Source organism: Anas platyrhynchos, chromosome 1 (genome assembly GCF_047663525.1).
Source record: "Anas platyrhynchos isolate ZD024472 breed Pekin duck chromosome 1, IASCAAS_PekinDuck_T2T, whole genome shotgun sequence".
In the NCBI taxonomy this organism is placed as follows: domain Eukaryota; kingdom Metazoa; phylum Chordata; class Aves; order Anseriformes; family Anatidae; genus Anas; species Anas platyrhynchos.
In genome coordinates this window covers 204,440,768-204,501,715 of record NC_092587.1, presented here as the reverse complement: position 1 = coordinate 204,501,715, position 60,948 = coordinate 204,440,768, and the positions used below count along the sequence as shown (strand labels likewise).

The 60,948-nt window shown below is 42.4% G+C and overlaps 1 protein-coding gene and 1 long non-coding RNA gene across 4 annotated transcripts; one reads left to right on the top strand and one right to left on the bottom strand.

Annotated features, from left to right (window-relative positions):
* Positions 1–875: 875 nt before the first annotated feature.
* On the bottom strand, positions 876–49,136 carry GUCY2F (guanylate cyclase 2F, retinal). 2 transcript variants are annotated; one of them, XM_072032910.1, is made up of 19 exons: positions 48,997–49,136; positions 47,269–48,071; positions 45,757–46,058; positions 43,723–44,077; positions 40,037–40,121; positions 36,766–36,862; positions 36,049–36,183; positions 35,248–35,328; positions 34,087–34,263; positions 32,986–33,142; positions 31,426–31,575; positions 28,982–29,130; positions 27,023–27,186; positions 26,557–26,749; positions 26,261–26,435; positions 20,768–20,866; positions 18,531–18,625; positions 16,078–16,163; positions 876–4,192 (listed from the first exon to the last, which is right to left on the bottom strand). In XM_072032910.1, the coding sequence occupies exons 2-19, from the start codon at positions 48,005–48,007 to the stop codon at positions 4,054–4,056; spliced, it is 3,378 nt and encodes a 1,125-aa protein (XP_071889011.1). In that variant the 5' UTR covers positions 48,008–48,071; positions 48,997–49,136; the 3' UTR covers positions 876–4,053. The 2 variants fall into 2 exon arrangements, with proteins under 2 accessions (XP_071889011.1, XP_071889012.1); XM_072032911.1 differs by lacking the exon at positions 48,997–49,136 and adding an exon at positions 7,997–8,088 and having other exon boundaries at positions 4,054–4,192; positions 47,269–47,602.
* On the top strand, positions 39,033–45,153 carry LOC140001385 (uncharacterized). 2 transcript variants are annotated; one of them, XR_011806586.1, is made up of 5 exons: positions 39,033–39,186; positions 39,804–39,995; positions 40,563–40,614; positions 42,194–42,254; positions 43,729–45,153. It is a non-coding gene; the product is annotated as an uncharacterized lncRNA (long non-coding RNA). The 2 variants fall into 2 exon arrangements; XR_011806585.1 differs by having other exon boundaries at positions 39,042–39,186; positions 39,727–39,995.
* Positions 49,137–60,948: the final 11,812 nt, after the last annotated feature.

Here is a 60,948-nt window from a genome sequence, read left to right as displayed (position 1 = left end):
TGGTAGATGTTTCTTGCACTGCCCAGAACATGGAGCTGGCCATTGCAAAAAGACCAGGGGTGGGACAAGCACTGAAATGCTTCACCATGTTTATTCAAAATGATTATTTTTATCACAGATGAAGTCATTCTGGGACTTTGTGGCATGACCAAAGGGGAACCCAAGGATGTGTGACTACAGGGGTAAGAAATCCTTAGCCCACCTTCATTGGTGATCCCTGTGGACTTGCATCCAGCTGCTGCCTCCAGGACAGTCACACAGACAGAAGGGGGCAGGATGCCCTGGTGTCTCTCATTCGTTTGACAAAGTGGCAAATCCATTGCTGATGTGAGGACAGGAGGTTATAGAGAAGGGAGGGCACCTGCTGCAGTGTCCATGGAGCTGCCCTGACCTCACCACTGGAGGAAAAATCTCTGTAATGCCAGTGAAAATAACCAGAGCTTCAGGGAAGGTGTTGTTGTATGAGGATGCCAGGACAGAGACAAAATAATTTTGTGAGTTTAAAAAGAGGGGTAATGCTGCAGAATTACCCACAGCCTTACTTCTGCTGCCACCTTGCAACAGTCCCAAACCCCAGGGTGGGATCTTGATATTTTCCAATGACCAATATACTGTGCAGAGTGATATTACTCATTCCCAATTGCAGTATCCCCTAGTATGGGAAACTCCCAGATATAGATTCTTGCAGCTGTTTTGACACCCATCCATGCCACGACTGCTCCACACCGTCCTTAGGTTCTTCTGCATCTACTCATACTTCCACTGCCTGCATGTTTTGAGATCTTGTTGGGGTCTGCCTCTAAATTTATTAATAATGGAGTGAATATATGGGATTCTTTATAGGTACCTTATCTGCAGAGAGAACTGAAAAGTAATCTAAGATAAAGGTAAAGATATATAAAAGAACAAGATTTTCATGTGGAGGGATAGGTATCCAAGGATCTTTATTGGCATTTGGTTTTAATTCACTATGAAAAATACTGTGGATCCTGTATGAAATATAAACTATATTCAGATGGTTTATATTGTGCATAAGTACATCTTTTACAGCTGTCAGCAGATTTGCATGATTACATTAAATTTTACCCTATAACATTAGCAGTAAACCCTCCTGCAATGGTGTTTTCTAGAGTGGGTGCTTCACTATCCAAGAAATCAACCAAGTAACCGGCCCACAATCACCTGAAAAGTTGGCTGCAGAGCTACAAGATTTACATTTGCTGCTTCCAGGCCCCATCTTAACATCATAACATCCAAACACTATTTTTAGGAGCAGAATAACAAGAGAGGAGTGTGATACAGCAATTATGTTTAGTGTGGGAAGAAATCTCACGAGTAAACCTAAACCTGTCTAAACAGAACAATACCAGGAAAATATAAATATATTTTATGGCTTTTTAACAGCAGAGGTTATCACACTTGGGGATGAGTCCTTGGCTTCTTCCTGTTGAAATTAATAGGGGAAAAAAAACTACACTGGCTTCAAAGAGAATTAAGAATTATCCTGGGATTACTGAAGCCGTCAGTGATCAGAACTTTGCCTTTCTGCTCTCCTTTCCCACAGACCTACTATTTTATGTGTTTTTTAATAAATTCAAAGAATGCTGTTTATTTTTGAAGACAGCATGCTGAAGAAGGAATTCAAAAACTGTGTGCAGAAGGGCAGATTGAAATCTTCTTGTTTAAATGCTCTTCAGCTGAAGAATTCAGTTTGCAGCTACCCAGCATTTTCTTAAAATTGTCTCAGACTAACAAAATCACTGGGTATCCCAAAATTCAAATACATATGTATCTGTGTATACGTGTAGATATTGAGAGAATACATACATAGCAGTAGTTTGAAGAAGTGTGTTGGGTTTTGCTGTTGTTTGTTGTGTGTTTTTCTTTCTCATACATTTACAAATGTGTAATTTGACATATATCAGAAGTAGAAAGTCTTTCTCTCTCCTGCTTGCTGTCACATTACCAGATAAAGGGATCAATCAGAAGTTTTTCAGGATTTTATGTTTTCTGTTCACATGCTTTTTCCTTTACATCCGCTTTGCCTGTGTGCTGGGAATAAGAAGTGTCTCAGAGAGGATTAGCACATACTTGCCATCTAGACAAGCACAATGGTGGAGTTTTCCAGGGAAAATGTCAGGGAGTCCAGCACTTCCTCCGAACTGGTGATGAACTATGTGGGAATGAGGTTGATCCAGCTCGACTTTAGTCATCCATGATGCAGGTTTCTCCACTGGTGCAGATTCTGTTACAGTAGATGGCAAGCACTTTTAGGGCACGATTCATCCATTTGAATGAGGATATCTGGGATGGGCTTCACTTTGGGGTTACGACACCTAACTCTAAAGGTGTATTTCATTAAACATATCTGCCTAGCATTATTTCAGATCTTAAGGTTTGGTGTCTGGCAATCCAGCTGCCAGTGCAAAACTGCTCCTGCATCTTACTTATCAGCTCAGTCTGGGTATTGTAGATACTAGACCCATTTTCACTCTTCAGATAGATACAGCATGAACAGCTTTTACATGTACTTTGACAGTGCACGTCTTATACTTGCAATGGTGAATTCGCTGTTCACTTAGTATCCTTCTGAGATTTGTGGAGTTTGGCTTGCCTTCTTTAATAAAGTCATCTGCAATAACTTAAGAGAGTTGTTCACTGTTATTTGTCATCTAACTGGTAAAAACCTGTTCTGGGTGCAGTGTTGATGAGTTCAAATTGGGCTTGAGAAAGGTCTTGGTGTTTTCAACAAGCACTTTCTGGTGGTAATATTGATTAAATTACCATATCTGCAGTTCTCTTTAGCCTGGCTGAAGAGACAACAACAATTTCCAGGAGTCTGTTAGAATCCAGACAGTGAACAGAAGTAAAAAATCTGGAAGAAGAAGTGGCCAACAATAAAAATTTTTGACTCTGATGAAGTGTTCTCTGTGGGAAGTGCCTACAGGCCAAATGCTGGCCCTTTGTAGGAAGCTATTTTTACCCACTGTGAGGCTTACTTTGGATATTAGTGGCTTTGACACTACTTAGAGACCGGGGAGGAAAAATACTGTGATGCTTTAGGCTTTTCTTCTACTGATTAAATAATGAACTTTTCCTTCCCTTTGCCTCACTTCTGCAGGTAAGAAAACTCATTAGTCTTATTAGTATCACTCAGCTAAAGGGACTGTAGAACATCATTCTCTACATCTCAGTTTTCCAGTATCTTGACATTCTCTTTTCATCCTGCTCTGGGATGAAAAGCATAAAATGTTTTAGATATGCTATATGTATGTGTTTATAAAGAAAAAAACGTTCTTCCAGTTGATATCTGGGATTGTGAAGATGACATGTTTTGGCATTTTGATCAGATCACATTTTGGCATTTGGAAACAAATATTGATTCATACCAAACTGCTTCATTTCAAAACAGTCATTTTAGTTTGAAAATAGCATTAAAATGGCATTTGCAACTGAAATGTCAATTCAAAAGAAAATGTTTCAGCTTAAATTGGCATACAGCAACAAAGCCTTTTGATTCAAAATTTCCCTTTGTGGGGGAGTAAAAATCTTTTTTCTTGTAGTCAAAAACATTTTATTCTGAATTGTGTTGATCTTATTTTTTAACCAGCATTTCTTATAACAACAAACCTATTTATTGCAAAATGGTTAATGAGGTAACACTTGGCATTATTGTTCTAATACAGACCCAAGTGCAGCTGGATATGTTTGTGCTGCCACGCTGACCTACCTAAAATATGCCTCGGGCCCATCCTTGTGACTGAGGTGCTGATGAAGGAAAGCACCGTTGCTTTCCTTCCAATGGACATCAGTCAAAAAATCCCACATATGGAACCATGGTGAATAAAGCTCTGATCCAGTGCCCAGTTTCAATGAGAAATGGTGATTGGGGTTCATCTGCCTTCTCAGGCTCTTCCCCTGCAAGAGCTAAGAGGCTTCAGCAATTATACTGCTTTTGGATGGAAGGAAATTAAAAGGAGGGTTTGGACTTCCCTACTGGGGTTGACTTCATGCTGTTCATCCTGTTCTTACTAGTTCTTTGCTGTATTCTTCTTAGATTTCTTCCTCTTCAAGACTCATTTCAGTCTCCTTCAGGCTCCCCAGTTCTTTAAAGGTTGCTTTTGTCAGTGTCCTCTTTGTGTTCCTCAGGACAAATTTGAGTTTCCTGGTCAGCATGCCTGACCAGTTGTGGCTGTAAAACAGAAGATAGGAGGAATTAGCAGCCCTGCTCACTAAGGAATAGCTTTTTATTTTACATCATTTTGCATCAGAAAGAGCAAAAACATTAGACTTTCTTCAAGCCATCAAGAAGCATCAAGCAGGGAGGGTCATTGATACAGAACAGCAGGGATGTGGTGGTCCCAGTAGACCATACAAGTGCTGGAGAAGTTGCATGGGTTAAAGGGATGGACAGAGCTTTCACCCAAGGATATCCACTTCATAAAGGTAAACATTTCTGCTCATGAAGAACACTTCTAACTGTGCATCGCAAGCCTGATAAAGCCTCTGTCTGCTAATAGCAGAGATTCCCTGTTAATCAGGTGGGTTTCTCTGGGTCTGAGGTCATTCACTACCACTTCTGGGAAATCTGAAGGCTCAGCTGCTCAGACAGCCCCATGATCCTACCATTACCAACACAGGAGGGACAGAGAAACAGAAAATGCTGACATCCACCTCAGATCCAGGTGCAGTTTTGCTGCCTCAGCCTGGCACTGCTCCTAACACAACAGGCTCTGCTGAGCAAGATTTAAGATTTAAGAGCTTGTCTAATTCAGAGATTAAATCTAGATCCAAGCTGGTAAACTGATGTGATGGAGCTGAAGAGGTTCATTTGAAATGAAGTTCTAAGTGTCCATGGTGCTCAGGTTCTACCATCTGTTGGTAGGCACAGATTTATTATAATATAACGGGGGGTTCAGATACAAATGAAACATCAAGAACTTGTAGAAGGCCAGCAGATGAGTGAATAGCAGGGGTTTAGGTAGGTCTCAACTTTCTAGATGTCCTGTAAAAGCATCCCATGAAATCAAATTAACTGTGTATAAAAGAAGAAAATATAATCCCAACTGTTATAAACTGAAAAGAACCAAATTCTAACACATATCAATAACACTGTTATGATTACATAAATATGGAAAAGAAATAGGTGAGAAACTGTTTTGCACACACACAGATACGTAAGGTTTTAAACTGTAAACATCACTGTTGTACAATGAACAAGCAATTGCTTTAGAATAAAAATATATGTAAAAGTGACTATATGAAGCGGGGATCCCAAAGGTATAAGATACCTGCCGCTGAGGACAGGCTATTAAATCTGGATGTAACAAGAGAAGGTCTGGGGCCTCCAACCTCAGCACACACTCTGCCCCCTTCACTCTCACACTTGGTGGGAGACCATGGACAGCCAAAGACAGCCAAGGGCAAAAAACAGGAAAGAAAACTAAAGGCAAATTCCTGAGTCTTAAGAAATTACTAATATATCATCTCAACGTGATTTAGGCTTCAGTGGAGGATTGACCCTGACATTTCATTCATTGAACATTATGAGAAAGAACTGATGCCCCTGTCAAAATGATCAGAACTGTTGTGCAACCACAAACGAAACAAGGAAAATAAATATCCTTAAGTGTCTTTTTTAAGCCTTTCTAGTGTTGAACAAGGAAGATTTTACTTCCACTGTGTTTCTGGGAGATGTCTTTGCATACCAAGGCAGAAGAAGTAGCTGATGCAGAGCAGAAGAAAGGTGGAAGAGAAGAAAAATGTGATGGACAAAATAATAATCAATAGAAATGGGTATTTGGTTTCTGAAGTTCTGGTTTTAGTCTTTGGAGAGATCATGCAGGCAAAATCACCTAAGACTATCCCTGCAGTGAGCTGGAAGAAGAAATAGTAAGCTGTAATTGTATTGTGCTTCTGTGTAAGGGTGAGTTTCACCTTTAAAGACAGAGCGAAGATTTATCACACACCCTGTGCTGAATGAGCTTTCAGACTTCTCCTTCAGATCTTAACTGCTGGTCCACCACACCTTGCTAGTCTGTGGTTTGGCCAGCAAGATGCAGTGATTTGGGTGTTTGCTGTATCTTCCAAACAGGAATCTTGAGAGGTCTACTGTTACTGAGATGAGTTCATGGGACAAGTCATTAAAACAGAGGGAGAGGCAAAAAAAGAGGAGAGAGAAAGAGAGAGTAGCTCAAGAAACTGAGCCTTGGTGCTTTCAGCTGCTGTTTTATCTGCCAGACTTGTACAACAGCCTTGGACATCCATGGTGCTCCAGGTTGTACCCCACTTGCTTTTGTGGGTCATTGCACCCATGTTATGACCCACTTTATGATTTCCCAGTAGAATCCCTACAGATTCTGCTGGAGGAGAAAGTACAAGGATCACTAGTGGTATAGCCAAAAGAATTATCTCCGGATGCCTTGAGGTGTACTTTGATGGTGCTTGTGCTTTGCTGCACATTTTTATCAAGATCTGGCCAGAACCATCACTTGTTTTAGAAAGGAGGATCCAGCAAGGACAACAGAGTCCACAGCCTTTCACAGCTAAAGGGTTCATCTTCTGAGCATGAGGATCAGTCTTGGCATGCCTCTAGACACCAGGGCATATGAATGTTCCAAAAGCAGAGATTGGGAACCTTATCTTATCACAGCAAGACTGTTAAAGGATGTCAAACAAATTGGACTGTAAACTGAGAGAAAGAACTATAGATCACTGCATTTGAAATACTTGTCTAGAGTCCCTTTGTTCTTATCAGGGAAAAACAAGCTTATTGATGGCATGATTCCTTTCATCTTATGAAGTACACCTAAGATCAGATGGGAACACCACTACAACATGAAGCAGAGACATGGGGACAAGTGGCTGTTGAGAACGCAGTTGCTCCATTGAAAGCTTCAGACACACAAGAAGGATTGAACTAGGATCATTGAAAAGCTCCAGGTATGAATATCTTACTGATTTTTCTGCTGTTTCCTATGAATCAAGCCAAATGAGCTAACGAGGACCTTCTGTTCTCTAATAATGTATTGCTAATCAGCCTTAACCAAAGAATATATCTGTGGGTGATATATGTGCTAAAGGTTTTTATATTACTATATGTACAGTTTCTGCCAGGCAGCGCTAACCCAAGTGAGAGGTCCTTTTGTTTCTGGCCTTGGAGGAGTAGCTCGTGATCATAGGTGTAGATCATCACGCTGGTCCTCTGGGCTTTGGAGCTTATATTTAGCTGTGGGTGTTCACCTATGGTACCACTTATGCAGGTCTCTCCACAGTATGTCCCAAATTTTGTTCTCAGAAAAATAAACGAATAAATGGATCTCTTAAGGGAGTTGAAACAGCTTAACACCCCCCAGATCTTTAAAAGTCATGTCTGGGAAAGAGAAACACACCCAGAAGTGCTCTGTTGGGTTTTAGCCTTGTGAGAAAATTGGATGGAACATTTTTATCAGTTTGATAAAGCTTAGAAGTTTGTAACCTTAGAAGTTTGTAAGCAGCCTGTATAGAGGCACTGGGGGCTTTCATCCACATCTGTCTTTTTCTAAGGAAGTCTAAATTAAGACAAATTCAGTGGCACAGAGTAGCAGCATTATTGCTGCTCTCAGAGATCCTAAAAAAACATAACCATGCAATATTCTCAAGGGGCATCAGACCCTGTGTGTGCGTGCAAGCTTATGTGTCAGCTTTATTCTAGTAGCACCCATTTGATCAGGTACCTCAGTTCATGCTATTATACACATATAACTTCTGATTTCCAAACAAATCATGCAAGAGCAGGTTGTAATTTTGCTAGGAAATCACCCAACAAAGTTACTACAGTTTCTAGACAGCTCTGTCACAGTTCCCAGCACCTTTTTGAATAAGACACTTTTAAAAGAGTAATACATATTTTTGACAAGAAAAAGCGTGGCACTAAACCCAGCGAAGTGCAGACAAATAACACACAAGCAGACACTAAAATAGCAGAGCTACTTGGGGACTGTCCTACAGCTACTACCTCAGATCTAGGCCTTTTTCTCAAGCAGTTTTGCAGCTTTCCTCCTTTTGAACTCGGCAATTTCTTCCGAGGGTAACCCATGAGCTTTACACCTGCAGTGAACATGTAGGCCATTAGAGAGAGAACCAATTCAGTTTCATGTGCAATAACGAACAGACCATAGCGGAGACTATGTGCAATGTGTCTTCTGATGTGAAACAGGGAAACAAATGTTGGCCCTTGCTCAGATTTCATTTATTCTCCTCCTGTATCACTTCAGCTCAATTTATTGCAAAGGGTGAGGTTAGCTAATTCCATTTTAAATGTCCTGAAGTTGCCCTGAGATGTTTTTGTAATGCCTAGACATGTTTTGTGATCTGTATAGCCAGACACTTCCAGAGGGCACTTGACATGTCCTACACACCTCTCCCAGGATGAGATGAATGATTTTGTTGATGGAAGAGCTCAAACTAGGTTTCTCTTAGCTGGCTGTGTTCTGAGTGTATTCGACAAGATGAACTCTCAGTGACTCATTCCATTATTCCTCTGATCCCCCTTTAATTCATTAAAGAGAAGAGCAAAACCAAATTTCTATGAAGACCTTGCCTTTGGTTAGTCCAGCTCCATTCAGTGCAATTTGCCTTTCCATGGGGTGATGCTTTCAGAGATTCTCAGCTCTCAAAACTATGGGCAAGTGGAAATCCTATTTAAATGTCCCTCAGGACAGCCAGTTTCCCCTGAAAACTTAGCACAAACTTAACCACCTTTCTGGTGAGAGACAGGAAACAGGTTTCAGCCTTTTTTTGCCTATTTTTCACAAATGGTAACATCCAACCACATTGTCCTCTATGCCTTACCTAAATCCTCGGCTCTGGGAACATCTTTCCTTCTTACAGAAACAATGATTTCTATTTATAAATCTTCCCGTGAGTGCTGGAGCCTACAGGGCTGGATTGCAAGGACAGGGAAGCCTGAAGGACATAATCCTGATGGGCTGGATGAGGATTGGCTTCTTCTGGGAATCTGCAACTCAGGTGGGATTCCTCCCACTGAGTTTTAACTACCTGCAACAGAGATGTCTCCATGGGAGGCATAAATCTTGGGCTCTCTTCTGAGCCAGTGGAGGGAAATAGAAGCTGATGGATCACAGTGTGGGTTTATCACAAAGCAGATGTCCTCTGCAGGGCAGAAGAGTGGCACCTAGAAGTGCCCATTTCTCTACATTGACTCAAAAAGATAAGAGAGCTCAGATGGATGTATCTAATGCCAGAGATGAATAACTTTACATAAGAAAAAATCCTACCAACTGGGCTGGGAGGAGGAACACTTCTATTTCAGGCCCTTTATGCAAGCATTGGTAAAATTCAGTCACAAAAGAGTAAGCACGAGGGGACTTGCTCTTTGATTCCACTCTCCAGGACTTTATCCACAGGGGAATGAAGCGGTTGCTGCTTGTTTCTGCACGATGGTGCAGGAGGTTGTGACCCACTGGAAGGCCACGACCTCACCAAGGTCTTTGTGAGTCAAGCGCAATATCAGATTATCTGAGCTCTAGCTCCAAAAACTGCTCACACAAATATCAAATGACCATTTGATAATGACTTGGCACAATCCACAGCACAATAATAAGAAGGGAGATCCAGTACAAACAGCACTGACACATCTCCCAAACTTGCCAGTGTCTGAATAACTGAGATTGCTGATTCTGCATCCTCCGTCCTAACCTCTTGCAAAACCCCTCTGCCTGTCAGCTGTTATTTTCCAAGATCCTCTTTCCACCTTGTTTCTGAAGCCAGCTGGAGAAAATTTCATGTGAAGTCCTGCACTCCAATTCCCTGGACACGATCTGCCTGCCTGTCCTACAGCAGCTGCCCAGAGAAGTTAAGGAATTTGCCTTCTCTTTCCTGAATGTGGTGTATTACAATAACAGAACCACATTTATTTTTTTCCTGAGCATTGAAAAAACAATCTCCTGGCTTGAACCAGAGGCAGCCAGTACAAATTCTAGTTCCCAGTTACATGGGGAAAGTTCAGGTCCACAGAGAGCATTGTTATGACTTGGCCACCCTCTACCCTTTGGCAAAAACTGCAGAAGACATTGTCTTCTCATTCCTTCTTTCTCTTTTTCTTATCCCCAGCTCACACAACCCCTTGTGTTGGAGCAAACCATACTTTATTGCCAGGTGCAGGGATCTTGGGCAGCCCATTACATCTCAGCTCAGGCTTCCCCAGTTTCACTTTTCATAGACAACAAAGACAGACAGATACTGAGCACAATTTCAGGACTGCCTATGAATACCTGCAGATGAAAGGGTGACACATTGAATCACATCTTCCAGTTAGGCAGTGCTCCTACCTGACTTTGCTTCCTTTCTGAACACTTCATTTGGGGTTTCTTGCTATAGGCAGAAATTCTCTAATCTAATATTCCAGCCAATTCTTCCAGAAGCCTCAGCTTGCTCATAAAGAGCCTGTTTAAATAAATCAGCTGAAGCAACTGCATTCCAAGTCAGAGAGTCTTGTTCAAAGGAAGATGATTCACTAACTTTCTTTCCCTTCCCCCCTTTAAAATGATCAAACTTCAGAGAAAAAAAAATCTTCTTTCTCACCTGCTTTATGCCATAAACATGAGCAGAACATTCTTTTTTCTTCATCTTGCTGTTGTATTAGGGGTTCAGAAATCATTTGAGAAGCAAACATTGTGAAACAAAAAGTATCTGTCCTGTCTTTGGGTGATCAAGTCTATGAGCCAGAATATGCTTTTATTTCTCCAAAAAAAACTCTTCTTATATGTTATACAAAGTTTTTTTTATGAAATCTTGTGATGCTATTATATAAGCCCAGCCATCTAAGGACAGAAAAAAAAAGTCACTACTGTTTGCTCTACAAGCTCTTTATTTCAGGTTAAAATGTGCACTGAGTAAAAAACTTCAAATGGGATCCTGAAGAGAAATCCTTTCACTTGCTGCTCAGAGAGAAGCATCAGCAGCAACAGTAAAGATTCTCCACTGATCCTCTCCCATCCTGCCTGAGTGCCTCCTACAGACACTGAATCAGAGAACTTCCCATAGGATAGAACAAGAAGCCCTGTTGTCCCAGTGGGTGTCTTCTTCCTGACATTTATCATTTGCTATTTGGAGATAGATTCTTTGAGCATCCTTCACTGCTTCTAACCCATTTCATTCTAAATTAAGTTCTTGGTGCTTTTCCTAAGGGTGGCCCTCATGTATAGGAGGATGTGAAAGCCCCCAGACTTTCTCCTGTACCTGGTTGCACCATCAGTTTTCAGTGATTTCTCACTTCATGTTGTGTTCTTCTGGACTTTAGACCATCTGATTGTGAAATCAAAAATAATCTAGTCTGCAGGTAGGCAGCTGCTCAATTGTTCATCATCTTGGTATGCCTTCTTTATGCCTACCCCAATTGGCTGTTATTTCCTCCAATAAAGTATAAGGCTTTTGTGGAAATCCCTTTTCTTTGCCTTATGTGACTATTGCACCATGAAGCCCCAACCCAATCCTGATATGCAGCAACACAAATCCTAACAAGCTGCAAGAAAGGAGGAGAAATAATACCCATTACAAGGTAGACATCTATCGGGGAAGGTATAGGAATTTGCCTTGGAGCAAGGAAAGGACTAAGGAGCCTGTTTAACAGCCTGTCCTGTTTTCTGTGATGCAAAGAAAACCTAAAGGTCTCACTTAAAGCGGATAAAACTGCAATTTGACCAGACCCAGAAAGAAGGAGGTTAACCTTCAAAAAAGAAAACTCTCCGGAGCAGGAGGCAACACTGCAGTCTGGGCATTAAACTTCCACTTTCCTTGTGCCCTGGGTCAACTAGTGAACATCCACCCTATCTCTTACAAATAGCATGTGAAACAGTTTCTTACCTGATTTCCAGTAAGCTTTTACTTCCAAAAACTGATACACAGACCCTGAGCAGCTTGGCATAAGGCCAATTTTAAGAATAGTGTTTTTGTTCATTTGATTTTATGCATGGTTGGAAGAAAGTTGGGGTGGTAAGAAGCGTGTTAGGTAATTTAATGGTATTTACTTTCTTCTTAATTAAAATACATTGTATCCTATGTGAACAACATTACCCACAGCACCTGGCTTTTAAGAGTAATGTGTGTTTACCCAAACCTCCTTATACAACTGCAAATGTATGAAAGCCTAGTGCAAGCAATGAAAATCAATGAGAATGTTCCAATTAATGCCTCCAATAAGTCTGTAATTAGGATTAAACACAGAGGTTGGTGAATATCAATTAAATTCAAATTATGTAGGTGCAATAATTGTTCCTTTGTTAGTCATTTGGTTATGGCTTGAGGTTTATTACTAGATAATCAGCTGTATTCTCTCAGTAATTTCAGCAATGCCAGAAGGGGTTGTTTTCCCAGTGTTTTATGGGCTATTGGTATTAACCAAGTCATATAACTGAATATCCTCACACATTTTTACATTTGCTGAAGTTTGGCTTCTAGAATATTTATATGTGCAAAGTCTATCATCTATGTAAAGTCCGGGTTTGTTCTGCAGATCTGAGGGTGCCAAGACTACTACAAGCACAGCGATAGCCTGAAGTAAGATAATGTAGTTTGATTGATCCATAAATATATATGAACTGCTGTATGAGCTACCTGATCTGCCCATGACTGCCCACCAGAGCCAGAAAATTGATTTCATGTGTCAAGAAATCCTCCTTCTACTGACCGTGCTTTCAGCTTTGTTTGGCTGATGGGTTCTACAATGAGGGGTTGTTAATAGCAGATAAATTTAACACTTTTTTTTGATGTTACCTGCCATTGTTTTCACAAACCTCTGAGGTGAAGACCTTAAATACTCCATATTTCATGGAGTATTGTCATGGACAGTACTCATGGTCTTATTGTGACAGCAAGGAGCATTAACAGACTGTCAGCGAGAGTAAGCTCATCAAGTAGTCCAAGTTCCTATGAGTTCTAGGAGATAACTCATGGGGTCAGACACAGATCCAGAAATTTTATGAAGATGAAATCAATCTTCTTAGAATTACTTTGAGACCTTTCTTCACACAGCACTTCCATCCCCAGGATCAAACCTTAAATCCATGGCCCATAGGTTTGTCTTTTGATAATATGGGGATGAAACCAAACACAATTTATTAAGCTTCTCTTAACAAGCACCAGCTTTCAGCAAGACCATCACAACTGTCCATCTGTAGATGTTTAGGTCGCCCAAGGTGCAAAATAAAGCATGAGACAACCAAATGCCATTTTTATCTCTCAACTGGAATGACTGGGGAAAGCACACATTGGCAGTAAAGGTAATCCAGCTGACAGATGGGAAACTGTGTAGCCATATAGTTAAACTTAATTGTGTTTTTGTGAAATTCCTCAGAGTATACAGTGTGAGAAATACCCTCATCCAGACTTGTTGGCAACCATTCATTCCTGAGCAATGGGCACCTGCAGCTCTTGCAAGAACATGAGGAATTAAGGACATGCTCAAGCAAAATATCCCTCATGATTACATTAAAATAGACAATACAAGATCATTTAGGTAAGAGGAATTTCCCAGTCTGAGAGTTGAAGCTTTCTTCATTGAAGCAACTCCCCTTTCCTTGTTGTTCAATACTTAATGAGTGTGATCCCTTTGATCGTCCAAGTCAAGAGTTCAAACAGCAAGCCAAACTATGAGTTGAAAGTACCTCTCAGCATACCTCTCAGAGGAGGGTTGCTAGTTCTAGTGATCCATGATGAATGAAGTGATGAGGAATGCATTCTTCACTCTCATGAATAGAAGGAGAAAATCTACTTCTGCTCACTGATCCCACCAGTTGTGAGTGACCAGATCGTGCAAGATCTCATAGAAAGGAAAGACCTAAGTGGAAGATGAGTTGCTTCAGGATGAGGTGAAAAGAGGAGTAGAAGAGAAATGTATTCACTCCTTTATCCAGGAGGAATTAATTCTTTGTTAGCTCAAAAGCCTACAGATGAGGAAATTTAGGTGAACGTCAAGCAGTGGCTTGAATCACCATATTGACCAAGACAGAGCCATAACAGAGGAACAAATGTCAATACCTCATAATCTGGCATAAAAATTGAACCTCAAGATAAGTCTGGAAAAGCAGGGAGCCATTTCTGATCCTTGCCTGATAATAGCTTTGCTTGTGCATGAGGCAGTTCTCCAATTATTTGCTTTGCTTGGATATCCAGTTGTTCTACAGGCTTTAGTTTTCATTTTGAACCCTTCCCTAGGACAGATTCAGTTTCATATAACTCTGCTTTTTTTTGTCTGATTACTCTCAGATTCATTCAAGTGCTGTATTTGGATCTTTGGGGACACAAATACTTCTACAGAACAGTGAAGATCAAGGCTGTGGGGCAAGAGCAGAAGATCGCCTCCCTCTCAGCAGTGTTACTGGTGAATTCTTCTGAGGTTATAAAAGGTTGCTCAAGGTCCCTTGATCCTGGTTGTGTGGGAGATTTTTTTTTCCTGTTTTTATTGCCCCACTCTTCAGCCCCCAGACCTGACGTATTTTCTATCATTTACAATCCTTGTTTAGAATCAGCTCTGGCCTGCATAAATCTGATGAAATGCAGGCACAGGTTGCCAGAAGACTGTCTCTTTAGGGGCTTTAGAAGGAACCTCAACAGTCAACAGAGGCCTGACAAGTGACTTTTAGATGGTGAAACACAGATGAGAAAGACCTAATCTTAGTGCTTCCTTGATTTCATGGAAAGACAATTCACCTTGGTAATTATAGAATCATAGGATCATGGAATGGTTTGGGTTGGAAGAGACCTTAAAGGTCATCTAGTTCCAAACTTCGTGCCATAGGCAGAGACACCTTCCAATAATCTGACAAATGTGCTCCAGGTTTCATATTTGCCAAGCAAATGTATGACTGGTACCAAATGCCTCCAAGTTTAAGAAACACTGTGCTTCTCTCACAATTATTTTCCAGTCACCTTCTGTCTTCCACCCTGTCTGACACCTAAATACCTTAAGAGACATGTCCCAAAATGCTCTTAATTCAATGCTACGCCAGGAAAACTCCGGGAGTGCTCTGAACACATGGGCTGCCCTGAATGCAACTGTCCAGGAGTTAAAAATTATCTGCAAAAGGAGATAAATGCCCTTTTCAGTTTACTAAGAGGAAATGAGGCAAAACTGAGAACAAGATTACTCAGGGGAAGTCAAAGTCAAAGCAAAAACAGACCCTGTTTGCTGTCAGACATCCATCTCAGAGCTAGTCACTGCAGGACCTCTTTACGGTCAACAAGAACAGGCATCTTTCAAGGGCAATTCATCTTACTCTAAGCAGGCCAGTCAACTCACACCCTCCAAGCATTTATTTCTCTTTGTTGACTATAAAGGCAGTCAAGGTTGAGTAACTTTAATGTGGGTGACTACACTGTTCTTGTCAAACCAATCCCACTCCTGGATTTCATGTCCTGACCACAACATCCTTCCTAGGCATTCAGCATGTGACAGCCGAGCAGGGATTGCTCAGTTTGCAAAGTCAGGCATTGCAAAGGTGCAAAATGGCTGGATGGATTTCAAGTAGGAAACCTTTGCTCATCACCTCTCATAAGGAAGCAACACCATTAAGTCTTTAATTATATAATGCCAACATATTTTTAAATCAAAACAATTTCCTTATTGTTTGGTTGAAATGAACAGTGATACAGGGAAGAAATGTGTTTGTAATGAGGATGGTGTCTTCTGAAGGAGTTTGATGGAATGAGAGAAAAATCTGAGTGTCACCATGTGGTGATGAAACAAGAGGCCAGAAAGTGTCTCTACCAGTACATCTCCTGTATGCACACAGAGGAGGAAGGACATTCAGGAAGGAACTCCCTGGTGCTCCATTTCTACTGTATCATGGGGGAAAACCAAGTTTCCTTGCTGCTTCTTGGGAATTGTGATTAAGGAGAAGTGTTCAAGCGAGTACACCACTTCTGAGTCCCAGTATTATGCCTGAAAAAATGTAGGTAGCCTAAGAAAAACGATGTAGACTTTGTAAATATACACCATGGAAAGACTTCAAATTAGTCTGTGAACTCCAACAGTGACCTTTTAATGAATGTATTGAACAGTGATGAAGTCACACTTACCCTGGCTTTATTTCAGGAGGTTTAGGTAAGGGCTTCAGAAATCCTTTTTTCCCAACTAGCCAATATGTGTCTTCTACTCCTTTACCCTAAAATAAAACAAAAGTCTGGATAAAGAGCAGTTTTTGGACCACCTTCTGCTCAATATATGATTTTGTTACTGGGTTTCTGAGGGCTTCATATATATCCAGAGAGAGAGCATGGCTGGAAATCTTGGGCTCTCCTTTGCAATGGTTCAAGGATAATTTTAATTTCACAGAATCACAGAATCACAGAATTGTCTAGGTTGGAAGAGACCTCAAGATCATCAAGTCCAACCTCTGACCTAACACTAAATGTCTTTAAGGACATTCCACTGTCCTTAGAGAGAAGGCCTTGTTCAAACTGCACAAATGAGTCTCACTAACTTGGGTCGTTGAAACTATATAACTTAATAGAAACGAGAAGCTACAAGATTTCTAATAATCTTATTTTGCAGTATTAACGTCAATAATTGAAAGATTTCACAGCTGCTGCTGGGATGACTATCAGAATAATCACTTCCTCTCCCTGCATCAATAATTTAACTTTTAAAGTGAGATACATCTGATGCAAGGTAGACAACTATATCAGAGTCAATCATCCTTGACTGGAGCCAGTGGAGGAGAACAGATACTTCTAAGGTGACATTCATCTTCACAGAAACTGGACACTGAAAGTAAGTCAGGTTAATAATTTCCTGAAGTGCCAATTTACCTTCACTGACTATGTAAAGGTGTCTTTTGATTGAATAAACCTTGAATAGCTACCTGATATATCCAGTTGAAGCCACACAAACTTGGGTGACATGATTCCACTTTTCATAAAAGATTGTTGAGAGAGCTGGGGCAATATTCATACTTTCTCCTGTAGGTGTTTAAGGTAAGCAAACCTCCTACTTCTATTGACTACATAAAGGGAGAAGTGATGTTTTGAATTATTTAGTTTGTCTGGTTTAGACACTGTGAAAAATAGCATCTTCTGTCGATGGTGGACTAAACAGAGTTCTAAACTTTGGGAACGTTTCTGGCTGAAAACTAGTTAAATTTTGAATGCTAGGAGGCATTCTTGTGATTTTAAAAGTCCTTATTTCATAGAGTGAGTGGATGGTCAATAGCGGAATGTACCCAGTTTGTCCTTTATGGGTAAGTTGAAGGTACTAATTCATGTAAACATTTGTAAACCTCCGTAATATGGATACCTTTAGGCAAGCAAGTCACCAGGTACCCTTTGTAAGCATGAGAAAGAAGACTGCACTTCTAGATTCCATTGTGTTTCCTCTGGCCTGTTCTGAATTTAGGTCAGAGGTTGGACTCTATGATCTTGAAGTCTCTTCCAACCTAGACAATTCTGTGATTCTGTGTGATTCTGTGAATGTCCACCTTGGAAGGATGCTGCACTTGTACCTACAGTGCTCTCATTGACAGGGAAAACAGAGCTCAGGTGGAGATGCACACATACGCTGTAGATACTGACTTTAGAACAAGTGACCCCTTGCCTTTATATGTGTCTTTTCAACAAAATCCCTTATACCTTTGTCAGCCCCAATGATTACATAATACCTCAAAAACAAAAACAACAACAAAACCAACAAAAAACACCACATGCTTTGGAATCATGGAATTTTTCTAATGAATTACCCCCTTCCTTCTTCCTCATGGTATTTATCAACCTCAAGAGGCAAAATAAGCTCTTTCTGAATGAGGAATACAGTTGCCTCTTACCCTGAGCATTCTTCCTTCTCTCTGCCAGTATTTTGCACTTCTCTGATAACCACTGAAAGGCTGGTAAATTCTACTAAGGACCTTATTTTGCTATGGTTCCCTCCCTGAGAAAGAGCAGTCTTATTGCAACCAGTGGCTTCTTGTTGTGTGTATAGTATTACTCAAGGATGATGTTAAAATGAAACAGAGGGTGACAGAACTGGGCTTGACTAATAGGCAGAATTTGATATCCTGCAGAACTCTGTCTGCGTGGCAGTAGCTGGCAGGGATAGGAATTTTGGTATGTGATCTAAGGTTCAGATAAACTCTCCCTATAAACTTCAGAAACAAGGAACAGGAAAAAAAATAACTTGGGATAAGACCTTTACCTTTTCACCCACCCTCTTCACCAGAAATCTACTCACAACAGAAGATTTCAAATGAGAATGGCATTGTTAAATGCTTTCTCTTTTGCCACCAACTTTTTCAACAGTTTTTTCTCCTTCCAATTTTCAGAATAAATAGATGCAAAACATACATCTGTGTGCTTGACACTGTGGATTTTTCCATGGTCCTTCAAGAATTACCTCACTTACTGAAGCAACCGATGGGGAATGTTTTGGGAAGGACTGCATGGAAGAGTTGTGGATAAAGGCCAAACAAAGCTTAACATGAAAATTCCGTAAGTAGGAAGATTCCCTTATGAAGCATTTCACACAGCCCTGGCCTTCTTACCTTCAGTTCTGTTTTTCCCCTAGGTACGATTTCATAGCCTTCATTTAGACTCCGAAGTGTATCCACTGTACTTTGGCTGACATGAATTCTGTAAGCTGGGAATGGAAAGCAAAACAGATGGATCAGTCAACTGCTCACACACTGTGAACCCCCCACCACTTCATACATGCAAGGAAAAATTCTCCAAGGCATGCTGGCATGAAGGTGTTGTAGCTGTGTGGTGTTCCTTGACTCAGAGTGTGATGCTGATGGATTGGGTCCTCCAGGTAAGGCTGTAACAAGCACAGGGCAAGAGGAGATCTACAATCGGGACTTCATGGGGAAGGACACCAAACAGAGTAAGCATGGGAAGTTCAGCTCTTCACAAAGATAGCAAATGGTGTTTGAGCAGCAGTGCTGGCTGCAATGAAGAATGTCTTTTTTAATACCTATTGCCACAGTGTAATGAGGCAGCAAGAAAGAAGAGAAAAATAACCAACCAAAGTCCTGCTCCAGACAGGCAGCATCATGTGAAAAACAGGTGCTGGGATTAAAAGCAAAGAGATGGAGTTTGCAGTGAGACATAACAAGAACGTGGCTATATATGTAGATTTAACTAGATTTTTCAGTAATTTATTCCACCCAGAGCTGTCATTAACATTTTATGCACAAAAAGGGCAAAGTCAGAAATCTTTATCAAATTCCCATCTCCCCAGTTTGTTTTACAGCCATTGCTGGAACTCACTGAGATTTGTTGTTGTGCGATTGATTTGAACACCCAGGAAATATTCCTAAAATACTTCCCCCATAATAGTTGTATTATTTTATTGTTGTAGTTGATCAGAATGATCAGAAAAAAGAATATCAGCTTAAAGGAACTGATGCAGAGGAACACCACAGCTTTGATCTACATTTCATGACGCAGTAAACTACAGTCTACCTATTACTGTGTCTCTGTACAAGTTTCTATTAATGTACAAAGATCTTGTTTCTGCAGTGTTAGCAGGTTCCAGTCTCAGACTTTGCATTTCCAGGGGTCTAAACCTTGAGAATTTTCAAATATCTCCTTTCTATTAGTACTTCTTCCTTTCCACTGCTTTCCAAATTCTGTGCATGCCTCTTAAAATAAGCCAGACATAATCACAAGACAGGCAATTTTCCTTAATTAATTATGGGTCTAATTGTTAGTCTTAATTAGACTAGTTGAAATCACTAGTTGAACTAGAAATGTGATGGCTATGTGACAGAAAAAGAAAAATTCTTATGTGACACATATATTACAATGTATTTCTAGCCTGGCAAGTCCTCAAGATTTCAGTATTAAATACCGCAGACTTCCTGTAGTTTGTAAACTAGACATATTGGCTAATCTCTTAGAACTGTTGAGAGTGTCAAGAGCAAGGGTTAAAACATATGAGACACTTTGACTTTAGAAATCAGCTTGTTCTGATGGCCTGAACATCAAAAGCCAATTGAAATCTCACCCAGGGCCCTGACACTGCTGTCCCTAGCTGTCCACTGTGTCACCCACAGTTCAGCCACTATGGTTTTGAGGTCGATGTTTAAGTCAAGGACACCAGCAGAAAACAGAACTGTTTATGCATATGACTGAAATGCAGATCAATATTCCACTTTTGTAACTGAAAGTCTTGGGAAAATAATGGCAAGGACTTGAGGGAACATCAACCCAGCAAGACACTAAGAAAACCCAAAGGGGAAGGGAATCTTAAGGATTTTGTTAGGACCTGCCACCACTTGTTCAAAGAGTTTCTACTGCTGATACATGAAGCCATCACAAAATATGCCAGGTAGGTGCATTATTTACTGTACAAGAACAGCTCTGAATGAAAGGTCCTCAACACTGACCAGTCTGAAAGCAAGATACAACTAGCTGCCCCCATGGAAGGAAAATCTAAGGCAAGATTCGTGTTCATTTGGGTTGAGGGGATCCAAATCAAAGGACTGTAGCTAGAATGCAGGGTGTGAGTCACACTGGTCACTGGACCAGACTGAACATTTTTTTTTGAGATTTTGCAGGAAAAGAGAATAAAATAAAATGATCTTCTTGTCTTAAAGACTGACGTCTGAGGGCAAAGCCGACACCCTCCCCTTCAGACAGCTTATAATTTCGTCGATGGACTTGCCCCTTTCTGCAAAGCTGATTCAATTGTGATGCCTACAGCTAAAGATGCACATTTTGTCATTTTTCCTGAGAATTTTGTCAGTCACCCACCCCAGGCACTGTCCCAAATACTCACGCAGGCCTGTGGACTCCATTCGCGATGCTGTGTTCACCGTGTCTCCAAAGAGGCAGTACCGTGGCATGGTCAGACCTACAACGCCCGCCACACAAGGCCCTGAAAGACATAACCCAACTGATAATACTGTACAATGGGGTTCACTCCTAGGCAAATCTCATCCTCCCTTCTGATATCCAAAAATTTCCACTTGGGAATACAGGAGAAGGATTTTTAAAGATGTCATTGGCCTTCATGCTTGCTACAAGTAGTCAAAACACAGTCATTTCTCTGAATTGGACAGTGGTGATTTATGCCTAATAGAGTTCTTCTTGTCTCAGTTCACTGTCATCTGGGACAAATTAATTCAGAGTTCATGGAGGCTCAAGGACTGTTGAAATCTCATTTTAAAATTCATCTCTGACCTCCTTTTCCATCTGACAAAGCTGAAGCTGAGATCCTGTGACATGCCCTGTGTCCCAGTGAATCAGGACTCAGAGTCAGCGTTAGGAATCAAGAGATGCTGGCAGCACGCTGGACCACCCTGTGTCCCCTCCTTGGAAAGGAAGACATCATTAGCTTGCCCGTCTAGCCAAAAGCTATTTATTTTTCCTCTCTCTCATCCTTTAGACAAGATCACTCCCTTCCGAGTAGCTCCCAAAGAACTGGTGCCAAGTTTTCAGCGAGAGCTATGCATGTAGGATTCACTTGAAGATGCACATACACAAAATGTAAAGTGTGACAGCCAAGCAGCATAGACAAGTGTCATCTGGGCGCTTGGATCAGCTAATGTTTGGATTGGGCTCTGAAGGATGAGATGCTAAATTTCATCACACACATTCTGCAGTATCAGGCTTGCAAAATAAACACATGCACATACACACACACAAAAAAATAATATTCTCAGTAACATTAGGAGATGTGGGATATATGCGAGAAAAGGCAGGTCTTTCTGTTTTTTGTTTTTTTCTTTTTTCTTTTTTTTTTCCTATTGAATGCATTTATGACATACATCTTTTCAGGCTCTGCCTACCTACCTCCTCAATGTCATGATCCTTCTGCATTATGATTTCACAAAAATAATATCTAGGAAAACTTTTGTCATGCAAAGTTACAAGAGTTGTGAATGTAGTACATCATCAACAATATTTAAAGGTATGTTATATATAAGGTTTTCATAAAACAAAAAGTTTTAGGTTAAAACATTTTAAAAATAATTGTAGGCTAATTTAGAAGTGAGATCAGTTACTTGTTTGCTGCTGGGTATTTATCACAAAGTAACAAAGCAAGTCATTTATCTGTGATTTTAACCTCCTTTGCCACAAAAACTGTTTCCTCATATAGTTTTCAGATGTATTTTAAGGAAAATGAAACTCCACCAGGGCATGCACACAAAAACTTTAACCTTAACCTATATATACATGTATGCATGTATGGAATCAAAAGCACTCTGAAATATACCACACTTGTAAAGCTGAAAGTTATGGAGGACTTTAGAAGAACACCTATTGTTATGATCTCTGAAAAAATGTTACTTCATCAAAGGAAATATTTTTATACAACTTACAGAGGATGCAAACTGAGAGGATGCAAATTGAGAGGAAAGACTGATTTTAACTCCTGTCTGATGAGACATCACTTACTCAAAAACTGAAAAATAGAGAGGAAGAATGCTTTATACCAAAAATGTTACAAGGACTTTTCAACAGCATGCCTGGATGAAACAGCATGCAGGGAATGCTGCAGATCAGGAGGACTTGGTTTAATGCTTTTACTGCCAACAACACGCTGTGCAACCTTGGAAAACTCACTGCCCTTCAGAGTCTCTTCTAATTTAATTCTCACTCTTACCAGTACTCTCTACTTTTGTTCAAGTTCTTCAGGACAGGAGCAATATGCACTAGAGGAAGATTTTTCAGGGTCTAGTTTTGGCAGTCTAGACGCCTCTATAGCACAACTGTAAAGGCACTGCTGATGCTACTGGGTTAAGGACATAATGCATCTGTAACTGGTCCTTAATGTGTACTCACTATGGCATACAAAAGGGTCTTGTTGGAGACATTATAATTCATACTTCAAAAAGAGCTTTCCCTGAGAAAATACCGACTAGCCCAGCATCATCTGGGTAATGGCATGGTGCTGCACTCAGAAATCTCAGAAAGGATCAAAGCTCCATCTGTAATAGATGTTACCAAGATGCAAATAAATGGCTCTTGTTGAAACCGAGCTCTTACTGAGGAGGATTTGATTCTATTTTAAGAAGCACAAATTGAGGTAGCTGAGCTCCAGCTGTAGTTGGTGGAGGCCAGGTAAGTGCAGTTAACCGAGCTGTAAAGAACCTCTCTGCTCACCACAGAGAAGGCTCCTGCAGCTGAACAGATCTCCAAGGCCCACTTATCATGTCCGCCAGATCTCCAACAACCACCCAGACAGTGCAGGCCGTTTAACAGTCCTGGAAACACCTCCACGAAGCCAGGCTGAGAGAGCTGGGGGAAGAGAAGGCCCCGGGGGCAGGAAAGCTGGGGAGGGATTCTTGGTCAGGGCTGGGGGGACAGGACGAGGGGCAGCGGCTGGAGCCTGGCAGGGGGGAGGCTTCGGGGAGGCCTTGGGAAGAAATTCTGCCCTCTGAGGGTGCTGAGGGCCTGGCCCAGGCTGCCCAGAGGAGCTGGGGGTGCCCCAGCCCTGGCAGCGCCCAAGGCCAGGCTGGGGGGGGCTGGGGGCAGCCTGGGCTTGGGAACATGTCCCTAGCCATGGCAGGGGGTGGAATTAGATGATCTTTAAGGTCCCTTCCAACCCAAACTATTCTATGATTCTAATATCTCTGTAACACTTTGCTTATTACCTTGACCTCCCTTTGCAGAAAGTGATTAATTTAAAGCCAACTTTGCAATGTAAGCGTGACAAAAGGACTTCTCAGTGTTGCAAGCATCCCAGAGTTCACTTGCTGCCTTCACTGCCTGTGTGTGTTCCCCCTGTCTAGACAGCCTCAGCAAAGGGCTAACTAAAACTTCCAGATACCAATCTCCCACAGTAACAAGTTCAGAGGAAACCAGACACCCCGTGACGCGAATGCTCTGGTCCGAGTTGTTTAATTATACAGGTTCTCCAGTTTGTTTTGAAATGGCGCTTTGCCAGGGCTTACAGGGTCAGTTAATGAGCCGTGCTGGCTCAGCCTCTGCAGCAGCCATCAGTGGTGCCGTGGAGGTCAATAAGCTTGATCAAAACGCAGGGCTACCTGCCAGAGAGCCTGACCGATAAACAGACCCCCTTAGGCCTCCGTGGAGATGCTTGTCCTCTCACCATCGCCTTCCCCAGCCATCCAGCCTCAGCCCAGACAGAGCTGGTGTGGAAATAGCAGAGTCAGCTGAGTTTTCCTGGACCAGCAGTGGAGCTGAGAGGGGAGAGCCAAGAATCCAGAGTGCATTTAAAGCAGGGGAGGAACTGCAGACCAAACACCGGTCTTCTTGTCCTCCGCCTTCCCCACGCATTGCCATGAGCAGGCCATGTGCACGGGCCAGCAGATGTTCCCAGAGCTGCAGCTCTCCACGGTGGTCAGAGAAGACACAGCAGCCAGGAGGGACGTGGGCAGCCCACTCTGTAATGGCATTTCCTGCTTTTTCAGAGGCAGGATCACAAGCTCTTCTCTGCACCACTTTCCAGAGGGCAGCTGGCCCACAAAGCTGGTGGTCACACCCATTCTCCATCCTTTCCAGGGTGGTTAAATTGTTAGCCAAGCCCTCCTCTCCCTGAGCATTTCCTCAGTGCTTTCATGATGCTGGTGATTCCCTCTTCATGTTTCTTTTCTCAGGAGAAATGGGGTCTAGGGTTAATCAAACTCTGATGTCTTAGAGGCTCAGAGAACTGTTTTGCCTTGGAACATGAATTTCTTGCTGCTCCCATGACAGCTTGACATTGACAGATCTGTGCAAAATAAGATCTGGCTTCTGCTTCTTTATAAAAAGAACACCAACTCCTTTCCCTCTTCTCACACCCTACACAACAGCTCATAGCAGCACCGCTTTCCAGATACCATAAAAACATAACTGAAAAAACTGTCCATAAAAACAACTGAAAATGGAACTAACCCCCTGCACACATTGCCTAGGGATAGATTTTTGGCTGGTTGCATGGAAGGCACATTGCAGAAGTGCTGTCAACAGGCAGCAGCAGATGTTTCACGCTGAATTCTTCTCTTCCCATGTTGAAAATTTGCTGATGTGGCTCCAGAGGTTCTTGCTCTGGGCAAGACAAGCTGGGGCCATAGACTCATCTGATTTCTACAAGAATGTAAAACTCACAGTGTCTGCAATCATCCCCTAACATTCGGGACTTCTGTAAAGGGTCAGCTGAGACTCCCATATTGCGAAGAAAACAATAAGGAAATGAGTTTTCAGAGACAGCTCCAAAAGAAGAAGCTATATGGTCTAGGAGATATGAAATATTGATTTTAGTTCTGCTCAAGCCACAGCTCTGTTCTTGGGGTATTCTGTGTGAGATACTTCCTTTGTTCTTGTTTCCCTTTACAACAGGGACAGGATATTGACTTCTGCAAAACACTTGCAGTGCCACAGCTGCAAGAATGTGGGCATTATTAGATAGGCAGCAGGATAAAAAAAAAACACCCTGTAATACTGGATCAGACTTCTGGACAACATTAATCATTATTCTGCTTACAGCAATGGCCAGTACCTGGTACTTTAGAGGAAGAAGCAGGAAGTCCAACGATGAACTGCTGGGAGAAATTTATTAATGGCTGACTGTGGTATAAAATTATGAAGGTTCATATTTCTACAAAACATATAGACTCTCTGATAACAGCAGCTGTCTTTTCCTCCATTTAAAATCCCAGTCCATTTAAAATCATATGCTTTCAGTTATATGATGACTTCAATCTTCTGGTTTTGTTGTTATTTTGGAGTTCAGTTACACTTTGTATTAAAAAACAAACAAGCAAACAAAAAAAACGTTTCTTTTTAAACAAGCTATTTTTTTTTGTTAATTTAATAGATTATGACTTCTGTATTAGAGATAATTTACTTTCTTTATAGCATAACTTGCTTTTTATATCTGTATTATATATTCTTCCAGTTACATCCTACCTACAATAAACAACACCAATCTCTTCATTCACTATATATGATGGCTTTTCTATGCTTTTTTTTTTCATTTCAGAACAGAGTTACAAAGACATTTCTGGATGTCTCCATATCATACCAGTGAAAATACTATGGCACATCAAAAAGCCACACTTACAATGCAACCCTTGGGACTAACATTTCTGATGTAACTCCTGACAGTGATGGAATACACAATTTCTCCCCTTAATGACACTGAGCCACTTTTCTGCTTTGTGTTTGCACTTCCATTTTAATGCCCTTGTTGCTATGGAAGATTTTTAAACATCTTCTAAAGGTATCCAGTTTTAGGGTGAGCAGGAAGAAGGCATTCAAAGCTGGAAATACAATTGTGCAGGAGTTCTTTGATGTTTAGGTGCAGGCAAATGCTGCTGCCTACCTGTGTGCAGCCCAATTCGTATCCTGAGGGGAATGTCCGGCATGTGTCTCATCTTGAATGTTCCCACTGAGCTGAGGATGTCCAGGGACATGTTGGCTATCTCAGCTGCGTGCTTGTTTCCATTCCGTTTTGGGAGCCCTGAGGCAACCATGTAGGCATCACCAATTGTCTCTACCTAGCATATACCGTGGCATTAAAAAAAGATAAAAATTGAAGTTAGGAAAGGGCAGTAGAATCAAACTTTATGAGTGTTTGACTCAGTTATGTTATGAACCTCATCCCTGAGTACTCCTCACCTTGTAAACATCATGATTTCCAATAACAGCGTCAAACAGGGTGTAAAGGTCATTTAGGAGGTCAACTACTTCGATAGGTTCACTGAGGGCTGAAATGGTTGTGAAGCCCACGATGTCACTGAAGTAGATGGTGACCTGGTCAAAATACTCAGGCTCCACAGTGCCACCAGTCTTGAGGGCTTCTGCCACTGATCTGAAATGATAACACAAAGAAGGTGACAGGGCAAACGCCCTTGTAGCACACCAAAGAGCTCAGACACCCTAGTATGCCTAAAAGATCTTCCAATAAATTGAAGGATCTTTACAGCTGTAATCAGCACTGATGAAAGTTTCTTGCTTTGATTGAAAGGTGCTTGCCAAAACCAGTGATCTGCCCTCCAACTTGCTCAACAGTGGGGAACACTTTTGCCCAACCCAGCTATGTATTGCCAAAGCACTCTTTGCCATCTAAAGCAGCAGTACTTACGGAGGAAGCATTTGCGATAGGAGTTTCTCTGTCTTCTGTTTTTCAATCTCTAGCTCTTCTGTCCGCTCCCTGATTAAATCTTCCAGGTTGCTTGAATACTGCTCAAGCATTCTGAGCATTGAGTCAATGATGTTGGTCTTTTTGCCTTTGTTGATGGTTTTGAACTGGAAAATCAAACTGGAGGGTTATTTTCCTATCTCATTACATCATTACAGCACTCTAAATTTGGAAAGAAACCAAAAGCAAGCACTCATTTTAAAGTCACAATTCTGTAAGACAGGTTTAACCAATGACCAAACTTCAGTAATAATGAAAAAGGTAAATTGGATGGTGAATTTGTGCCACTAACTATGGAAACTGTCTGGGTCTATATTGCTTCTCTACTAACTTTCAATGAGGCTCAAGTGCAGCACCACTTCCAATGGGATGACAGCATGTATCCAACCTCCTTCCATGGACATCCTTGACCACCCTTTCCATGCAGAAATTCTTCCTAATACCCAATCTAAAACTCTCCACGTGCAACTTGCTACCATTTTCTCATGTCCTGTCACTTGAAACCCAAGAAAAGCGACCAACACGCTCCTTGCTACAACTTGCTTTCAGCTAATTGTAGAGGGTGATGGCCTCCTGTCAGCCTCCCTTTCCATTCAGAGGTCAAAATTCCAGGGCATTGGAAATTCTTACTTTTGTCGTACTGGTCTTAATTTTGCCTGTGCACACAGGCATGTATGTGTACTGCCACCCCCAACCACACTGCGTTGTGCTTTCTCCTCTTGACCTGAAACTGGCCCTTGGAACCATTTGGATAATCTGTGGACTCAGGTATTGTAGTAGACTCAAGAATGAAGTCACATGGGTGTGAAATTAATCACAGCATCAAAGAATTGGAAGGTAAAAATGATGGAATGATGGATATTATATATTTTAGTTTGACCTTAAAGGAGTATAGGAATGGCATTACTGGATCAGACAAAAGATTTATTTATCCATGATAGTGAACAGTAACAGGTATCTGGGAAAGATGTTCAAACAGGGTTAATGTACAATCATATTTCCCTGGGATGCGCACCCAGCCTCCACCAATTTGAAGTTTTTGAAGTTCAGAGACCTTCTATATCAAAAATTGTCTTTGTGTTTAACAGTCTTTGGTGAATTTTCCTTCCAAGAACTGCCTTTAAATACTTGGACTCAACCTGTAGTAACAAGTTGCCCGGTTCATATACATGTATGTACCATGTGAGGAAGCACTTCCTTTTGTTTCTTGGAGTTTTGTTTATTTGCTCCTTTTATTTGATGTTCCTAGTTCTTATATTATGAGCAATGGTAAACAGTTATTACCTAATCGCCTTTTCTAAAGCAATCAGGATGTGATATTTTCTTTCATATCTGCCCTCAGTTGCCTCATCTCCAGGCCAAAGAGTCTTAAACCATTAAACCATGGTCTTAAACCATTCATCCTTGTTTTGGCACCAAAGGCCATTCAGTTTTGTTCGGTTTGCTGTCAGTTTGGGATCTTACAAATCTTCTTGAGATTGAGGCCAAGAAGAAAAAAAAAAAAAAAAAACAACAACAACAAAACAAAAACAGTTTTCTCTATGAAACTTTATAGGATCAAGAAACATATTGATCTGAAGGAGACACAATTCACAGCTCTTTGATCTCCATGAGACCATCAGGACAGGTATACTGCAAATGTGATGACACCAAGACCATTTCTTTCCTGCTTTACATCCCGTGTGGTGCTCCCACTGAAGTCCAACTTCAGGACAAGGTGTAAGACATGCACAAAGCAGAAAACAACCCAAGAGTAAAGGCAAGACTAGAGCTCTAGGACGTTCTCAATCATTTCTTGGGACCTTGCTTGCAAAAATAAATAAATAAATAAGTTGAAATAAACCAAACCACTTTCCTGCCAAGTAAAAACAAAGGATTGCACCTGCTGCTCTGTTCACTGACCTTGTGAAATATCTCCTCAAAGGTGGGACGTCGTTCGGGGGCTTCACCCCAGCATTGCTTCATTACCTGGATGCACTCCAGGGGGGCCATCTCAGGGGCTATGTTTGGGCGGCACAAGGGAGGGGGTTTCTTCACCTTCTTTATAATTTCTGTGACAAAGAGAAGAATCCAAAACACACGGTGAAATGGGGGCTGAGAGCACAGGCTTCTTCGTCCCTGCCTCGCTCATTCCTTCACCATCACTATTATTTCTCACAACCCCATGGCTGTGTCAAATGAGACGGGGGTTTCCTGCTTTCCTCTGTCAGGAGTCTCTTGGAGGATTTAAAAGGCAAGAAATTCAATTGCCTTCTTGTCCCTGGAGAGACAGGTTACAAGCAATAAAGTGGCTGGATGGGGGAAGCTTGTGTGACAGATCGATGTGTGAGCCTTCAGGCTTATATTTAATGAAATTGCCTCTGACTCTCTCCATCAGGATTTGTGGTCCTCTAAGAGATTAGAGAGTTATGTCCAAGCCCAGACAGGAAGGATACCAGCCACTGACGCTTCATTGTTAACTGGGAACCAGTACGTAGGAGGTTGATGGGAATGGAGGCAGAAGAAAGTATTTTAAGAGGGAGAGCTTGGGTTCAAAACAACATCTGGGAAGTGACTCCCTGGCTAGAGGTGAAACCTAATGAATGCCTGGCTCACAGGTCCTGAGAAGTCAGTCCTTGAATCTGCAGTTTTATAGATAAAGCAGCCCTACCGCAAAGGAGCTGAGCTGTGGGTTTCTTTGACAGCTGGAATATGGATGGGAGAGTGTGACGTCTGAACCCAACCCTGACTTCAGTTTAGGTATTTCTTGTTAAGAATATTCTGGAGGAATTGTTGTTGTAGCTCCCTCTTCCCTGCCCTGGCACTTCACTCCTAATCCCACATTAGCAGCTTGCACTCCTGCAGCCACACCGAGGTGACTGGGGAGCTCACTGCAAGCCAGAGCCCTGAAACTTCAGGGAGGTTTTCAGAGACAGTGTTGTTGTTGTTGTTGTTTTCTTTTTTTTTTGTTTTGTTTTGTTTTATTGTTTTTGTTTTTTACTGCTTTTTAGCCTGACTCTGCAATTTAAACTGAGAAGATACCTTCAGGGAGCCAACCTTGCCCCTGAAAAAAAGTGTAAGGTAGAACTCTTATGTTCCTGCATAAAAACAAACAAACAACAACTGTGATCGTTTTTGAAGGTTTCATCTTGTGAAGTGCAGAGCAGTCATCTGGAGTGAAAACCACCCTCCTTCTGGCAGATACCCTGCATTTCCACAGCTGTTACGGTGAGTACCAAGAGCTTTTCAGCGTTGACAGCTTACTTTAAAGCTCCTTGGACCATCCCACCAGTCTCCACCAAATGAACTAACCAAAACACCTGGCTAAGCATTTCCAGGGGCAGAGAAGGGGAAATGCCTTCTGCAGACAGTTTTAAAGTTCACACCATGCACGAAAGCTCCTTGAGGATTAGGAAGCAATGAATAGAAATTTATCATTTTATCAGGTCTGGGAATTGGAGTGCACTATGTTCAACATCTACTGGGGGTTCCTCTAGGGGTCCAGGAGGGAGAACACCTGCAAATTACATCATATATTGCATCATAGTCCAGCTCTGAATTACACCATGATCATCATTGTCACCGCATTGCAGCAGCAGCTTGGACCACTGCCGTTTTTCCAGGCACCAAATGGCCATACCCCACCTGGGGACTGTCCAACCTAAGTGGGTTTACAGTGGGCATTCACTGAAATCAGCTCTTTTCTGACTCTTCTCACCCCCCCCCCCCCCCCCCCCCCCGTCCAAGTGCTGTGACTTGACCCTGCTTGCAGTGTGTTTGCTCTTCCTATGCCCTCCCAACAGGGTTTGAACAAACGTGAGCTGCACCATGAACAGTTCCCAAGGAATTCACCTATTTGCTATTTCTGATCCGAGCTGCCTTCAGTAGAAGTCACCAGGGTCATGATGCATCACTTTGATCTCTGCCAAGGAGACAGAACCTCTTTAAATGGGGAAGCAATTAAGGAAAAATAGATGGGTTGATGGACAAAGCAGAAAAAAGACATGGCTAGCATGGGGTCCAGCTCAAAAACCTCACCCCTCTCACAACAGACATAAAAGGAATAATGGGTGGGAAGAAACTACAGCAGAGCTGGCCAGCTCTGAAGCATCTAGGGCGGTGACCCAGTGCCCCAACCCCACTAACAGGAGAGATTAGTCATAAACCAAGGCTGAGATCAGAAGTGTACATTTTGATGTTCATTATGGATGTTTTATTGAAAATTTACTTTTTTTTTTTTTTTCACTGAGAATAGTCATGAGATTGAGACATCACTTTCACAGCAACATTTTACCCAAGGGGCTTGAGCAGACTTTTTGTGAGTGCTCTGTGTAAAGCCTTAAAACTGAGCAGAAATCATGGCCTACCTTCCGCTGAGAGGTCTGACGTGCAGTATGGTGGGCCCCGAACAACCACTTCTTGCAGGATAATTGCAAAGCTGTAAATGTCTCCTTTGAATGTGCCTTTTCTGCGCATGTCTGGGTCCCTCAGCAACTCAGGGGCTGTCCAGAGCAATTCTGAAAAAAAATCAAGGGCATCAAACTTCTTGTACTTGGGCTCAGACTTGCTAATTGCAGTGATTCTCCCCGTATTTAAATGCATGCTTCATTTCAGTCATTTGAGGAGAGGTGGAAACATATTTCATTGGTTATTGAATCTTTTATTTCTTGCAATGTGTTAGAAATACTAAACTTCCATACTGTTGAAAAATTTTCCAAATTTCACTCTACCTTTAAAAAAAAAAATTCTGCTGTACCAATAATTTACATTGCATAACACTAGTCCTGAACTTCTGTATAAGAAGTGATCTGACCAGTGTCAGAAGCTTTAACTATTATTTTTTTTTTGTTTAAAAAAACATCACTCAGACAAAATGCTGGTGCTAAAGCTTGGATTCATTGTTACAGGTGTTGTTTATCAATGAAGAAAGAGTTAATAAAGTATTTTATGTAGTTCTCAGATGAAAGCAGTTTCCATCACAGAAGTTTGTGGCAGTCTGAAGTATGACCAGTCTTTATAGTCCTATACTTCAAGTGATGAAAGACGTAGTTGGAAAAAAAATACCCAGACTTATCAGGAAATGATTTTTTTTCAAACTGGGATATTGTTACCCTGGCAGCTGTGCACTGTGGGCAATGGGAATACAGAAATTTTCAGCTACTGCAATATATATAATTAAAGTAAGGGAGAAGAAGATGGGTCTTCTGGCAGATTACGTATCTGAGACACTGGAAATGCATGGGAACCAAATCCTGTGATAGAGGGATCAAAGCACTACATGCCACTTGAAACCAGCTTTCTAGGATAAGCTGGGATACAATAGGAATTCAAGACGAGTGCTGGCAATTTCTTTTCACCCAGAAAGAAATCTCATCAAAATCTTCAAACTCAGTCCCTTGAGATGCTGTCCCTAAGAGGTGGTAATGTCATGTGGCAGCCTTTGGTGACTGGCATGTGAAGGACCTATTTCAAAGAGACTGTTTCAGATAAATTAGTTTTTTGGTTGTTTTTTTTTTTTGTTTGTTTGTTTGTTTTGTCTTGTTTTGTTTTGTTTTAAAAAAGGCTCTTTTTATCTCTTTTGATTTGGCTTAACATAAAACTTCAAAGATGGGGTTGGAGCTAAGAACGTGAAGCCAATTCCACCAGTCGGAGAAATTCAGAATTGCTTCAGATTTGAGGTGTACTTAAACCCTTCCCCAACTACAAAAAGCTTGAGCTCTGTCACTACTTACAACAAAATCTCTTTCCATTACCATGACACTCTGCTATAAGCCTTTGGGATGTCTGAAAAACTTTGCATGTTCTTTTCTATAGCAATTCATTGTATACTGGTACCTGGATGTTGTGAGATGTAAATCCTCATGTGGCCATTGGCTGATAAATCAATGGATCAATATTTCCCCCAAATATTTCCTTAGGGCACCTACCTTCAGGGGGTGGCTGAATATAAGGGCATTTCTGTGCTTCTAAGAGCTCGTTATAACCATAGTCAGTGATCTTCAGCACAAACCGTCCGTCCACAACACAGTTACGAGACTTCAGACGTCCATGGGCAAAATCTCGGTGGTGCAAATACCTAATTCCCTATAAAATACAGAAAAGATTGAGACTGTTCTTTGAGACTATATTATCCATCAGAGGCACTAAGACACCTTGGAGGGCACCAAATACAGCACTGACTCCATGCCAAATGCAGAAGTCAATTAAAATATCATCATCCAGAAGGCTCCAAACTACACAACCAGTGTTAATCAGCCTAGGAAACTAGGGGAGAAGTTTAGAAATTGCTTAGGAACAATAATTTGGCTGCACCCTAAAGTAATACTGAAAAAGACTAGCACCATTAGGAGTCAGATGCCTCCTTCTTTGTAGCCTTAGGACTTATTGCACTCAGAAACTGTACTTTTGGATGAGGTTATGAAGGTGGACACAAGTGGTACCAAATGGTTAAATGAAGGGAAGATACAGAGGTGGTGAGAGCTGGATGCCCTGGCATCCTCCTCCTCCTCAAAGGAGGAGCAGAAGGTGGGTTTCTGGAAGTATACCCTCTTCAAGCCATCTACCCCGGACTCCTAATTCATGATTATGGGATAAAAACACACAGGACACGACTGGAAGTGTGTGAACACTTGCAAAGTGACCACAGATGCATCCACCCTGTAGCAGAGGATGCCTATGGTTTGGTTCTGTGCTGGAACCATTTCTGATTTATGACAGGAAAAGGCCTCTGGAAAGTAGGATTTTGCCACCAAATTCACTGTTCTAGGTGGTCAGTTCCAGTTTGATGTGTGGTTTTAACCTCTCAGCCTGCTGTTGAGGATGTAGTCCTATTACTCTAAACAGTATTTCTCAGATGGTAACAGAACGGGAGTAAGAGGTCTCTACTAAAAACCCATGTATACCAGAATAATTACAGTCACATTGTTTTTCCCTACATTACTCTTAAAATCTCACAGTCCTGGAGGAAATAGCTATGTCAATCTAAAAATCACATGCTGGTCAGGCCTCAGCAGGAGCAATGGATTTACTTTAATTAGATCCATCAGGAGGGAGGACTTGAACATCCAATCCAGCTTCATATCTTCATTTCTCAGTAGGTCTTCCAGGCTTCCTCGGGAGCAGTACTCTGTCACTATGGCAAAGATGCCACAGTCAGAGAAAAAGCCCAGGAACAGATTCACATTTTCGTGACGCAAATCTTTCATCTGAAACAAGACAGTGAATCACAGGAGACCAAGTCAGCCAGACATCTGCTCAGCATCATCAGATGCCCTTACCATTCCTGTCTTTCCAAACAACCTTTCACACAAGAATGGGGAAGAAAACACTATCTTTGCTGCTTACATTCATCTGTCCTACACTTTTTTTTAAGCTTTGCTCATCTTAGTCTAACCATTAAGACAACCAAAGTAAGATATCAAAGACAAACTGAGCAGCAACGTGTTTTTCTTCAGACAAGCTGGACTGGATTTTTCACCAGGACTAAATGGTTTAGGTGGTGTAAGCCGAGTTCAGCATGTGGGGCCTTGCTTCAGCTCTGGTTTGATCTAGAAAGCAATACCATGCCTGGAGTATCCAAAGTCACCCATCAACAGTGGTTTTGGCTAAGTACCCTGGTAAATTTGTTATATTTCTATGCATAATAATGCCATTCATTTGTTAGCAGTAACTGCCAACATCTTATGGCCTTGAATATGGAAAATAAGTGTGTTTGCTTGTCAGTTAATAATAATAGGATAGAAAACTAAACTTTTGAAGGGAGTCTTAGCTGGAAATACAAACCAAATCCCAGAGAAATGCACAGCTATGTCTGTGCCAAACTGCTAGACAGTCAACAAGCAGCACATAAAAATAGCTAGCAGTGCATTACCCTGCCCTCATACAAAAAAGGGTGGTTTCCCCCAAACCACTCTGTCTTTGCAGACAACTTTGTTTAGAGAACTCGTACATTTAGTCTTGCACCAGCTCTGAAGTACGATGCCCAGGATGGGCTGGGACACATCGGTCCCTGGAAGGTTTGTCAGATGCAATCCCGCATGGTCATTTCTCCCAGGTTTAATCAGGCAAGAATTACTGAAAGCCAGGAAGTGTGTTTCAATGGGTATAAACAGGAGAATAAAAATTCCCTGCTGATGCAAAGGCCCCCAGACAACCTTCCCTCCGCGTCCCCACTCAGCCCGTGTTCCTACCTTCCTCAGGATGCTGGTGGAGCTTTGCCGCAGATGGTGAATTGCTCCCGTCTCAAATTTTTTCAGCCACACCCAGTCACCCTGTCCACAATACAGGTGGGTGAATGACAGAGCAAGTCTCTGAACAACGACTAACACTGAGACCTAGGTCCAAATTCCAGACCCTTGAGTCTAAAAGTAGTTGGGGATTTTCAACATCCTTGGCAGTAGGTTCTTTCTATATTTCACCCAAGTGAGAATCCACAGGAAACCCTACAAAAATGGGGTTGAGGCAGGACCTTTACCTAGCACAGAACTTCATAGCTGGACGTACCTATTAGTATCTAATAAACAATATAAATTATTAAATTAGTATTATTAGTATCTAATAAACAATGATACATTGATTAAAAGAGAAAGTAACCCTCTACAGATTCTCTGGCCTCAATAATCTAGTTTTCTTTGTCTCTTTACAAGAAGAATTGCCATGCCATTTATCAAAAAGTTGTATTTTTTGAAATAATTTATTTTATTTTATTTTATTTTATTTTATTTTATTTTATTTTATTTTATTTTATTTTATTTTATTTTATTTTATTTTATTTTATTTTACTTTATTTTATTTTATTTTATTTTATTTTATTTTATTTTATTTTATTTTATTTTATTATTAATTTTATTTCATTTTATTCTGTTTTCACCCTCTGGGGCCATCAGCAGTACTAGCATCCCAGGATCTACAGTACTGCTGCCCAAGATTTTCCCCACCTAAGCAGCTCGGTGACCCAAAGTGGTGGGAGGCTGTATGGTGTCCATACCTACCTCATACAAAGCCACGTTGGAGGTTTCGTGGGTGGCAGCTGTGCTTTTCAAGGAAAAGGAGCGGGTTGGAGACTTCTGGCTTCTGGTTTCGGCTGCTACGCTGTTTGCATCAGTCAGGCTGTCCAAGGTCAGCCTCTGAAAGGCAAAGAAAGCAGATGCAGGACAGTTCACACCTCTGGATGTGATCCTCCGTCCCAGCTCTGCCCAGTATATACATGCCATCAATTTAAGCAATGGGATTGCCCTGCAGCAGTCCATAACTAGTGATAGGACCAGAGGGAATGGCCTCAAGTTGTGCCAGGGGAGGCTCAGGTTGGCAATGAGGAGACATTTCTGCTCAGCAAGAGCGGTCAGGCCTTGGGACAGGTTGCCCAGGGAGGTGGGGGAGTCCCCGTCCCTGGGGGTGTTCAAGGAGAGGTTGGACGTGGTGCTTGGGGACAGGGCTTGGGGGTGACATTGGTGGTAGGGGGGTGGTTGGACCAGATGATCTTGGAGGGCTTTTCCAACCTCTAACATTCTAACAGCTCTAACATTGTGAGTGCATCTAACCTGAGACTCAAAACCACTCAGCATATGGGAAAATATTTGATGTGCAGGAGGAAATGAGGTATGGGGAAGTGAAGGATCTTCCCACAGCTACATGGGTATGGAAATGCCATGCAGCAAACCTGTCTTTGAGGGTCCCACAGGATTAACTGCATGAATGGACAGACTTACCTTTTTATGTAGCTCTGGGTTGATAAAGATAAGGTCATCCAGGGTCAGTATTATCTTGTTAGGCCCCCTGAATAACTGGCTGTTCAGGATGCTGTGCCTGGGAGATTGAGAGAGCCACAGTTACCACTTTTAGCCAGGTAAGTAGTTTCTGACACTGAATCCCCTATGTCTGGCTTCACTGCAGTATTAGGAAAGTGCTGGACGTGGGTAAAAGCAGAAGACAAGCCAAGATGTCCTGACTTGGACTGAAATCCTCTGAGTCAAACAGCAAGGGTTACCAATTCACAAGCAGCAAAATCTTTAATCTCAGAGGGTCTCAGCACAAATAGAGGCTTTGAGTTAATCTACTTACAAATATGAACTGGAGATGTATGTAATTGCATACTTTGTGCTGCTTGCATTTCTTTTTCATATCCCCAGCCGTTCTGTACTAGGGAGAATAGCAGAATTTATCAGACCAGCCTTTCTGGTGAAAAAACAAACCAGCTTTCAGGCACACCAGCCTTTCTTAGGGCTGAACCTTTGGTAATTTATAAAAGCAGCCTGGACAACAGTCACCATCCAAGCATGCTAGATGAATATTGTAGCATGGTGCAGTACGAACCCCACAGCAAGCTACCTCCTTGTAATGACTGCAAACTCCTAAGAGAGGGAAAGGCTGCAAGGGATGAGAGGTTTGTTGTACGTGGCAATGCAGCGTGGAGGTCTTGGAAGCAATAGTGCTGAGCCAGTGCTCTTCTTCTTGGCCATGAGTGATTATATCAAGCAGAAGACTGTGCTGATTCAGATCTACTTCCAGGATCTGAGCCAGATGGGATGTCTATCGCATACTGTGCAGCACAGGACAAATGTTCTTCTGGCATCTCCCAGGGATGCTGCTGCTTGTTTTCCAAGGGATGACTCTGGACTCCTGGAAAGACTACCAGATTTGCAGAATTGCCTCAGGGGAGATAGGAAATTCAATGTACTTGTCAGAAAAAAAATATGTTGCCTGCTACTTGCCCAGCTTCTCTAAAATTGACATAGCAGGAAAGGATGCACTAGCAAGGACAACACGTTCATGGGCTAGTTCAGACAGTCTTGCACAAATTAATATGAAACATTCCAGATTTTCATGGGTAGTTTTCAGCTGGGATTCATCTGACACTCGGACATGACAGCATTTGGACATTTTGTGGACTCAGGAAAGAGATAGAAGTCACACACCACTCTTTCAATGAATGCCAAGGTCTAACACTGAGCACGAACATACTGTCTATGAGACAGTCAAAAATTCATCAGACAAGTACAGAAAAGGGAAATGAAAGCTCTCAATTGCCCCCATTATTACTTTTTTTTTTTTTTTTCAAGTATTTTGTTTACACTCCAGCAGATGTCTGGTCATCTGGTAAGACTAAGTTCATGTTTGATTGCCTGCTAAGACAACTAAAACGTTTCCTGATGAGATCCTCAAAAAACATATTTGATCCTGTTGGCAGTAAGACTCCTTTTACTAACCATGTTGTGGAAGGACTCATTTTGCAATATATCTGCAGATCACCATGATTTAATTTTTCATTGCATGTACCACTCTGGGCATTTCAGAACAGCACAGGTCTTTGGAGTTCAGAGGGAGCCTCATCCATATGTCCACATCACCTTGGCTGATTGATTATCATCATTCTCTAACCACTTTGTCCCTAGCCACCCAAGTCAGCTCCATGCAAAAAGCTCATCACTCATGTACCCTTCACCTGCCCTGCAGAAAACCCTGCTCGATCATGCACATCCTCTCCCCCAGGCATGGAGGAAAGCACCCTGCTGCTGAAAGCGAAGCGTGGAGAGTGGAGTGACTCATTTAAGGTCATGCAGCTGATCCCTGGCAGAGCTTAGACCAGTGCTCCCACATCTGAACTCAGTCCACGCTGTGGTTTAAATTTAGTTCCAGACGTGCCCTGCCCTAACATAAATCATTGTCTGAGTCACACTAGACTTTATTTTTTTTCTCTCTTTTCCCCTGCAGATGGCCATACATCTTTACTTTACGACTAAGCCTTCCCAGGCACAGTCTGGTACTTGTGGAACAGCTTTCACGTAGAAGAGGCAGAAAAAAAATGTCTTTTATTTGTGTAATCATAGAGACTGGTGGCCAAGGCATAGAGCAGGGCTTTAAGATGTGGGTGGATGGAGGCCACCTCCTCAGTGCCTGCAATTATCAAGTATTAGAAGCAGCTGTGTGTCATAAACAGGGGTGCTGTTTGAGGTGTTGCTTGCTGGGTGGCCTTATATCATATGGGTTTGGAGGGATGATTCAGAAGTGGGGAGAGAACACGTTTGAGGATGATCTGACAGGCTGAGCTGGATGGGAAATTCCAGGAGCCCTGCTCTGCTGAACCCATTGCTGCTGGATAAATATGCCTTCTAATTTCAGTCCTGTACCATGTAGGTGTCACCAATGACAGACAGATTCCTCCAGGGGAGAGTTTGGAGTAGAAGAGTACATTAGATTGTGGCTATGCTGTCTTCACAAAGATCAAGCCACCAAAGTTCATGTCGGCTCGTATCCACCTTGGATATATAGTTGGGAGAGAAGTGTGGTTTGTACAATTGGTGGAAGCTGTATCTTCCTCATCAGACTATTGTTTTGCTCCAGAGCAAATCCTATGCCCAGAACAATGTATATGCAATGTGAGTGACCAGGGACCTGGACTCCAGCTCATAGCAAGGAATAAATTGGCTTGACAATAAAGAGGTGTTCTAGTTCATTGCTCCAAACCCTTTCCAGAGAGAGTCTCTCTCTCTTTCTTTCCAGTGCATGGAAAAAAGGAAGAGGGTCAGCCTATGTGCTAGGTAGGTAAATCACATAGGAGACAGAAATGCAGAAAAGAACGATCTGGAGTAAGAAAAAAGACATTTAAAATGGCAGCCCTCTTGGTCTCCACCCTGAAGTTCTCAAAGCAGATTCCTGTTGTTGATTTGTAGGGCATACTTTGCACTTCTAAAGAGATACTCATCTTTGTAATGCTTCAGAGACGTCATCCAGTTAATCCTTCCTGCAGCAAACTACAATCTTCTTCTAAAGCTGGACTGGATTAAGTGTGAAATGGCTCCACCCCAGACTACAGAACCAATGATCACACCACCCAAGCCTCAATCACTTAATAAAATGAAGAGACATTTGGCTGGAGGGCAGAGACCACAACCAAACCTGCAACACATGGCCCAAGCTGCTGGCAAGCCTCCCACAGAAGGTAAAATTAGCTCTAAATCAAATATGTGCTGCAATTCTCACCTGATAAGATAAGCTAGGCCCGCAGCACAAAGCACCAGGGCAAATACCAGCATTGCTCCCAAAATCATGATTGTAGGCTCAATCCCTGTGCAAAGAGAGGGGGAAAATCAGTGGATTAGAAAATTGATTAATTAGAATAATAATTAAGAATTGGAATGATATTCAAATAATTAGAATAAATAAGAAAAATAATTTGATTTAGGCAATAATATTAAAATTACCAATATAACGCCTTCAGACTACAGAGTCAAATATTAAGCTAGAAAGATGCTAGAAAACGATTCTTATTTAATGCTAATTTGTGAATACACAACTGCTGACTGCATTTGCATGAAACTACTTTAATTTTTTACTTACATGCATGCACATTTTTCTCCTTTTTTTTTTTTTTTTTTTTTAATGAGATACAGAGTCCTGAATCAGTGGGAAAAATAGTAAATAACTGGACTCACAGACAAGAATTAAGTCGTACAGACAGCTTCTACAAAGTTCATAACTTCTGAACATTTGACCCTCTTCTCTCCAGGAACCGAAACACTGAAGAAGCTTTATCATGTGGTACCAAACTGACTGCCAGTGTGAGTCACCAGTCCATCTGGGATTTTTCATTCCCTGCTACTGATGTCTAATGCTGAAAAGAGCAGAAGAGCAGGGAGACGAGGTTGATGTCTCAATGGGCCCATTGACAGAATGTACTGGAGATGGTTTGCTCATGAGTTTATTTGCTAGGGAGCTAAGGAAAACTGACATGAATGGATGAGCTCAATTCCAGCGGGAAGAGCTTGCTGCCTCTGCCTCTTCTATCTTTGATTTATATTTACTTTATTCTCTCTGTGTTCAGAGATCCTCTAACACAAACAAGCATGCAGAAATTTGGGTTGATAAAAAGTTCATGACTCTAAGTCTCTCTTGCACCTAAGTCTTAGGGCATTTTGTGAGACATGGAGCTTCCCAGTGAAAGCTGCAGGAATTTTTGAAAAATTGCATATTTTCCAGGGGCAGACAAAACATTTTAGTTGAATTTTTCCTGGTAGATTTGTACTAATTTTCTGTTTCAGTCCAGGGCTCAGTCCCTGATTGTCCTTATGCATATAAGTCACTCTGCTTTCATGGCTAGAGCCATGAAAAAAGAGGGGCTGGATCAGCTAGAGGCAGACTTGCAGGACACCTGGTGCTCTGCACCTGTGGTTATCTGCTGGGAAACCTATTACTGAAGAGAGAATACCCTCGAATAACTTAGTCACAGGGGCATGGGTTGGGTTTCTTGCTGCACAAAGGAGCAAATGCCTTCCTGACAAGATAATGGTGCAGTGTAGGGGTATGAAAATCCCATCTCACATCCCTGCATGGTCATCCAACAATTTCAGAGAGAATCTGTATGCCAGACCACATTGTGGTAGGAATAATGTGGAGTTTGCTGATGTTCTCTTCTGCATCCAGTTGTGTTTGGTTTGGTTGTTTATTTTGTTTGGTTTTGTTGTTGGTGGTGGTTTCTTGTTTGTTTTGGTTTTTGATTTTACCAGTGCTGTCTCCTAAGCTTCCTCAGATAGCTCCCTATAACCCATCATGGTGTGAGGACTCTTCCACAACTGAAAAATGCCTAAGTCCCATTTCCTTCACTGAAGCAGCACCTGATAGGCTAAGTGAGACCTTGTTGAAGCACAAAATTCACTGGGATGAATGAGAGGCAGTAAAAGGACAAAAGAAGTGAAAAATAAGCACCCAGAAATACAAACCTTAAGTAACAGGAGTTAGCAGAGGTAATACCAAAGAGCAGAGTGCTCGTGTCACCATGTAAAGCCTCGAGGAAACTCAGTCAGAACTTTGTAACTCATTAGAAGTGAAAACAAGGTTAAAATGGGCTCACTGGAATGAGCAAATTTAAGTCATACTCAAGGGACTTTGGGGGATTGTGTTGAACTCATTAAAGGGACGGTGAGAGTATGTAAAACTTCTTCTGGGATGTATAGAGGTAGGGATAAAAATGGGGAAAAGGAATCACTGGGAATGGGTTGAAGCTCAAGAATGGGGTAATGGAGAGGATGGGATGCTGGTCACACATAAACGTGCATTTTTTTGGCTAAACACTGCACATGCTTATCACAATCTGTCCTACTATCTCCTTCTATTCCTTTTTTTTTTTTTTTTTTTTCCTAGGTGAGGGTGTTCTCTATTCTGCCTGTGTGTGATGCTTGAAGACATCAAGTCAGTCTAATCAGTGAGTAAGATAAGGGGTCTGAGAGCCTGCTGCCAGGTGAGAGACCGTGGGTGTGGGAGCCAGCTCCTGGAGAGATCAAAGGGTTTGGCACCCTGGGGAGAGCCAAAGAGGCCCTGGGCCCAGCTTGGCGCCCAGGAGGTGCCCTCTGCCCCTCAGGAAGCACTGCTGGGCTGGGCGGGTGCCAGAGCCCTGGCACAGGCTGCCCAGAGAGGGGCTGGGGGCTCCTCCTTGGGGATCTCCAGACCCTTCTCTCCCTCTCTCAGCACCTTGGAAGCTTCACATCCACACCTCTTCTACCCCTAACTCCATACAAAATCCAGACTGAGGCCTAGGTTTAGTTCCAGTCATAAAATCCAGTCTCTGAAATATTAGTAATAATAATAAATTGCCACTTCCCTGACAAATGCTTTTATGCTTTTGTAAAGGTGGGAACATAAAACCTGATCTCTCTAAAAATCAGTGGGATCTTTCTGTAGACTGCAATGGGATGCTGAATTGCTGTGCTGTTCCTAGTGACAATGAAGAATTAGATATATGGCGAGATTATATATACTTGTCGGCTGCTCTAAGATCAGTATATCTCCAATCTCCATGGAGCTACTCTGACTTAAATCAGCTACAACTGAGCCAAGGGGAGTGCTTTCCTCAGCTGCTGAATGAAATATTCTGTAGAAGTGGTTAAGTTTGTCTATTTAAGTCATATCCCAGAACAGTAGGAATAAACGTGTATTATTATAAACAAATATGTCAAGTGGAAGCTAAGTATCCTACCCTGAGAATTAGGTTTCCCTGTTGACTTTAAAACTGCAGAGCAGTTGCCTCAAGTTAAAAACAGTAAGTGCAACCGGTGTTCAGTCTAGCAAACCCTGGAAAATATTTCTTCAGTCTTCTTAAGTCTTCAATGACCACTTCATTTGTCTACTCCAACACTTTGAGTAATGATTATTTTCTTTTCTTGATGAGCTCTGATGAGCCTTAACACCACATACCTAACTCTTTAGAGGCTGGGGTTTACCAGGGCTGATGGTGGGAGCTGATGGTGAGAGCATGTGCAGCCTAAGAACAATGTCTTCAGCACAAATCCTCTTAGTTCCCTGTCCCTCAAAAGGACAGGGACACTTTGCTGGGTGGAGCCACTGGCATATATTGTTTGCTATCTAGCATATATTACTTGCAGATGTTGACTGTTAGACCTGGAAAACTCTTTCCAGAACCCAAAAGTGGCAACAACATTATTGATCTGAAAAACCAGTAAGAGAATCTTGTGGATAAATGTAGGATCTCTGCACAGGACTCCCACTACAAGTAGAGTGAAGACCAGTCATCTTCATGGGAATTTCTTGGGTTTGGTCTTTTCTCTTTGGGGAAATCTAACTTAGTAGATAATTACACAGAGTAAGAAAAAAGATGAAATAAATAAGAAGGGTAGGTCTGATGACATTTGACCACAGTATTTTGTTTTTCTTACCTCCAGTGCAGAGAACGTCTGGATCGAACCAACAGCTGCAGTCTGCTTTGGGAGGGGCTCCACTGGGAAAGTGGATGTCCTGGCCGAGGGATGTCACATCCTCTAAAGACATGTCCAGCAAGTGGGTTGGGAAGAGTTGGCTCCCATGACCATCTGTGTCCAGTACGACATAGTTGCTCAGCCACTTCCCACAGCTGTCTGTCTCTAACCACTGGCTAAATCCAGGGAAACTGACGTTTTTCGTGTGTTCTGTTATGTTAACTCCTGAGACCCAGGCTCCTTTTTTCCGAGCACTGCTTATAGCCATTGCCATGAAGTAAATGGCATCATAGATTGTCCCAAAGAGTGGAGAAACCTGAAATTACAGATAAAATTCTGGTCAGGACATACTGCTGCCAACTTCTGGTTTAACATCGACATCAGAAGATGTCCCTCTGGCTTATCCGTAAACTCAAGAATTGAGACAATAGGTTTTGTTCTCCAGGTTTGTCACAGACCTGTGCAAATTCAGACTGATAGCTGGATCTAGGAGGATATATTAGAGGACTTGAATAACTTTGTTTTCCATTCAACATTAAGTCTAGGTATAAGATCTTGAAAACTTTTGGACATCTGAAGTATTAAAAATGCTAAAGGGAGGTACTTGAACCCATGAGCATTAAGGCTCACAGAAAAATGGGTTTGAAGAATCTTAGATTGAAGGTAGCTCTGTCAAAAACATATGTGAATATTTCTTACAGTTGCTTCCCAAAATACACTTTCAAAATATTTTTAAAATCAAGTAAAATTACTTTATGGGAAGAGGCAAGACTATGAGCCTGACGTTCAGCTGGCTTTTTATGACAGCCAGCCTCAAAGGATTGAGCTAAAACATCTTCCACAAATAAAAGATCACAGCAAGAGACTCGGCTCCCTACCCAGCTAGGAAAAATGTCATACTCAGGTTATCAGTCCTCTCTGTCAAAGCATTGATTATTCCTAAGACATAGAATTCACTGCCAGAGAAAATCTGTCCTCTGGGGTACCAAAGCCTTTTTCATTGCTCCCCTCTGTGCCAGACTTGATTTAAGAGTCTGTACCTTTCCCTCTCCCCCCAAAAATGGTTGTTTTTGTAGACATATGATCATTCACAGTTGGTAGTTGAAGAGAGATTATAGCCAATACACTCATTATAAAATGAGAAGTGCTGCTGGGAACTACAGAATTTGATGTCTATGGAGGGATTTGTTGACCAGATGTAGACACCTACAGTGAAGAATCCTACACTCAGTATAGTTACCCTGGGCTCTCATTGCAGTGAAGGAAAAGATATGGATGCTTAAGACATGATTCCTACTTTCTAAAGTAGACACCCATGCAGATCTGATAAATTGTGCCTTAAAAGTGCTTAAATTTTTGGAAGATCCTAGTGAGATTTGAAGATTAGTGCAGCTGAATTCTGCATCTCCTCACCAGCACAACAGATTCTCCAATTCTAATGTCTAAAAGGTAGAACTTGACTGTGGGGTTTGGTTTGGTTTGGTTTTTGTTTGTTTTTTTTTTAGATAGACTTTGAGATAATTGTTCTGGCATGTTTGAAAGAACAACTTTGACTGAAGTGCTAAGAAGCACGAGGCAGCAATAATAATCAGCACTTCCACCTAGAAGCATCCAGTATTTGGTTTGTTGCAGCCCCTCAAAAAATTATCAGATGTGGGAATCTTATTTTGGTGCTTTAAGCTGGGGTCACAGACTTTATCCACCTGAAGAGAGACCACTTTAGCTTGGGTTTACTGCAGTTAACTAAGTTAAACCAAATCTGAGAGCCCATTTCTCTTGAATTCCCATCACAGCTCTGCAGTTGAACTGACTTTGATTGCCAGACAATCAGGAGAAATACCTTTTCCAAACAAATGCAGACAACACCCAACCTTCACCATATTTTTCTCAAAATGCAAGCACACGGTCTCTCTCCTGTCCTTTCTCTGTAAGTATTGTTTGAACTACATGTCCTGTTACCATGTCCCGGAAAAGCTCGAGAAAAAGAATATTTACCTGTGTAGCTTCCAGCTCCCTGGCTATTTCACCATTTTCTTTAGCTTCCCTGAATGCATCATAAAAAGTCCTGTTCCCAGATTCCAGTGTAATAGTCAGCACAGCATCATATGCTTCCTGGAGCTTGGTGTCATTGTCGAGGGCATAGAATGAGATATTTTGGTAAGGAAGACTGTAAAGTAAAGTGTCGTATGGAATGAGGACGTATCTTCCATCTGTTAGTCCCATTTCCTGAGCTTTTGTGAGCAAGGTGGCCTGTTCCTCCCCTCCAATGAGCACAGAATGCATGCACAGAAGTATAACTGAAACACAAGGACCACAGAGTTATTAATCCATTTGGGCTTTTCAAAATAAAACAGGAGGGTAATCATGATCCTATGCTGTCATTAACTGAGCCGTGAGCTTTCCCTTCATGTGCCTTGAGCTGAAGGACACCACACAGTCATCAGCAGTGCCCAACTTGCACCCATTCATCCCATCACCAGCTATAGAGATTTTGGTTGGACACTCCTTAGGAAAGAAAGTATTCCTGACAAATGAGGAACTGAAGTGAACAAGGGCATTTTTTTCAGGTATTTGAATTACAGGAAACAAGCAGGTACTTCTAGGCAGTGATTTATCACGTACTATATATAGCAGGGAGCTTAAGCTGGCCAGATGAATCGTGTTTGAGAAGGGACCGGTTCTTTGTTAATGGAAGCAGCCCATCATCTCTAGCTCAAACAGAGTAGTGATGGAGATGAGATGAACCCACCCAAGCTGGTTTTGCTCTCCATCATAGAGCTGAGCACTGATAAAAATCAAGTTATACACCACCTTCCTACCCTTGTTTGTTAGCCTTTAGCCTAAAAAGCAAATTTTATTTAAAATGCATCCTCAGCTGGATTTGCAGTGCTGATTGCAAAGATACATCCAGTATCAGAGCTGTGTCACAGACTTCCTGAAAGGCTTTGAACCAGGACAACAAGGCTTTTACCCATTTTCTTAAGATAAAACAGAGCATTCATTACTACATGCATTGTACACCAGCAGGGATGCTTCTGTTGCTTTAGTATGCGGTGTATAACACTGGATTTCACCCCCAAAAACTCACTGAACCCAGGTAGCAAGGACACAGCATTTCCAAAGCATGAGATTTCTGATAATTCAAAACACCAACAATACAAAACCTTCCTACAAACCCCTCTTTACACTTGATAGGGTCAAGCTGAGACACCCATCTCAACTAAACACTGTCTTTTCACACGAGCTGGACACAGACTTAGATGCTGTAGACTACAATTTTATTCTATCTCCTTCACATACAAAATGCCCAGCATTCTTTCACATGAAACCCTGGCTCTGTTAAGGTCAGAGATAAAATTCTGCTTGACTTAAATAACTTCAGAATTTCATTCTCTAGGTTATGTTCATGGATAACAATGCAGGCCATACCCTGGAGAAAAAAAAATAAAAATAAAAAAAAAAAGTAAAAAGAAAAGGAGTGAGACTCAAAGCACTCAAAGCACTTACTTTTAATGCCACCAACTTTTTTGATCTTGTTCCAAGTGTCTTCAATGCCTTTTTCTCCTTTACCCATGGCTGTAACAATGCCTACAGGAAGCCCCTCGTTCCTGAGTGCACTTGCTAACTTGTTGGCTGTGTCCATCCAAACATCCTGGTTGGAAGCAATGATGCCAACGTGAGCCCAGTTAAAGTATTTCATGATTGTAAACAAAACTTGGGTTGGAGAGGGCAGGGTCCTGGCAAATGCAGGGTGATGGGTGGTGGAATCCAGTTTATAATTGATGCACGTCCATGAGAAGATGGTTTTATTCCAGTTTTCCCCTAAAAGAGTAGCCACCTCACAGAAGCCAGGGTTCAGAGGGCCTACGAAAGCTGAGGAAAATTTTCCAAAGTCAATGAATCTAACCAGAGCTTTTGATGTCTCACAATCTTCTTGCAGGACCACATAATCCAATCTCTGGCCAAGGTCTAGCGAAGGGTCTTTGCTTATTCGTTCCACCGCTAACCTGGCAGCCGCATGGGGAAAGGCTTTGGAGAAGAAGGGATCACAGTCCCAGGGTCCGAGCAGTCCAATTTTAAAAATGGAACAATGCACCGGAGGGGAAACTGCGATTATTCCCAACAGCAGCCACCAGAGAGCGTGGAAAAACGTCTTGAATGAATTTCCAGTGTTGAACGTCTGCAACTTAATGTGCCTCGACAGCACCCAGAGCAAGCTGTTAGGACACGGTAGGAGAAATGACATTGTTTTACAGGCAGGGAGACTGAAGCTGAGCTCGTCAGGAAGCCAAGCAGTGCATTACCAGCTGCTGGAAGAAAAGCAGATTACATTTGCCTTCCTGTGTACGTATTTGCTCGGTGCATGTAGGTAGAGCTGAATCAGCCCAAATTATACAACAGCTCTCAAGGTGCAAGTGTATGGGGTGCCAAAAACCTGCATAGCCCCATGGATGTGCACCACAAAAACCATTGTACCACACAGAAAACCCTACCAATTGCCAGTTAAACTCCCTGTGGTCCTAAAATGCACACCTATATTAACATTTTTTAAAGTTTTGCAATATATTTTGAAACGAGCCAGTGAAGAGTGACTCTGTTTGCAGCAAAAAATGCAACCTATGCGTACAGCATTTTTGAAGTTCTTCGGAAGATAAATCCCAAACCACATAGAAAAACACATAAATAAGAGCACAAACAGATAAAATGCACTGAGCCAGCAACTTCTGCCACTCCCAAAACCTCAGTGAGCTGTGAAAATGAACCAAAGCCCATATACACATAAACACATGCACACAAACAGGTACTGGCCCATATATGCAGGTACTTAGAGTTGTATATGTAAATGCATATGATTTTAAAACTTTATGAAAAGGTTTTTCAAGGTCAAACTTATCTCATTTGCCAGTGTCTTTTAAACCTGGCAGATGGAAAGGTGGAAAACCAGGTAGCCACAAAACGAGGTAAAAGCAATATTATGATTGGAATTTAGCTAAGAACTGTTAAACAACTGCCATGGCAGAAGCTTTGTATTCAAGCTTGGTGTAAAATATTTGTTATTAAAGACTAAGAGCCATACGTTTTGGGGAGTAAAGGACCCACCCCTCACAGCCAGGCACAGAAATCCCAAACCCACAGCAGCTCCTCCACCATCAATAACATCATCCCATGGCTGAGAAAATTTGCTGATCCAAACAAGTTTGTGCTCTAAAAGCAGCAGCCCCCTTACCAGCTTACCTGTTCATTACCAGAGAAGTATTTTTATCCTGGATCTTCATCCACTGGGGCTGAGTGTGCTATAAATATACCCGCAGGTCCTTTATGGAGAGAGCCCTCCAGGAAAAGCCACCCACCAGCAGAGCAACATCTCACTGGTGGTGATGGATCTCCTGGGACATGGATCCTTCCCCAGGGAGAGGTGATGCATGGTGGGCCTCCGTGCAAGTGCCCACCTCCTTCAGGCTGGGATTTTCACAGGACACCCCAGCTGGTGCTCTGGGACCCTCTGGCAGTCTCAAAATCTTCCTGTGCTCCCTTTGGTGAGGACCATCCTTCTCCTCCAGGGTTTCATGAATCGGGGTGCATCACCCCAAGATCTTTGGACCTCGGTGAAGGTCTTGCAGAACTCCAAGGCTGCCTCACTCCGAACTGCCTCAGTGCAAGGACTTATTCATATCTAACTCAGTAATTGTAGGGATGGCGTCTTAAGGCTCTGCCTTTGGATTAGTGGGATTTAGCTCCTGGGATCTGCCCCTTGCAGAACAGATCCTTAAGTCTCTGCACCACAGCTCCCCTTCCACCCTGAAGCAGCAGAGCCAAGAGCTTTTTCAGGCCTGGGGTAAGCAAAATATTTGATTTCAGACCCCACCATCCTGTTGATGTTTTTTTTTACAGTCCCACCTTCCTTGTTTTTCCCTAGTACCCATCATAACATACACAGAGCTTTTTACATTTGCAGCATAATATTCCTGTCTCCCTGGGCTCTTTAGATCTTTCCCTACAGCTGAAGCCCCCAGTAACCCCCTCCACATTCCCAGACACCTTCATTCCTTAGTGGACCTGGCAATAAAACTGTCAACCTGGAAAGACCTCGAACATCACCACACCTGCCCTAGCTAGGAAGCCCCTTGCAATAATTTAGCCGAGGCCGTAGGAACAGCATTTGGTCTACAGGGAACCATTTGTAACTCAACCTTTTAGCGGTATTAACTTGAAATATGTCATATAAATCATACAATCTCTTTTGTGCATGTTCAGTAGTAGCTTGTTCTTTGTGACTGATGATTAGGGGAAGCCACAAAGTCACTCAGATGCAGTGGGGAGAGCAGCTCTTTCCATTTGTTTTGTTCGTTTCCTTCCGTTCATTCATTTCCTTGCATGGATTCAGGAAGGTTCCTGGAAATGTGCTTTACTGGGGACTGGAGCAGCTCAAGACAGTTATCAGGAATTACCAAAGTGCTTCACTTTTGGAAAGTACTTAAAAGACATCAAACGTCAGGCCTGAACTTAGAACACTGCTATGTATGCTACTCATGCGTTAGGCTCACACGCCAGGCTCGGATCAAAGTGAAATTAAATAAAGCTCGTGCACTAGGAGTGTCATTTTTTGAACTGAGTGTAAAAGTTTAGTTTATGTGTATATCTATATCCAAATATACCTATAGCTATATACATGTCTAATATGTTCCTGTTGTCTTTATTATTATTATTATTATTATTGTTATTATTATTGTTGTTATATTGACAATGGTACTGCGCAGTTTAATTCCACTCAGGATCGGCAGTTTCAAAGCCTCCTGCAGTAGCTCCACTGGCTCATTTATGGGGGATGTTTATAGCACTAAAATGTCCCATGTCAGGGAAAAAAAAAAAAAAAAAAAGTGTGTCAAGTCCCCTCTGAAAGATTAAAAAAAAAATTGATGTGGAGGTCTTTTTACTAGTGTGCTTACTCTGACATGTAACAATTCATATTTTTACATAGCCAAGTGGGATGAAACCTGCATCACTTTCTCCTTTTTCTTCTGCTTCTTGTTTTCACATTTTTTCTCGTGCAATCAAATAATGCCAGTGGCAGGAATCCACCCTCTGTATGGCAAGCTGGTTACCCCCAAATAGCTCTGCCAGGTCTCTCACCCCAAAGGGCTCTGCCATGCTTGCAAAACAAGCTCAGGTCCTGGCATTGCATGATTTGTCTCAGTAAGACAAGTCTTGCAGGTGAAGGAACAAAAAAAATAAATAAATAAATAAAAAAGGTTAATAAGATAATTTATTTGCCTAGAATTAGTGTTAAAGATCCTATGTCCCCAAACCTTGCTTTTTCCTCAAATTTGCAGCTCATCACTGCTGCAACAACCACCTCATACAGTGTTTGTCTGTGATGTGATTTATTATTTGTATACCATCGGATTCCCAACACTTCAGTATTCACCAAAGTGAGTAAGCGATGCGTGTGCTCGTACATCCATAACATTTCCCCAGGGAAGGCTGAGGCACAGCTGTCTCGCTTTGCTTTAAATTTTCAGAGCAGAAGAGGGTGCTCTAATCTCTGCTCTGACCTCCTGCATCAGCCTGGCCAAGCAGCCTCCCAGGAGCTGCTGCGCCGAGCTCCTCAAGCGTGCTGGAAATAAAATGCATTTTGTAATGACTTCTCCCACAGGGTACTGCTGACTAAAGCTGGAAACCCTCTGCAGCCAGCAGAGAGAGGCAGGGGAAGGTTTGGCTCCCGTTCTGACTCTTCCTGCAGAAAAGTCTCCATTTCCACTGATTTTAGAGAAAATTGAGGGATGGCAACTCCGGTGTTAGCCTTTCTTCACGTCCTCTGAGCCTTAATTAAAAGCTCCAGCCTTGGAGGATCTGCCAGGTTCCCCTGTCTATTATTCCAACTGTTAATTACCGTCAACATTAAAAATATCCACCTCATGTCTAGTGCGTCTGGCTTCAGCTTCCTGCGCCTGGCTGTCGCTCCGCCTTTGCCTGAGAAACAAAAAGCCGGGAAGCACAATAAATATCACCTCCCTGTAGGCACTTGCACACCATAATTAGCTCACATCCTAGTCATCCTCTGGGTAAAATAAATAAACAACTCCTTCAGGCTTTTGCCGTAGAGCGTGCCTTTCTGGATTTCATCCCTATAGCACTCTCCACATTCATTTTAAAATTTCCCTTCTCCCTCTCTTGGATAAATTAGAAACAGCACTTGTTAGCAATCCCCCACTCCATAATGGGTGAATATAGAGCTGATAGTATCTTTTGTCACCCATTTCATTTCATTTCTCTCCATTTTAATGCTTTTGCTCACACGAGCACTGTTGCAGCATCACTGCTTGCAAGCTCGTCTCTGGTTTCCTCAGTAAAACCCCCTGCCTTGGAAGTGTGACATGGAATTTTTATTCCCAAAAGTATACAAACCCATTTGGGTTCGGTTTAAAGGACGCTTTTCAAATGTGTTTCCTAAATGAAAGGTCCAGACCAATCTGCAAGTTTTATAAATAATGATTTTTTTTTTCCATTTCTTTCAAGATAATGTGATACAGTTATTGAACAGCACTGGAAAAAAAAAATGAAGTTCCCCAGAGGCTCCACCAGAAAATGCCAAATGAGGCATTCCCATCTACTATTTTATTTCATTTTATCAATTAATCATTTTTTATCTCTTTATGATGTGGACACACTGACTGTGCAGCACTAGTTCTCTCCCTCAGTATCACCTTTCTGTTAGGTGATACCTTGTAGGAGTTTGAGACATCACCACTTGTCTTTATCTGCCAGACTTAGGACTCCATCAAAAAATGATGTAAAGTCAAACCGACAAGATTTATCATCTCTCAGCCTCACTGAGTGGCATTAGTTAATCTCCATCCTGTAATTCATTACGAGTTCCTCTTCGTTTTGTCCTTTCTGTGACTTGGAGTGAGCTTGATGTCAACCCAATCTGACATCAGTTTCTTGGCAGGCCAGCACAGGAAGGTTTGATGTCCCACAGTTTTGACAGTTCTGTTTTTTTGGGGTGGGAGTGTCCTGCTGTGCCACATTACCCTGTTTTCAAGTTTTCACATGGAATCCCTATCTCTCCTTTTTTTTTTTTTTTTTTCTCTCCAGATTATCTATTTTCTATTTCTATTATCTATTATCTATTTTCTATCCAGATTATCTGTTGCACCAGGTTTGCTGCTACTTGTCAGCCCCTGAGCAGTCCTGTACAGTCAGGTTCAGGTGATTTCTTTCCCCAAACATTTCCATTTATTTGATTTTCTTGGATGCTGCTTTTGTAGCCTGTGAGATCTGAGGTCTCTGGCACTGACCTGAGTGGAATATATGACGTTGCAGGTAGTTTGGATAGTCAATATTAGAGCTGGCAGAGGCTGGCGTTATGACACCAGCTGAGGTATTAATATCTGTATTTGTTTAGGCATCAAAACCCGAGTGTTTAATTTGACAACCTCATCTCCAGAAGCTCGTTACATAGCAATAAATAGAGAAACACTCCTCTTCCAAGGGAGATTTCTAAACATCTTAGATCCCTCTATGATTTGACCTAAAAAGTGGCTACTGTTCACTGCTTTCTTTACATGAGGCTAAGTGAGGCTGGACTATTTAGCAAGTTAAAATTAGGTGTTGGAGGAGATGGAGTGAGTGTCTCACGTGGTATCAACTGAAAAAGCACTTGCCCAATTAATCTAAAATGTTTTTCTTGCAGTATGGTTCAACAAGATCTGAGACATGCCTGGATCTGTGTCTGGAGACCTTAGAAATTGCCAGGAGTTTTGTCTGTAAATAAAGATACCGAGCAGGTCTGTCTCGTAGGCAGGGAAGCTGAAAGCAGGTGAGTGTTTGATATAAACCCTGCAAGCCTGGCTCTTGCAAAGAAGCCTGGAAGCCAGCCACAGCAGCTCCATGACAATGACAATTTCATTGATGGCTTTAACAGAAAACCCGAGGAGAACAGCAAACCCACCCTGTACTTGTAGAGCTCAGGAAGCCTGCAGTTCCTCGGACGGTTCAGAAATAAACGCTCTCAGTGCAGCCCAGCCAAAAATATGAAAAGGAAAAAGAAATAAAATCACACAAAACCTTCTGGCAGACAAAGAATGATGGGCTTTGGCCAGCTCTGTTCACGGTGAATGGTAACACGGCTTCCAAATGCGTCAATTGACTCATGAATGGCTGGCTGGCGTTTTGCATGATGACTTACACTTTGCTATGTTGCAAACTTTCCCGCAACCACATAACCTCACTGGAGGATTTATCAGATCCTGCCAGATCTGATAAATGGCGTTTCTCCCTAAAATAAAGTTTGAACATGACACCGGCTTGCATTTGCTTTACATCAAGACTTTACAAACCCCAGGGAGAAAATAATCCCGGGATATTTCTGTCCCAGTAAGTTGCTCCTAGCCTCCAGCATTTTTGGCAGCTTGAGGAAAATAGCCAGTTTTACAACTTTATCTATATATCTGAACTTTCAAATGTTTACTGGAGAGACATTAACTTGGATATTGAACTACTGCACCGGCCATATACTACTGCTCTTATCTCTTCCTCCATCTCTAGTCCTGCCCATCGCCTGAAAACCTTTGCCCGCTGTTATCAGGCTACCCAAATCTCTAGCAGATATTGGTGGTAGAAGAGAACCAGTATCACCATTTAAAGTTTTGGAAGAAACACAACATTTAACTAACTACCCCAGGCTGCATAGGAAATGAGTGTACTCTCCCCAAATTTTATGTTCCTTTTAGTTTAAAAGAAAAACTCAAGAGTTATGTACCCTCAGTTATAATTCCTACCACGCAGGACTTAGGCCAGGTCTTCTTTGTTTGTTTGTTTGTTTGTTTGTTTTTGTTTTGTTTTGTTTTTATGGAATTATTTAGGTTGGAAAAGACCTCTAAGATCATCTGGTGCGTGACCTTCCAGATGTTACGCAGATCAGTCAGCAGCAGATGAAGAAACCACTCCAGGCCCCAATTCACACGTCCGTGCAGCCCCAACTCACTTCTCTACCAGCATCTGGGCTGCCCAGCTTCTGAATTCTGCATAAGAGCCCTCTCATCACAACACACTTTATTAATTTACCAGCAGCATATGCAGTGATCTCCTTATATCCCCATTTTCTAATACCACTTCATCCATAATTGGGAGCACCAGGGAAAAATCAATCAATCAATCAATCAATCAATAAACAAATTATGGAGCATGACGCAGCACCCTGCTATCTAAACCAGGGTTTAATCTCTCCTGCTTCAGACATCGTCCAAGCCCTTTGGGCTGCTCTGGCAGTGTCCTGCAGCTCTTTCTCTGCTGACTCCCTGCAAAGCCCCCTCCCATGATGACCCCGTGGTGCTCCCAAACCTTCCCACTGCCACTGTGCCTACAGGGTTGAGGAAATAGTTAACTGGGAATAAATATTCTCAGTTAACTGGGAATAAACTGACCTTATTTCAGACTGGCAGAAAAGCTAATCAGAAGGAATTTCTACAGGTGGTTATTTAAATTGTATTAAAGTCTTTCTGAGGACCCTCTCCAAAGGAAAGCAATATTGTTTTGATTTCACCTGCTTCTTTTCCAGAGCCTGCACAAAACTTTAATGAGGGTCAATGTACATGGTCTCAGACCACACCTATTTTTAATGCCCTTTAATTGCCACTCATAAAGATAACCCTTGAGATGTTTGTTTCTGAAGGCCATTCAAACCGCAGGGACCATTGCAGATGGTTATTTTGTAGTGTTGCTCAAGCTCAGTTAATCCAGCTGGAGCAGCTCATCTGCTAATCACATGCTTGAACTCTTCAGTAAAGATAAGACCTGAGATAACAAAGTGAAAACACCCCCAATGTTTCTTTTTCTCTGCCTCCTGGAGCACGAAGAAATAATCAGCCTGAACTGTGACCCAGCCATCAAATAACCTACAATTCACCCAATGAAAAAAAAAAAAAAAAAAGAGAGAGTAAAAATAAAGTGCTTTTATCTATATTCATGCCAACTGTGTGATTTTTAAGGAGACTCTCATGAAGAGTGTTGACAGATGCAAGACAAAAGCCGAATGCTGGTGTAAATATTGCTGTACTTTAAACCCAGGTCCTGCAGGAGTCAGTCCCCAGCAAGCCCCCAGGTATTAATCCCTGCGTCTGAAACACGCAGAGCAGGGCTAACACCTCGCTAAGTCCCTGTTATCTGTTGCTGCACAGCATGGCACACTGCAGCAGGCCAGAGAGGGAGAGAAAAAAACAGATCAAAACGACTCGTGAAAATGTTCCAAACACAGCAAGTCACTTTTATGTCACCCAGTTCAGCTTTTTTTTGGGGGGGTGGCAATCATGTAGGGGGCTGAAATGAGCAGCAAGAGAAGTGAGCAGGGTGTCTCAAGTGGATAAGGAAATCCTTCCGTGGCCGGGAAATTAAATTTTCAAAGTACATCCATGGCTGAAGAGCCATAGGATTAGCTGCTGGGGATCCCCATGGCCCTGCTGTGGTCCTTGGTGTGATTTTTTGGAGTGATGCATGGAGGAAGAGTCCTGCAGCTCAGCTCTTCTGGTGCCCGTTTAAGGGAATTGGTAATATCTTTGTCTCTTTGGGTGCGAAAGTGTTTCTGCTGATTAAAATTCCCCGCAGACCTACATCTCCTAAGCCGATAATGATAAGCCTCTCAGGCTGGCTGTGTGTTGCTCTGTTGGGTCCAGCAGTGCCGTGGATGGGCAGCAGACACGAGATGCTGGTAGTTAGTGCTCGTAGCTCTGCAATCCAGCCTTGGAAATCGTGGAAAATTGATGAGCAGCATCCAGGTCTGGTGAAGCAGCATGTTCCTGATCAGTCCTCTGATCTGGGCCTGGGAGAAGCTTTTCAGCTATTTACAGAACTATGGAAATGTTGGATGGGGACCCCTAAAAGCTGGGTTCTGCCAGTTTTCCAGTTGTCCTTGGGGTGCATCCTGGCTGCTATTGAATGGAGGTCTCCTCCTTGTTGGTCTAAATCTCATTTGGTGTTTCCCCATAGGGCACGAAGAACAGGAATAGCCCTCCACAGATTCCTTCTGCTTTCTTTCCATCCCTCTTGCACCTGGAAGGCTCAGAACGATTATTCCAGGGGCGGCATTTCTGGTGCAAAACATTACAGTTTCCCTGGAATTTCTGGTCATGGTTATCCTGATGCTGTTTGCCTAAACCATGACGTAGGCTTACATCCAAAGAGATCTCCTCCTAGCACAAGGCTTTTATTGGCTTTTATCGGTGACAATGGCAGGCAGCAGTAGCTGGGGCATGGCATGAGCAGTGGTCGGATTTGGATCAGATCCATGCTGGGCAGAGGCAGAGACACAGCAGGGCCAGAGACAAGGGCAGCAAGATCTGGACCACATTTCTAGACCCGAGGAGATGTCAGCCTGGGGTACATGGCCAGAACAGTGCTGGGAAGTGGAATGAGCTATTCTCTTTGGCCATTGGGTTGTGTTGCACCTCACTGAAGGGTTTTCTGCCCAAGGAACCACCTGGTTTGTCAATGGCAAGGCCAGGGCGCATGGATGTCTGCAGGGATCTGGAGAGAGAGCTGCAGGGAGACTAATCAGAGGTGGCTTAGAAAAGTCCAGTCCCAAACTGCCTGTGGCTTCATGGTCTGGTCCTGACTTCTCATGGTTCCATTTTCATCAGCCTTCACTTCCCATTAAGGGTAATTAAGCTCCACAGCCAGCCCAAGCCCAGACTCAAACCGTGGACAAGCCAGTTCTCATTTCACCTTTCAGATTGATATCAGAGTATCACTGTGAGGCTTGCAGCCCTCAAAGGCAGGCCAGATAAGAGGCCTGATGAGAAATCATTTCCCCAGTCCTAGGGTTGCCTCCTTAGATAGATTTAGTAGGGACAAGGCTTCCTTTTGGTATTAGTACTGCCAGCTCTGTGCTATGAAAAAGAGACACCTAAGTTGCCTCTTTTCTTCTAACACTTCACCTTCTGCAGCTGTCACTAGAGCAGATGATGTTGTCTTACATAATAAGGTACTGGATCCTGGAATAATTTTTTCTGTGTTTTAGAAAGCGTAAAACACTTCCAAGCCCACATCTGGATCAGCACCACTATGGATGACTGAAACACCGAGCCGATAATGCAGCAGGTGCAGCAGAGAGCTGTCACTTCTGCTTCTTCCCTAAGGCTGCAGACATATGTGCAAGCCACGTTTTACTCCATATTGAGCAATTTGCACTGTTCTTCCCGAGCACTAAGCTGTTTAGATCAGGGTCTGCCAAAGGATTTCACGCCTGCCTGACTGGCAGGGAGGACTTCAAGGAGTAGCGTGAATATGCAGTCAGGTATTCGGCCGATGCTAATATGGTTTGATAAAGTAATATCAAATACCAAATGTAATAATATATCAATATTCAAAATATATCAGATATAATCTCAAATATTCTAGTTTGATATAGTCATATAGTAATATATCAAACTAGTATATTTGAGATTATATTTGATATTTGATGTATTTTGAATATTGATATATTATTACCATTTATTACTAATATTATTATTAATTATATTACTATTGATATAGTAATATAAAACTCCAGTTCTGGTCCTATTCCAGCCTCTGGGCAACATCCTTGGGGTGGAAAGGCCAAAGGTTTTTTTCTCCTGGGGCACGAAGAACCTCTATACATTAAAGCACGTAAGGATATGATTAACTGTAAGAATCAACTTTTCGCAAATTAGCTCATCTCCATGTTTTGGAGCTGGGCTGCAAAAGACTCTCACTGTCTTTCTGGGGTTTTCTGGTGGCTGCTCTGGTTTCTGAAAGCTGCTGTGCCTTGAGATGTAGCAGAAATTTGGTATGTGAGTGCAGTGGGAGTACAGGAATCTGCATCTTCACTGGGTACCAAGGCAGGTCCAAAGAGGTGAGTGTATTGCAGGGGTAGGGAGAAGAGGTCTCAGACCTCCCTGCTTTGTCACAGACTTGCTTAAGGCCACAAACAAAACCATTTCATCCATACAGCAACAGGAAACACGGCTGCATGACATTATAAGGGCAGGTATGAGTCAGCCTTGAGCCAACAACCATACAGGTTCTTCTCATCCTCTTCTCTTTGTGTTTACCCCCTTCTCACCAGACTAACACACACCCAGAATACGCTGGTCCTGCCACCACCCTCACATGCTGCTTTGCCAAAGCCCTGATATGGGGAAGGCAGAGCAAACCCAGTGTGTTTATACCCTGCAGCAAGACGTCCCATATTCTGCTGCAGCTCGCAGCCCCCAGCCAGGGACGTGAGATGTGTTGGACTTCCCCTTCATCCCAGTGGGTGCCAAAGCTGGCTCTGGCATTTATTTGCCATCACTATTCCTTGAGAAGATCAAAACAACCGGACATCTGGTTGTCCTTTACTGCCGTCCTGGTTTATGTCATGTCGTTCTTCCACAGCCTCATTTATTTTCCTTTTTAATCACCTCCGAGCCAAAGCAGCTGACACATGCTCATGCCCCGTGTAGCCCACGAGAGAGCGCTCCCTCTCTGGCAGACCACACACTTCTCCAACTGGTTAAACTGGAAAGAAGCTCATCAGGGTGGCTTGGTCCCTGGGCTGCTTTCCAGTCGCCTTCTCACCCCTAAATCCCAGCAAAGTCAGCTCCCTGGGAACCGGACACGATGCATTAGGTCTTTTAATTTTTATTATTTTTTTTTTTTTTTCCCAGGAAAATATTACTTCAGGACACAAACCCTTGTAAGCAAAACAGGAGACAGTGACAAGGGAGGGTTTTTCTCTTCTCCCAGCCACGCGTTTTACCAAGTGCAAGTTACAAGTCTGATTTGCCACTTTGTCATCCAGACTAAATTGTCACCAGCCAGACTTTGATCCTCACCGAGCAAGCTGAAAACAGTACTGGTAAAATGTATCTCAATGCCTTCAGCCTTTCTTTTCATATTTGGGGATTTCCTGTCCCAAAGAGCCTCGGTTATTCCAGTAAGCCAGCGCTTTGTTTCCCTGATTAAGCAGTGAGAGAAGAGCGGCGAGCCCCTCGCAATGTGTCACTTTAATTAAGTTTCCCTTGTGGTGAGTGTCTGAGGATGACAGACAGTTCAGAGGACTCCCCACACGCCAGACTTATCACAACCACTCCTGATTTTCTGCCATCCTGTGTGTTGTTGTTTTTTTTTTCTTTCCTGCTCAGACGATTGCTGGTCTCATCAAGCCAAGTGTGTACGAGCCCTCGCGCTAATGAGCGAGTCAGAGCGGCAGCCCCCCGCTTGCCCTGGCCCTGCAGCTGCAAAGTAATGCTATAAAAACACTTAATGAAGCATGACGCTTGAAAAACACCCCGGCTCCTTCCTCTGGGGAGAGGGAATGCCCTCAGCTGTGATTAAAGGGATGCTCAGCCCCAGGTGGTGGTGCCTGCATGGTGAGCTGGGTCTCCCACTTAGCTCCACGTAGGGCAGCGTTGGAGTTTGTGGTTGATAAATCATCCCAGAATCACAGGAGATAAGCTATGGGTTTGTCCCTCTTCATTAGTGAGGACAGAAGGGGAAGAACAGTTGATTTATCCCTTTACTGGTCCCAGTAGGAAGGAGGGGGAAGGAACTGGGTGTTTCACAGGGGCAGCCTTGCCCTGCCTGGCTGAAGGTTGCCCATTACCATCGCTCATTTCCATGTCCACTGGCAACTGGTGAGGATGGGGACTTGGGAAGGTGGGATGGAGGAGAAACTGGTCAGAAATCACTTAGGAGGAATGTGGTCAAGCACAACAGACAGGCATGGAGATGCATGGGATAGACAAGAACAACCTTGAAGGGGAAAACCAGAGAGAAACTGGACATGGCAAGGCCAGGGGGTCCTCATGCTTTGTGATTCTCAGCCTGCCATCACAATGACCATCCAGAGTGCTCATATCCTGATATAAATAATAAAATTCCCGCCCAGATGCATAAATGAGAGGTTCTTTCTGCAAATCACAGCTGTAAGCAGCATGGTTATATTTCAGATGGCTTCCATCTTCAGATTTTACCAAAACCAATGTGGAAAAAAAAAACATAGAAAGAGGGTAAAAGTGTTAATTTGTAAATTCTGTGTGACAGGGGTTTGGACTCTGCACCCAAGTGAATTCATTTTATTTCCTGCTCATGCAAAGCAATATCTTGTCCCTTCAAAGCTGATGATTGTGTGTGGGCATGGGAATTGTTGGACTGGGATGCAGGCATCACCGTACCTAAGCAATCAAG

Bases quoted from the DNA above. Each gene is read 5' to 3' on its own strand.
- GUCY2F (XM_072032910.1), bottom strand. From the start codon at position 48,007: ATGTCATTTCTCCTACCGTGTCCTAACAGCTTGCTCTGGGTGCTGTCG. The intron at 31,576-32,985 runs GTAGGTGCCCTA...ATTTTTTTTCAG, and splicing joins TATTCAGCCACCCCCTGAAG to AATTGCTCTGGACAGCCCCT. The intron at 26,436-26,556 runs GTGAGGAGTACT...GGTATATGCTAG, and splicing joins GAAATCATGATGTTTACAAG to GTAGAGACAATTGGTGATGC.